The sequence below is a fragment of the Xenopus tropicalis genome, chromosome 6 (genome assembly GCF_000004195.4).
Source record: "Xenopus tropicalis strain Nigerian chromosome 6, UCB_Xtro_10.0, whole genome shotgun sequence".
Taxonomy (NCBI): domain Eukaryota; kingdom Metazoa; phylum Chordata; class Amphibia; order Anura; family Pipidae; genus Xenopus; species Xenopus tropicalis.
This window is the reverse complement of record NC_030682.2, coordinates 91,397,894-91,469,982: the sequence shown is the minus strand read 5'-3', so window position 1 is coordinate 91,469,982 and position 72,089 is coordinate 91,397,894.

Sequence of the window (72,089 nt, the reverse complement as noted above, 5' to 3'; positions counted from 1 at the left end):
GCATACTTATATAGTCAAATATTAATTGCATAAGCTTAAACATACGAGTATGTAGATCAATAATCATTATATACCAATAGTGGTTTGTGAGTCCAGTACTACTGCAATTTGTTTTCACCTGTAATGATAAAGTAACATTTAAAGGCAACATTAAGAAGGGAGTAAGTGTATATACAATAGTGAGTAGGAAGGGGAAATAGGAAAGCGAAAAAAGGAGAAAATAAGAAGAAAATAAGAGCTAGGCTCTTTGGTATAAGAGCGTTTTTTAGAGCTGTAGGGTGTATTATCCGTTTAAGCCGGAAAGTCTAGGAGGGTGGTGTAAAGCTTTGCAAGGTAGAACTTGCACCCTCAGATAAAAATATTATAGGAAGCCAGTTATGGTTCCAAGTGCAAAATTTTTCCTCGCTGTTCGGTTCATGTAGGCCCTTGTCGTGGGTTCCTCTGGGGAGTCTGCATCCAACCGTTATCCACTTGCCTTTTCCTTTTTGCCGGAGTGGCACAGGGTGATTCGGTCACGTCGATTAGGTTCCATGTATGCAGTAAAGAAAGTGCGTCATCTACTGAAGAAGCCACATGTTGTACTCCATTTCTCGCTATGATTAGTTTGTCTGGGTGGCCCCACTTGTATGGAGTATTAGCATTGCGTAAAACTTTTGTGATCCCAGCATATTCTCTCCTTTTGGCAAGCGTTGCTGCGGATAGGTCAGAGAATAATAAAACATTTTTATATGGATCTGGTAGTTGAGAGTTAGTTTTGGCAAATTGCATTAGGCCTTCTTTTGTATGAAAAAAATTAATTCTTACTATTACGTCTCTTGGTAGGGATGCCAGTATGCCTTTGGGTTTAGGGATTCTGTGAATCCTGTCCAGTATTATGTCCTGCTCCGATAAGTTGGGTAGGCAGGCTTTCATTAGTGTCTGAAAGTAAGAGCATAGTTGGTCAGGAGGCACCTCTTCAGGGATGCCCCTTATTCTGAGGTTATTACGGTGTGATCTATCCTAAATGTCTGCCATTTTTGCCTTTAGGATAGCCACCTCTTCCTCTAGTGCCTCGTTGGCATCTATTAAGTCATTATGCGATTTAGCAAATTCCCCTAGTTTGTTTTCAATATGGCTTGTGCGCTCACCTATTTGTAGTACCTCACGCTGAAACTCTGACACCATCTGCTTCAACTCTCCCATCATGGCGCCTTTCATCGCGTGGAGAAGGTTTCTCATTTGATTTTCGGTAAGCGGAGCGTTAGGTGAGAGTGATTCAGCTCGTTCTAGGGGGTCCGAGAGAAGCGGAGTGGCTTGTGGGGAGTGCTCCCTTGAGCGCATATGTTCCTGAGAGGAAGCGGCGCCATCTTTGTTTTGCCGCGACCTGTTCTCAGCCACCGAGAAAAACTCTGTTAATTTAGCCGGGCTCCCTTTTTTTCTTTGTTTACCCATCTGCTCACCTTTATGTAATAGTCAGCGAGTTATAGAAAGTTTTGGTTAGGTTTCCACCTCTTTATGCCGCTTTTAAGCCCTGAGGGTGCGGAGCTCTCTAACTGTGCGTCTCACTTCTTAGGCATCCAGACCACGCCCCCCTTTCTGACTTTTAAATGACAGATGACTCTCGATTAATAGAGAGGCTTATTCTCTCCAAAAGGCTATAAAATCTATTAAATCCTAGACATTGGGGCTGATTTACTAATCCACGAATCCAAATCCCGAATGGGAAAAAATCGAATTGGAAACAAACATTTTGCGACTTTTTCATATTATTTGTGATTTTTTATCGCCGTCGCGACTTTTTCGTAGCCGCTACGACCTGCGCGAATTGTCGCGACTTTTTCGTAGCCGTTACGACTTGCGCGAATTGTCGCAACTTTTTTGTATTGAGCGCTAGTAAACGGCGGACAAACCTTTCCTATTTTTTCGCGACGGCTACGAAAAAGTCGCGACAATTTACACAAGTTGTAACGGCTACGAAAAAGTCACAACGCTGACAAAAAAATCGCAAAATACCGATCATTACGAAAAAAACGCATTCAGATGCTTTTGATCCGTTCGTGGATTAGTAAATCGCCCCCCTAGTGCATGCATTCCATAATCTTATTGCTATTACCTTCCACACTTTCTTCTTGCTTCAAGTGATGCATTTATGTTCACCGTGGATACCTGGAGGATTATGGGAGAAGAACAGACGAATGACTTTCCAGTGTAGGAAAAATGCAGTGGTAGGAACAGAGACTATTTTAGGCTGTTAAGTTTCAGGTGTAAAGATATGATGATATAAGAAACAATTTGCATACATAAGCTCCAATCCTGTAAAGGAACATTTCACACATTGTTATTTTAGCCATTTAATTTAATGTTAACTCTGGAATTGTGAAGCCAGGGCCCATTACACCCCTGAATGTTATGGCAGAATGGTTCTCTATTGTTTGCAACAGAAAGACACCGTAATTCCTAAGGATTGCTTTAAAACACACAACATCAACATAAAGTATCATCACCAAATACTTTAGTGCTAATCTTTATCTTGTAAGACACGTAATTTGTCCTCTCTGTAGCTATTTATGGGTTATGTTTGAACAGTATAGGGATTCCCACACCCAGCAATGTTTTTCAAATCGTAAAACTTAATGTCTTCCAGAGAGAAAAAAAAGCAACAAAAATCAAATAGGTTCCTGGCCACACGCATAGCCCAAAGGCACGCACAAGCTAAGGTATACTTAAACAATGCCAGTACAGAGGTACATCATAAGAAATAGAACAGAAAGTGATATACTGAGGTATAGGTGGCACTACACTACAAAGGGTCAATGTCCCAAGGAGTGTTTTGATTTTTGCTGACCAAAAATGAGTCAGATTGGAATTGTGTCAAATGTCCTTGAATGGTATCTATTATTGGGAATGATAATCCAGATGGCTCCAGAATATGGAAATCCCATTTGCCATGTTTTACTGGAACCAGAAATTCTACATTTTTCACTGTTTTGATTTTTCTTTGTAATAATAAACAAATCCTTGTACAGGTATAGGATCTGTTATCTGGAAACCTGCTATCCAGAAAGCTCTGAATTAGGGGAAGACCATTTCACATAGACACATTAAGAGTCAAAGACACGAGGATGGAGGTCCCTGCCTCGTAGAGCTTACAATCTAGATGGGAGGGTAACTTACAGATACAAATAGGCAAATATAAGTGCTATAGGTCACAGTGGGTGACACTACAATAAAAGTGCTGGTTCTCAGATCATGTGCTGGATGAGTGCTCCAAAAGGTAGTCTTTAAGTTTAGTTTTAAAAAGACTGAGGGAGGATTCTCAGGGATTTTTGGGGAGGGCATTCCAAATGTAAGGGGCACATAGGCAGAAAGGTTTAAGTCGGGAAACAGCAGTAGTAGTGGGGGGGCACAACCAAGCGGTTGCTCTGTGAGGAACAAAGGAGTCGGCCAGGAATGTATGGAGATACAAGAGAAGAGATGTAGTGAGGAGCAGAGGAATGGAGGGCTTTGAAGGTTAAGTGAAGGAGTTTGTAAGATATTCTTTGTTTAATAGGAAGCCACGAAAAGGACTTTAGCAGGGGAAAGGCCTGAACTCTCCTGGATGAGAGGAGGAGAATTCTGGCAGCAGTATTTAATATAGACTGTAGGAGGAAAAGATGGGAGTTAGGGAGGCCGGTTAGTAGCATATTACAGCCGTCAAGTCGGGATAGGATGAGAGCATGCATGAGCAGCCTAGCTGTTACAGTAGAAAGAAAGAGACAGATTTTGGCAATATTGCGTAAGAAAAAATGACTGGTTTTGACAGTGGTGTTAATATGGTCAGAGAAGGAGAGACTGGAGTCAAAGACCACCCCAAACAACGTGCCAAAACGACAGGGTTGATGAGGGTGCCATCAATAGAGATAGTAAAGAGGGGGGGAGGGGGTAGGACCAGGCTTAGGTGGAAAGATCATTAGTTCAGTTTTTGTTTTCATCATTTGTTCAATTTATTTGCATAGTGAGGAAAAAGTCGCATTTGCAACAACAATAATTTGCAGTCGCATCCAGAAAAGTTTCGGTCACGTCCAAAAAAGTTGCATGTGTCAAAAAAGTCACGTGGCAACAGTATTTTGCAAATATTTGCTGTTTTGCTCATCAGAGCTTACAATCTAATGGGGGAATGTAATATTGGTTGCTAACAGGAAGAAACGTTTGCAATGGGGGTAAAAATTTGCATAGCAAACAATTTTGCCTTTGTGCGAATTTTTTATTAAATTCCCCCTTAAGATTCCTAAAATTTGTGACCTCTTTTTTTTCTGATTTGTTCAGCTAAGTTGAGGGGTGGCAGATATCCTGGCAAAGATGTCTGTAAGATTTTGCTTCAATGTTTAGCTCAGGCCTTAGTAACCCAGGTTATCCACAAACACGCATTGAGTCATCGTGTAAACACTTGCCGAATTACTTTATAGTATTTGGGGTTTGGGGGATTTAGTAAATATCAATGCCAGAGCAAAGGTTATTGTTCAGTCCTGCTAAAGTTGACAGAAAGATCTTAGAATTATTTTACCATTGTATCTAAAATAAGCACAGTCACATTCAGATTTAATATGCAATCTTCATAACAACCACAGATAAAATACAATGTTACAACATGCATGGTGGTTGGCATCTGGCAGTGGAGTTCAAAATGTGTAATGCAGCTCTATGATATACTGTACGTAGAGCAAACAGCCATAACTCATATGCATTGAAAGTATAGCTAATATGCCAGGTAAGTGAACTCACTAGCTGAGCTCATTTATAAACACAACATGAGAACCTGAGCATTGATTTGTTTCTATGGGTTACTGCTTTGTGCAAATTTGCCCAATGTTCAGAAACGTGCAATACCATAAAAAAGGCTGGATAGCTGTCTCATAATGGAATTAAGAGGGGATTGACTTAATTAGAATATTACCTTAATAGGACTACTATGTACATTGCTTAGCAAATGTAAACTGCAAAAATATGTCGCAAGCGCGTCAAATACATTGCATTTGCTTCAAAAAAAGTTGCAGTCATGTCAAAAATGTTGCGCAGTAGCTGCATTTCGCAAATTTTTCCAGCAAAGCAAAATGGGACAGATTCGCTCATCACTAATTACCGTACACTGTTGTTTGACATACAAATAACATTGTTGTGCTTTGCTTTTAGAGATTTCTACACGTAAACCGGGGCTTGGTTTCCAGTCACAAGGTACAAGTAAAGACATGTCTGAAGCTTTTTTTTTTTTTGAAGCAAGTACTGTAGCTTTGGGATATACTATGATATTTAGCATCTAAGGAATTTTAAGGTCCCAAGTTCACATAATGACAAGTGAGCTGTATTGCTAACGTGTGAGTGTCTTACTCACTCACTAAAACTCCCTTTTAAGGCATTGCAGATCCCATCTCCAGATGAAGTTGGAAAATGGTTTACACTGCTGTCAAGCATATTCCCATGCTTATTATAATATAATATACAATGCTGTTTGTACCACTGTCATTGCACATTGTCTTTAGTATCAATTTGAGTTAAAAAAAAGACAGTAGTCGATCAAGTTCCACCCCTTCAAATAAACCCCTGTGCATATACAATATACACACATACTTATACAAACCTATCAATAAACTTATATATTAAAATATATATACCAATACCTATACTAAATTCTAGTCGAGATCACAAAAGCCTTGGATATTACATGTTCAATAAATCATCCAGGCATTAATAGATTCTGCCATCTCAACATCCCCCGGCAGAGCCTTCCACAACCTCACTGCCCTCACTGTGAAGATCCACCTACGCTGCTTCAAATGAAAGTTCTGTTCCTCTAAACTAGTGATCCCCAACCAGTGGCTTGTGAGCAACATGTTCACGACCCCCTTGGATGTTGCTCCCAGCGGCTTGAGAGTAAGTGCCCATTTTTAAGTTTCTGGCTTGGAAGCAAAATTTAGAAACACAGGCAGTTTTACTCCAAGCAGAGCCTGGCTACCAAAAAGCCAATCACAGCCCTTATTTGGTATCCCCAAAGAACTTTTTTTATACTTGTCTGGCTCACCAACACTTTCTACATAAGTAAAAAAGGTTGAGGATCACTGCTCTAATCTAAAGGGGTAACATTTGATTCTTATGTACTTAAAAAGAGTAATAATGCACCCTTCTTAATTAGTGTTGCAAGATCCTTGTACAAAATAAGAACTTGGAGTCCTGAATACAGGTAGGGGCCCAAGGTGGTATGAAACTGCCACTGGCTATTTTATTTTTCCCTTTTACAAGTAGCTGTACTGATCAAAATGCAGGAGTTGTTGAAAAAAAATTGGAATTTGGGGAGGATTGCTCAGCATACATTCCTAAAGCAGCTTCCAAATCCCCTCAGCTCAGCTGTCAAATTATGAAGTATAATTTCAGGACAGCTGACATGTATGACAAATATGTCTGGTTGTTAATGAAATATTAGTTGCATACTCGTGTCTGTATACTGACTGCTGAAATAAAGAAAGGAAAGTTGGATTGATTTTACTAACAGCACAATGCAAAATATGCAGGGCTTGTGTTACAAAATGCAGCTTCTGTGAGCAGACCATTTATATGGATAGATACCGTATACATGTTTAAGCAACACAATAGCATTTACAACATAGTTTTAGGACCTAAAACACCCTGAAGCATATTATTACATTGCACAATTCAACAATACTTTCTAGGAAATATTAAGCGCTTGTTTCTCAAGAGAAGTTCACTAATATGTCTTTAGAGCGGGTTAGACTGGATCCCTTAAATCCTGCTCCCACTATCCAGCTTGGACTGCTTCGATTCAGCTACCAGTATATCATTAATCAGTGTGTTAATAAGTGTGCATAGATAGCCTTTCTTTCTATGTTCTGCTGTATTTTACAGAGATTATAAATTATTTACATCAGTCTCTGGCCCAGTTGAGCTTACAATCTAAGGTCCCTACCATGCACACATACTCTGGGGTCAGTTTCATTCTGACAAAAAGGAGCAGTTTGTGGGAGCACTCTAAGGCTATGCAAAAATATATAAGCACAATGGAAGTGCAACTTATCTGGCCAAATTAGATACAAGCATACAAATGAGATCGAACAATGCACATTCCCTGGACCTCTGTAATTTAGTATCTGTGCAAACGCATATATTTTTAAAAATGGGGGTCTTTGGTTAGAAAATTGCGATAAAATTGACAAGCCACCATACCACCTCATATTATTCATACCACATATTTTTTTGAGGCTGGCACCTCACTGTGTGGTAGCATTTCGTGGTCTCCTGACCAATGCATTGGTTTCAGTTACAGGGCTTATCCTCCAAGACATTAGCTTTTATAGGGGAGAGTGAAAACCAGAGTGGACTGGGATTCAAAATAGGCCCTGGCATCTCAAGTGCGCAGAGGCCCAAACAGCCCCCCACCAGCATAATAAATAGTGTCTATGGCATCTTACAGCAGTCCTTCCGGCATTTACCAGAATCTACAGATTATCAGTCCAGGCCTGTACATGGAGGAAGTCCACATGGGCAATTATGGAACATACAAAATCCAAGCAGATTGTTCCCTGGTTGAATACAATGATTAAATACAAAGAAATGCTCCATGTGAGTTCATGTTTCACATTAATTTTTTAAATTGTCCCTTTCTAGATTTCTGATGTAGCTCATAATCATTTGTCTACTTTTCTGGTACAAATTATATATATTTTTTCTGTTTCATTTACCATCTTTATCCTTATTCTTCATGGTCCAATAATCAGGGCACTGTATTCTTTTCCATCTTTATAGCCTTTCAGGCAACCCAACTTTACTACTTAACAATTACTTACAAAAGCAGACCTATCAGGGAATGATGATCAACTTGATCTATAGGTAACATTTAGGGGCTGATTTACTTACCCACGAACGGGTCGAATGGAGTCCGATTGCGTTTTTTTCGTAATGATCGGTATTTTGCGATTTTTTCGTATGTTTTGCGATTTTTTCGGATTCTTTACGAATTTTTTCGAAAAGTTGCGCATTTTTCGCGTAAGTTTTAACGCTACGAAAAATGCGCAACTTTTTACGCAACTTTCGTAATGGATACGAAAAACTCGCGTTTTTACGCAAAAATCGTATTGGTAACGAAAAATTCGTAAAGAATCCGAAAAAATCACAAAACATACGAAAAAGTCGCAAAATGTTCGTTTTCAAGTCGGAACTTTTCCAATTCGGGTCGGATTCGTGGGTTAGTAAATCAGCCCCTTAGAGTCACATTTATGAATGCTCGAGCCTTCAAACTTGAGCATTTGTATCCCAAAACATGAGAATTCCCAAACTTTAGTATTGTTTCTTCATCCAAACTGCCCGATTCGTGCAATTTGGGTTCTTCTTTTCCCCAACCTAAAAATAAAAAGCTAGTTCATAAATGTGCCCCTTAATGTATATTTATATTTTGAAGAGTAGTTTTTTCGTGTCAGTATCACTTTAAAAATGAAGTGTTGCTAAATTCAGACAGCAAGGTATTCAGCAAGGAGACAGGTCTTTGTGGCCCAATTTGTTGCAAAGTGCAAAAGACACGCCGGAACCAGTATTAAATGTATGTTTACCAATGCAAGGAGTCTGACTGGTAAAATGGGAGAGCTGGAGGTACTGGCGTTGGAGCGGAAATATGATGTGATTGGAGTTGCTGAAACTTGGTTGAATGAGTCTCATGACTGGGCAGTTAATATTGGGGGGTATACATTGTTTCGGAGGGACAGGGGCAATAGAAAAAGAGGAGGAGTGTGTCTGTTCATTGAGCAGGAATTAAAAGCAAATATTAAGGAGGAAGTGATGGGGGTAACAGAGGGAGCTGAATCCTTATGGGTTGAGCTTCTCACAGATAGTAAAGAAGCTACCAAACTAATTGTAGGGGTATGCTATAGACCCCCTAATGTAAGCGAAGAGGAGGAGGCCCAGCTCCTGTTGCAAATAGAAAAGGCTGCTAGTTTGGGGCAAGTGATAATAATGGGGGATTTTAATTACCCTGATATTGACTGGAGCCATAGTACTGCCAGGACAGTAAATGGGAACAAGTTTATAAACTTGCTGCATGACAACTTTATGTCACAAGTTGTTGAGGAGCCAACCAGGAACCATGCTATACTAGATCTAGTGATCTCTAATGACCCAGAACGTATAGCAAATGTGCAAGTGGTTGAACCCCTGGGTAATAGTGACCATAATGTTATTTCATTTGATGTTTGGTGCAGGAAACAAATTTACACGGGGGCAACAAAGACACTGAATTTTAGGAAGGCAAATTTTAGCTCCTTAAGGGCAGCGCTTCAGGGCATAGATTGGGGCATTATGTTTTCTGATAAAAACACAGAGCAGAAATGGTTGTCATTTAAAATGATATTAAATCATTACTGTTCTCAATTCATTCCATTAATAAGAAAAAGTAGAAGTGTTAAGAATCACCCTATGTGGCTTAACTCTGAGGTAAAGAAGTTAATAGGGAGAAAAAGGAAAGCTTTTAAGAAATATAAGTCAGAGGGGACAGTAGCTGCGTTTAATGAATATAAACACTATAACAAGTGTTGTAAAACAGCAATCCGGAAGGCAAAGATAGAAAATGAGGAGCGCATCGCGGCCGAGGCCAAGACTAACCCCAAAAAGTTTTTTAACTATATTAATAGTAAAAAGATGCAGGTTGAGGGTGTGGCCCCATTGAGTTATAATAACAATATGGTTACAGCGGATACAGAAAAGGCAGATGTGCTTAACCAGTTCTTTTCTTCTGTGTATACAGTAGAGGAGCCAGTGGGCCAAGTCCCACCCAATAGCTGCACTGTTGCTTCAGCTCCATCTACACAGTGGCTGGCGCAGGATATGGTGCTTAAAGGGTTACACACGCTAAATGTAAACAAGGCACCTGGGCCAGATGGAATACACCCTCGGGTACTGAGAGAGCTAGGGGCAGAATTGCAGTGGCCCTTGTTTCTGATATTCTCAGACTCGCTCTCATCAGGTATGGTACCTAGGGATTGGAAGAAGGCGAATGTCATTCCCATATTTAAAAAGGGAGTAAGATCTCAGCCTGGCAATTATAGGCCTGTAAGTTTGACATCCGTGGTGGGCAAGTTATTTGAAGGCTTGTTAAGGGATCACATACAAAATTATGTAGTGGAGAATGCCATTATGAGCAGTAATCAGCATGGCTTTATGAAGGACAGGTCATGTCAGATCAATTTAATTGCTTTTTATGATGAGGTAAGTAAGAAGCTGGACAGTGGGGATGCAGTAGATATAATCTATTTGGATTTTGCCAAAGCATTTGATACCGTTCCCCACAAACAACTGCTTTCTAAGCTAAGGTCTATTGGTCTTAGTGAGGTCATTTTCACATGGATAGAAAACTGGCTACAGGATCGGGTACAGAGGGTGGTTGTTAATGGCACATTCTCTACTTGGAATAAGGTTCTCAGTGGGGTCCCTCAGGGTTCTGCACTGGGTCCACTTTTGTTTAATTTGTTCATAAATGACTTAGGGGAGGGTATTATGAGTAATGTATCAGTGTTTGCAGATGACACAAAACTCTGCAGACCAGTCAATTCTATCCAGGATGTGACATCCCTGCAGCAGGATCTTGACCAACTGGCAATCTGGGCAGCTAAGTGGCAGATGAGATTTAATGTGGATAAATGTAAGGTCATGCACCTGGGATGTAAAAATATGCAAGCCCCGTATACCCTTAATGGGACTGCACTAGGCAAATCCATAATGGAGAAGGACCTTGGAGTCCTTGTAGATAATAAACTTGGCTGTAGCAAGCAATACCAGGCAGCAGCTGCAAGGGCAAACAAGGTTTTGAGCTGTATTAAAAGGGGTATAGATTCCCGGGAGGAGGGGGTTATTCTTCCCCTTTACAGAGCGCTGGTAAGGCCCCATCTAGAATATGCTGTTCAGTTTTGGTCTCCAGTGCTCAAACGGGACATTATTGAGTTAGAGAGGGTCCAGAGAAGGGTAACTAAGCTGGTAAAGGGTATGGAAAGTCTCAGTTATGAAGAAAGACTGGCCAAGTTGGGTCTGTTTACACTGGAGAAGAGGCGCTTAAGAGGTGACATGATAACTATGTATAAATATATAAAGGGATCATATAATAACCTTTCTAATGTTTTATTTACCAGTAGGTCCTTCCAACGGACACGAGGGCACCCACTCCGTTTAGAAGAAGGGAGGTTCCATTTAAACATTCGGAAAGGAGTTTTTACAGTGAGAGCTGTGAGGTTCTGGAATTCCCTCCCCGAATCAGTCGTGCTGGCTGATACATTATATAACTTTAAGAAGGGGCTGGATGGATTCTTAGCAAGTGAGGGAATACAGGGTTATGGGAGATAGCTCTTAGTACAAGTTGATCCAGGGACTGGTCCGATTGCCATCTTGGAGTCAGGAAGGAATTTTTACCCCTCTGCGGCAAATTAGAGAGGCTTCAGATGGGGTTTTTTGCCTTCCTCTGGATCAACTAGTAGTTAGGCAGGTTATATATAGGCATTATGGTTGAACTTGATGGACGTATGTCTTTTTTCAACCCAACTTACTATGTTACTATGTTACTATGTTACATGGCGGTTTGTTCCTATATTTTGCTCTTTGCACCTTGCCCTTCCCTAAGTAAATGAACCTTTATATCTTATATCAGGAGCAGATCAATGAAAATAGTGTAATTATTTTATAAAACATGATAGATACAGAAAGCAACCTTTACTGGAAATCTTATCTGAAGCATTACAGAAATAACAGCCTAGCGTATTTCCTGTTGTTGCAGGAAAAGAAACCGGTACAAGTTTTATTTTTCATATGCTGTGCCCTGCTCCTTCAGGAACCGTAACAATGCATTCAATATTTGGTTGAAAAATAATGGCATTTCAAGTAAGTTTCCAGTGAATGATGAATTCCACTTTCGGATTCTTTGTTTACAAGCAACAATCATTTTTTTGCCAAAGATTTGGCTAACTTCTTCTGTCTTTAAAGTTATAGGACTTTGGTCTTTTTCCCTCTGATACATTTAATAACCTGTGAACTAATATTGCAAAGTGCAACTGAAAAACATTCCAGATGACCCTTAAACTGGGTTTAAATTAGGGTTGATTGTTCAATGTTTTAGTCCCTGGTGTTTATTCAGTATAGTACTTTGAAAAAATCAGTAGGGCTCATTTATGACTGGGATGCCAGTGTTCAAAGTGAAAATGAATGGGGGCGCATTCATGAGGGATAGGGGAAAGCAAGTAGGTTCTAGGTTCTACATACTTGCTGATCTACCTGACAGAGGTAGAATGATTCCTTTTGTCTATAGTCTTTATATATACAAAGTTTTGCTTTTCAACTGAGTTAGCCAACTACAAATTCATAATCACAACTAACACTTTTCATAATCTCTTAAATTAAACAAATGCTTTCCATTTAACATGTACTGTAAGTTTCTGTAACAGTTGCTACCTATGCTCACTTGTTCTTACTTCTGGGTTGGTCGGAATAATTTTTGAGAAGTTGGTGAGAAGAAACTAAGGGGTTGGTGTGAAGAAACCCATGTGAGTGGGAGCAATGTACCCGGCCTCAAACATATAGCATTTTTTTGCTGCTACATTGACAACCTGTTGTTTGTGTGGGCAGGAGCTGGTGACCATTTTAGGGAATTTATTGTAAGTTTGAATAATGAGGAGATAGTATATTTGGACTTCTGTTAAGGAGTATTCAGGGGTATTTAATTTATGTTAAAGGAGAAGGAAAGGTAAAAATCCCTGGGGGTTGCCAGATGTTATGCACCCCCCAGTGATTGTAATCACTTACCTTTTACCCCAGGCTGGTGCTCCTGGTATGAGAACCGCACCAGCCCAGGGTAGTTGCGAGCCAGCGATCCTCTTCCTAATCTCTAGCTTTGGGATCCCGGGGCCTGCACATGCACAGTAGAGGGAAAAATACTGCTTTTTTGTTAAAGTTCAGCTTTTCACTCTGTGGCAAGAAAGAAGAGGATTGCTCTGTCACAGCTAACCGGGGCTGGTGCAGTTTTCACCAGCCCAGGGTTAAAGGTATCGCTAGAGAGGCGATACATTGACTTAATTTTCCCCAAATAAAAAGTGTATCTACACACAGGTAGAATTGTCTATGACAGCACTCTGAACAGCAAGCAGGTGTAAGTATGGAGGCTTGTGTAAGTATAGAGCCCACTCGCCCTCTGTAGTAACATATGTGTTGCAAGTTTGGAATGGGAGTCAGAATAGGCCCTGGTGTTTAAAGTACACATAGGCCCAAACAGACCCCCACCAGCCTAATAAATAGAGACTGTCTATGGCATCTTACAGAAGACCCTCTGGCAGAATCCACAGATTGCCAGCCTGATGTGTTAGCAAAATCTGTTAGCCTCTATTCTAAATTTAGTGCATAAATATTGACCTAATGGTGGTTGTCACCATTGTTATTGCTTACCCTGCACCCCCATCTGTATGCCTGCATGCAATAAGTCAATCACCAAGACTGATGGTCTCACTGAAATTCTTTTAGTGTTTAATATGTTTCAGTAGCGTGCTGCAATCAGCTGGAGTGAGGCAGTCTGGACAGGTCATGTAAGAATAATGAAGAAGATTCGGCTGGATCTGGTATGGGCAACCTGTCAGTCTACAGATACTGTTCATAGCTTTGTTTGAGGTGTATGAGATATAATAGACATTTCCCATCTGCAGCACTAAAGGCTTTCTGCTTGCATAAATGGTAGATTCATTATGAGTTCCAGGCAATATGTTAGAAAAACACATTCCAGTCTGAATCTCTACATGTATTGGAATATGTATTGAAATAATCAGAATATTATTGGTTAAAAGCACATCTGGCTCATGAAACTCTTTCATCGCTTTAATGAGTTTTTCCACATCATTGTGTTCAGATACATTAGTGGTAAAATCCATCTGGTAGATGCAAGACCTAGCAGCATCTGGAGCGAATTAATGACATGGGTATAAAACTGTGCATCGTAGCAGCAATTTTTGATGTTTCGATTCATGCAGACTCCAGAAAACATAAACAAAGCCTATTCTTTAGAGCAGTCATTGTGTTTTCAATTCTGCAATATTTTTTATTTGCTTGTTCTGTACTCCAGCATTCTATAATGGATATTAAGGGTACAGAGACTCTTAAATAGATATAGTAGTGGAAAGTAGCAGAAAGGAACATGGCGTCAATGGTTGAACACTGAAAAATAGTTAGTTCTATTTACCAGCATGGAGGCTGGTACATACAGAACATTTATTTCAAAATTGTGATACAAAATTATTTTATCCAAATGATTTGAAGGGTGAAATGAAAGTTACAAAAAACAAGTTTCTGGCAAATAACTATTACATGTTATTGTTTAACAACTACCTTCTTAGCATTATAAAAGCATGACTGGGGGATAAAAACTTATGAGGCTTTAAAGTTCACCTTTAAATAAACTTTTAATATGTTGACATTGATATTCTGAGACAATTTACAACAGGTCTTCATTTTTTATTTTGTATGGTTTTTCAGTTATTTAGCTTTTTGTTCAGCAGCTGTCCATTTGGTATTTTAACAGCTATATAATTGCTAGGGTCTTGTTTACCCTAGCAACCAGGCAGTGGTTTAAACCTAGGGGTGGGCGATATCGGGCAAATGTAGGCTAATTCATTTGTTTGGCCCTGGGGCCAAACGATCAAATTATAACGGCGGCAATAGGCCGATTCGGTCCCCGAGCCGACTAAATCTTTTAACCTGCCCGATCGATATCTGGCCAATTTCAGGCCAGATATCGGTCAGGCATGCCCCTTGTTGCTGCCCCTACCCAGGCCGATAAGCTGCTAAATTGGTCTAAGGGACCGATATTGGCAGCTACAATCAGCCCGTGAAAGGCCAGCTTTACGGGACTCTCCCAGTTACAATCTGACAGATCTTGCCTTTTCTCTCGCCACTCAGGCCATCCAGAAGACACTTAACTGCAAATAGAATATGTGGGAGGAAGACTCAATAGCACATTTACATGGCTAAAGCATTTGATACAGTACCTCACAGAAGGTTAATAATCAAATTAAGGAATATTGGCCTAGAACATAATATTTGTAATTGGATAGAGAACTGGCTGAAGGATAGAGTACAAAGAGTGGTGGTAAATGGAACATTTTCTAATTGGGCCAGTGTGGTTAGTGGAGTACCGCAGGGGTCAGTCCTTGGTCCTTTGCTTTTTAACTTGTTTATTAATGACCTGGAGGTGGGCATAGAGAGTATTGTTTCTATTTTTGCTGATGACACAAAATTGTGCAAAACTATAAGTTCCATGCAGGATGCTGCCGCTTTGCAGAGCGATTTGACAAAATTGGAAAACTGAGCAGCAAACTGGAAAATGAGGTTCAATGTTGATAAGTGCAAAGTTATGCATTTTGGTGGAAATAATATAAACGCGAACTATCTACTGAATGGTAGTGTGTTGGGGGTATCCTTAATGGAGAAGGATCTAGGGGTTTTTGTTGATAACAAGTTGTCTAATTCCAGGCAGTGTCATTCTGTGGCTACTAAAGCAAATAAAGTGCTGTCTTGTATAAAAAAGGGCATTGACTCAAGGGATGAGAACATAATTTTGCCCCTTTATAGGTCCCTGGTAAGGCCTCACCTTGAGTATGCAGTGCAGTTTTGGGCTCCAGGCCTTAAGAAGGATATTAATGAGCTGGAGAGAGTGCAGAGACTGCAACTAAACTGGTAAAGGGGATGGAAGATTTAAACTATGAGGTGAGACTGTCGAGGTTGGGGTTGTTTTCTCTGGAAAAGAGGCGCTTGCGAGGGGACATGATTACTCTGTACAAGTACATTAGAGGGGATTATAGGCAGATGGGGGATGTTCTTTTTTCCCATAAAAACAATCAACGCACCAGAGGTCACCCCTTTAGATTAGAGGAACGGAGCTTCCATTTGAAGCAGCGTAGGTGGTTTTTCACGGTGAGGGCAGTGAGGTTGTGGAATGCCCTTCCTAGAGATGTGGTAATGGCAGATTCTGTTAATGCCTTTAAGAGGGGCCTGGATGAGTTCTTGAACAATCAGAATATCCAAGGCTATTGTGATACTAATATCTACAGTTAGTACTAGTGGTTGTATTTATAGTTTATGTATGTGAGTGTATAGATTGGTAGGTGTGGGTTAGGTGTGCTGGGTTTACTTGGATGGGTTGAACTTGATGGACACTGGTCTTTTTTCAACCCTATGTAACTATGTAACTGTGTAACTATGTAACTATGTAATGCTATTTTATCACAAACACTACATGGTTCACGTAGTCTTTGCAGTACAGGTATGGGACCCATTATCCAGAATGCTCGGGATAAGGGGTCTTTCTGTAATACGGATCTCCTACCTTAAGTCTACTAAAAAAAATATTTGAACAATAATTAAACCCAATGGGATTGTTTTGGTCCTAATAAGGAATAATTATATCTTAGTTGGGATCAAGTACAAGGCACTGTTTTATTATTACAGAGAAAAAGGAAACCATTTTTAAAAATGTGAATTATTTGATTAAAATGGAGTATATGGGAGATGACCTTTCCGTAATTTGGAACTTTCTGGATAATGGGTTTCCGGATAAGGTGTCCAATACCTGTATAATAGCATTTGCAGTGTAATTCTGCTATTGGGTCTTCCTCGTATTATAAAAACAACTTTTTCACATAAGCGCAATAACCTATTTACACCAGCAGATATTTTTAGACAAAATTATCTCTTTATCTTTTATCCTATTAATGTGGTTTAGAATACCTGCAGAAGTCTTCCCTGTTCTCATTACCACAAAGCATGCAAGCTCCTCTATGCACATTGGCTTAATAAATACAAATATAAAGTTGTTGTCGAAGCAGAAATGACTTAGCGTGATACAAAATATTGCAAGCAGATAACTAAGTCTCAGCTGTTGTTAGAGCGGTTGCTAACCAATAATTCTGTTCTTATGTTTCTATTTCAGTGTTTAATGGGCTTATCTTTTATTCTGAAAGTTAAAAATACCAGGTTTATCAGCTCTGAAGGAACATTTTGAGTAACTTGGCTTTCAGTCAATGAGCAATCAATAGAAAAATCAAGGCTGGGGCTCAGATGTTTGCATGTAACACTTTTACTTTAGTCATTAGAGTAAATGTACACATGGGCTGCATTACAAAGTAGGAGTAGACTGTTTGTCAAAACTCAAAATACACAAAGCCTTGCAGACTGAAGCTTCAATCACATTCACCTCCAGTAAAACTGTGAAACCAGCAGGGAGGGTTTACCCACTTTAACTAAAACTGACATATTGATAAGAGTAATCCAGCAGGGCTCATTATCCACTTCATTTGCTCAACAGTTGGGGTTCATTCACCTGAAATATTTTTTTTTATTCAAAACAGTTAATAGAGCTTCTCCTGCAGAATCCTGCATTAAAATGCATGCTTTAAAATAGAAATAAAGTCATGGCATTTATCAGTTTCCCGCTGCTCTTGAAAGTCAATAGCAACCTATTAAATATGTCCTTTAAATGTCTATGAAGATTCTCATTCATCCAGGTCATGATATACAGTATCTAGTAGAATTAAGTCTAAAACAACTGGACTTTTCTGAGTTTTTCTTGAAAACGTTTCACCACTCATTCGAGTGGCTTCTTCAGTTCAAATGACTGGTAGGGAATTCCCCGGTATTAAACTCCTGATGGTAGTACAGTCACAGATATCCAATCACAATGGTTCCATTGAACTTGTTCAGTTAGGTGTTAGCTGAAACTGACAGGTGTAAGAAGGCATGATTCTCATTGATGATGGTGTTAATCCTTCAAAGTACATGACTGGAAGTGTAAACTGTTGTGAAACCGCCTGGGTAAGGATGTCAAAGTGGCATTGTATGTTGATGACAAGCGGTGTCACAGACCCCCTCTTCTGTTCAGAGATGGTTTTTCCAGGCTGGCATAAATGGCCTCTTTCACACTTCTTTCAAACCATCTGTCCTCTCTGTCCAAAATATGCACGTTACTGTCCTCAAAAGAGTTACCTTTTTCTTTGAGGTGTAGATAGACCGCTGAGTCTTGTCCTGAGGAGTTTGCATGCCTATGTTGGACCATATTCTTACAGAGAGGTTGTTTTGTCTCCCCAATGTATAAGTCAGAGCACTCTTTACTACACTGGACAGCACAGACCACATTACTTTTCATGTGCTTGGGTCTTTAGGGTGCACCAGCTTTTGTCTGGTGTTGAGTGTTGCTGGGTTTGAAAAACACAGGAATGCAATGTTTTTTGAAAGTTTTTCTGATGTTGCTTCGCCTGTTGTGTTCCTCCCTTCTGTTTGTTGGACTGGTCTTTCTGCTGGTCTTTGATTTGATTTTGATAAATGCCCAGTCTGGGTACCCACAAGTTTTCAGAGCTCCTTTTAGATGTTTATATTCCTTCTCCTTAGCCTCTGCATTGGATGCCACAGTTTCAGCCCGATGGTGTAGAGTCCTAATGACACCCAATTCCAAAGGGTGGTGGGAATCAAACAGCAAGTACTGGTCTGTGTGGGTGGGTTTCCCATATACTTCAATATCCAGGTCCCCCCCCTCTTTGATAACTATAGCACAGTCCAAAAAAGCCAATTTGCTGTCTTTCACGTCTTCCCTTGTGAACGTGATGTTTTTGTCCACGAAGTTTATGTGTTTGGTGAAGGCTGGAACCTCGCGTGCTTTAATTTTGACCCAGGTGTCATCTACATATCTGAACCAATGACTTGGTGTTGTTCCCTTGAAGGTGTCCAGGGCTTTCTTTTCCACTTCTTCCATATAAAGGTTCGCTACAATTGGAGACACAGGCGAACCCAAAGCACAGCCATGTTTTTGTCTATAGAAATAGACACTGTAAGACCAGTGGTAACTTTACTCAATAGATGTGACATTATTGCCTCTATTCTTTCTAGTCAGTGTGAATAAGATTCATGGTTTTCTAACTTTTCAGAGCACAGTGTTACTGTACTGAATAGAAAAAAAGAAACATTCCAATATTTTACAACATACAGTACAATGTACTTTCTGTATTTATTTTGGCACTGTAAGGAATGACTTAGTCTAAGGAGGATCTTCATTTAAAATCATTAGAACTTTGTAAAAACTAAACACCAATACACTTCTTAAAAAAAATCACCTAGGCTTAAGATTCTTGGCATTACTAATATTCCCCATACAGAATGGTATTTCAAACATGCCTCAGCCTATAGCCCATTATTAAATGAACATAGCTTGCTATTACTATTCAGCAGTCTATCTAGATATAGATGATCATCAAGTGCTATCTTGTACCTGGCACTATGTATTTAAAGAATGTCAAAATAACTAGATACAGATGTGTAAATTGTTACATCTCATTATATTATATGTGTCGTGTAACTTATTGCTCATCAGGCGCTTCAAGTTCACAGTTAGATGACAGATAAAATTCTTCCCAGCATATTATGATAGGAGAATTCAATTAATATACAATCAGAAAATGCATTAAAAAATCTGTGATATGCAGGGAAGAGTAATGCTTATGTTTGCATAGACAAATCATTGAGGTGCATTTAAAGATAAAGACATTAAAGATAAACATCACCGGTGATGTTACCTATACCAACCAATCAGCAATTAGAGTTGAACACCTGCAATTCAGAAAACAAAAGCAAATATCTGATTGGTTGCTTTCACCAACATCACCAGTGGTGTTTGCCTCCAATGTTAATTAATACACCCCCAAAGCAACAAAAAAAATGAGACGAGAGAAACCAATAGAAAAAGCAGCAGTGCTTAGAGTTGTAAACTACAAGTCTAAGTTAGTAAACAGGTGCAATGCCCAATATTTGAACACAAATCACCATGCTTTTTCCTGCAATTTAGCATCACCTCCCCCCAAAAATTCCAGAATAATGGCAGGCACCTGCAAATCAGTATGTGCTGCAACTTGCACGAAATGTACAGCTGGGGAGGTAAATTGCATGCAAGTTGTACAGCAACTTTTCTCAAAGGGAATACAGCTCTTTTTTCTCAAAGGGAATACCGTCACTTCTGACGCACTGATATGCATAGTATCAATAATGGCATTAGCGTGGGATTCAATTAAATGATTTCAGGTGTGTGTGTAGGCAGGATCTGATAAGGGGAAGTAATACCTTGCATTGCATTCACATGCCCTGTAGTTTGTTGGTTCATTGGCGCTCACCAAGTGTGCATAGGCCCAAGTAGCTCAGTTAAAAGCATTTGAAGGTGGCAGACTTTGAATCCATTTTAGCCTTTTCCACTTGTGTTGTTTTTCTAAATGAGTAGTCACACTTTCTAATGCAGCTGGTAGGCATTAAAATAAGCAGGAAATGAACCCCTTAGACTACAAACTGTGGCGCTAGGCAAAGGTACAGTATCTGTACAGTTTAAGTTATATCACTGTTAATTCCCAAGCTCCTTTAGACATTCATGAATTAGATCAACTGGCAAAAGGAAAATATGGAAGTAAAGCTGTCTTAAAGGGAATGTTCAGCTTCAGTAAAGCTCTTTTTAACAGGGCCACAACTAGGTGTAGGCAGAAGAGGCACTTTTTCCTAGGTCTCCAGGGCCTGCAACTAATCAATCAATACTACAATAAGAACCCCACCAATCTGCACGAAGGAAGATTAGTCGCCCATGATAAATCTTCACTACCACGGGCACAAAATGCTTACCCACTGGCTATAATGTAAATTGTTGGTCGGAAAACATGCAGAGTGATTCATTCTTCTGAAGTTGCCTCATGGGGCATTTATCGTGGGTGATTAATCTCCCCATGTGCTAGTACTAGCACCGAACAAATCTGCTCTTTATCTCCATATCTGATTACTGGTCAAAATGATATAATAATTGCTGTATGTAAGATAACATCAAAATGTTATCTGCTGAATAGTGCCAGTAATCTGCATTTTCATTGGTAAATTCTCTTGGATTTATTTTTTTCATTTGTTTTCCATGTGTAATTAATTTTTATAGAGAACTAGGGGGCTTAGCGAGATAGTTTTAGGCTAGTGCCACACAGGGTGGATAATAAGTCTGTGTGAAAATGTATGCCTCTGTGTGAACAAATCTGTCTTTGTGTGAATTTTATATGGACTTTGGGAACGCGGAAACTGTTTAGTGCGCACTTCCAACAATTGAAAGAAAGTTTGAGAATTTTATTGTTTGTCACAGTGTATTGTTGTGCAGTGTATGTAATAAACTTCTTAATAAATTATGTGTAAAGTTTGCTTCAAAACATTACCCCGCCTTCAAGCATGCCTTAAAAGAGAATGCAAGTCAAAATTTAAAAAGCATACTGCCCAATAGCCCTCCTATTATTTAGTAAAAACGCCACACTTTTGGCTCACCTAATCAAATATTTACACTTACTTCACATTTTCTAGAACAGGCAGCCATCTCTAAAAAGGTATTCTCCCTTCCTTTCCCTCCTTGCTTCATACTGCACATGTGTTTCATTCCCTCCCCCCCCCTCCCCTCTGGCAGATCCGCTTCTGATTGGCTGGTGGGCATGTGTAGCTCAGAACAGCAGACAGGATCAAGTTACACACATGCTCAGAGAATAGGAAGGCTGCCGCTGGCACCTACAGGAAGGACAGAGAGATTTCAGTGATGTCACTGTAGTCTTCACACTGCTGTAGGCTGCCAGCACCATATCTCAGAGAAGCAAGCAGGGATCTGGGAATTTAGATATGCAGTAAGTACTTAAAAAGAATGCCTTTAGACTTACTTTTAATTTATATTAACCTTTCATTGTCCTTTAAAAGTTTGCAATGCGCAATTTAAATTTGCAATGAAATAACAGTCTAATGAACAATATTACTGTTAGCACTCCTGTGCTTCAGGTGTCCGCGCCGCTGCACGTCCGTCGCGGCGCAGAGTATGCGCCGGGTTGGATGCGCAGCCGGCAGGTCGGCGTGCACAGACTCGCGACGGAGCAGGTGCATGCGAAAAGACGTATGTACGCGTACGTACGCGCGCCGCGACCGACGTTGCGTGCGCGCCGCGACCAGCATCATGCACACGCCGCAACTGCCGCTGTGCATGCGCGTTCTAGATTTAAGGACGCTGAGGCCTGCAAACAGTGAGAAGTGATCTGTTTTGCCTGCAATCCGTCACCAAGCGTTTCTGCATTCCTCTGATTGATTATTGGTTCCTGATTCGGCTTGTTCCTGGTTTCCCTCTCTCGATTATCCCTTGGCTTAAACTTTCGGACTCTGATCTTCTGGTTTTGACCTCGGCCCGTCCACGACACCTCTACAGTTAAGTGCCTAGTTACAGTTCTGCTAAGTGACTGGACTTTTCCTACACATCTATACGGCACTACTGCTATTCCTCAGCTGGGCCTGTTACTGTTCTCATATTCAGTGTCTTCGGGTCCAGTGGGAAGCGCAGGAGAGGCTAATATCGTCAGACTACCGTGATACCTGATAATTACATTGTGAAATGCAAATTTTTATTTGTATTTGTTGTCAGGATTGCTAATGAAGCTCATTTGGGAAATAAGCGTAAGAAGCAGTTTCAGGAGAGGGCAGAAAGTCAGGGCTGGCTTAGTACAAGCGAGTCAAAGCCAGTGCAAATACTTTGGCATCCTTTTAAAGGGCTGAGTTTGGCATCAAACGTGCGACGAGATTGCATCAGATGCGACGTATAGACGCACGCACGTACAGGTAGTGTGCGCCGAGCATGCGCGCGAGAACGCGCACCCAGGCGCTCACAAACAGGAGGCTCATCAACACAGGACGCAGCAGAAATTTACACAGTGGAGCCTTACATTTATGCTCATTTTTTTCCATTTACAACTTTTATTACATTCCCCCAATGATGTGGCAGGATGTGCAAGCCCACACTGGAGCTCTGTCCTTACTGCTTGAAGTGAGGCAGGAGGTTATTACAGGACTGAGCTCCACGTCCTGATACTGCAGAATTTTCTCAGTGTAGAGCGCAGCGTGTACGAGGGGCATAAGTGCTTAGGAAATTAGCATTAAGGGGACTGCTTTTGCACCCACATTATAAAAAAAGAAAACAGTAGCCTTCTCAGAAACGTATAGCTGATCATTTACCATATAGCTGGGAGTAAACCATTGCTTAGAATGATTTTTGTTGTTTCATTAACAAAAAAAAAGGAAGAAGCTGCAGTTAACTATACAATTTTCTCATTGCACACATTTGAACACAGATAATGTTTTTGACTGATAATGCCAACTTTCTAGATGGACCTGCTGAAGAAAGAAAATACATTCATATAAATATAGCCAGTTTATTGTAGTCAACATATAATTTCACTTTAATAATGTACATTACATCATACCTTTATAAATCACTCAATGGAGTCACCAGTGTATTTTCAACTATATCCCTACTCACCCTCCTGGTTCTGTTTTTTTCTGGTATCCATCCTCATTACATTCCTTTTTGCTACTACAAGAACAATTCCAGAAGAATATCCAGTTGAAAATAAGACAGGAAAGATTTCGTTATAAAATATTGTACAAGACTGTGTGGCTTTATGCATCTCTATGTTCAGTTTTCTCAAACACTTAGTAGTGTGCAATCAGAGGAATATATTTATGATGACACCCATATAGCTTTAATGTAACAACCTCACGTCTACTCATAGAACATAACCACTGCCCAATTAGCAGTCACTAGTAACAAAACTGAGCATTTAATATGGCATGGTTGAAAGATTTTGTGGTTATGTTAAAGTGTCATTTTATTAGCGCCTTGATGCAACATCTCACCCTCTCCAAAATACATTGTAGCTTGCTGCTGGCATTCAATCATAGAAGCTGTTTTGCTATGCAGCCACTTAAATCTTTTATTTCTGTAATGACCTACAATTTAATGTTACCTGGATGTACTGTTTTTGCTCCTTTGTTGCTAGGCAAATAGAAGAGATGTGGGCCAATTTTTGTAGCTCACCACATAGTCTGTGCTTTGTTTATCATACCCAAACAATCGGCATAGCCAAGAAAAATTGCTGGGGCATGCCAGATAAAGACTTGCAGGTAATTGTAACCTGTAATTAATTGACACAGAAATAAAACATATCTGAACAAGCAGCAAGCACAAATAATAACTAATACCAGCCCACATTCCTTGCTTTAAATGTTTTTCTTTCTTAACTTGTACAAATGAAGATGTGCAGTCAGAGGCAGAAAACATGTGTGAAACATGTTTTGTCTTAGTGATGCCTTTCACCTATATACAAGGACACAAGATTATATTTATTGCATGAAATTTAAATTCCTTTTAGATGACTTTAAAGCCATACACCCAATAAAAAGCCCTGGCAAACATAAAGGGGAAAAATTATATATATATATATATATATATATATATATATATATATATATATATATATATATATATATATATATATATATTAGGCATTGGATGTGTTATCCAGAATCCTTAATATTTGGGACCTGGGATTTTCCAGATAAAGGTTTATCCCATAATTTCATAATTTAGAGCACCATGCATTAAGTCTACAAAAAGTACATGAAATAACCCCAATAGGATTGTTTTCTCATCAGTATGATCAATACAGCTCAGTTACCATCAAGTACAAAGTAACTACAGATTTATCCCAAGGCCAGAAAAATTGCAAAACCTGTTCACGAGATGGGCACGGAATGAGTTCATCGGGTCCATTAAGCAAGTCAGTAGGTCGGCAGCATAGGGATAAATCTTTTCCTGATTTGTGCTGTATGTGAGGCCTCAAATCTGAGGGGAATGTCTGATGCCTCTGGCAAGTTGTTCAATGGCCAAAGCAAATAAGATAGGGGATAGAGAGCATCCTTGCCTCAGGGGAAAGTCGGTCCCTTGGCTGTGGAGCTTTGGTAAAGTAGTCAAATGCCTTAGCAGAAATGAGTGAAGCGACAACTCAGTACCTGTTTTCATATGCTACAGTTGGAGCTGGTGAATAGCGGTCTAAGGTTAATGTCAGTGGATTTGCCAGGCATAAACCCCCATTGGTCTGGGTCAATGATATCTGGAACCACCTGCTGGAGCCTAGCCACAATTATCTTGACCAGTTTGAGTTTTGTTTGATGGAAGAGATTGCTGAAGCAATTTTCTGCTCAGTGATAGGGTCATCTCGAAAGACAGGTTAGTGAGCGAGAGAGAGAGAGAGAGAGAGAGAGAGAGAGAGAGAGAGAGAGAGAGAGGGGATGGAAATGGGGTCTAGGAAGTAAGATAGTTGTGCATTAGTGTATTTGACCTGGGAGAAGTATAGATTTTTATAGTAAAGTGTGAATGGTTGCAGAATAAGGTGGGAGTCTGTAGTTAAGTCACCATTTTGTAGGTGTATGTGGGGCACAACAGTATTGGTAGCCTGGGGTCTAGACAAGTAGGCCTTTTATTTTCAGCATCCTGTATGTGCTGTTCAGCCTCTATCACATGTTCTTTAGCCACATTTCAAGATTGGACTATAGCTTGGGAAAGGGCTCCCAAGTGAGAGCTTGAGGTAAATATTGAACCTGAGTGACCTGAGGGAGGATTTCTGAGGAGGCTAGTGCTCGTCTGTCCTTGAAAATATAGGAGAAATATTTCCTTTAAAAATAACTTTTACAAAGGATGAGGTGTTAGAACAACACTTTGGCCAAAATATGTAAGCTCACGTGCCACATCAGGGCCCCTCATTATACGTGAGTCCTACACTGCTTATTAGAATTCTAAGTCTATAGTGTAATTAAAATCAAGTCCCCCAGCAATATGTGAGTAGTAAGAGCATGTTGTACTTACCCTTAGCTCAGGAGCTCTAGTGAGAAAGCAGGGGGTTTTTAAGCCCCAGCTCATTAACATACACCTGAAATTAGTTCCTTATTTTAAAGACTACATAGCAGCTAGAAGCAATATTTGGCTACAATTTGTACAAGAAACACAATGCTATAGCATTGACAAGCTGCTAGATTAAGTACCCTATTGGTACGAAATGCGTAAGGCTTCCTTCTCTGTTTTTTTATATATGGATTAAATAAACTTTATACATGTTTTACCTAATACTTGGCTGCTTTTTGACAATTTTTTTGGGTAACCGGAGTGCCTGCCAACATTTTCTCCTATGTGATATTTCCATTTGGCTCCCTAAGCTGAAGGTCTGGGGCATGAGCACCTGGACCCATTTCTATGAAGGGTAAGATCTCTATACTACCAGCTACAACTGTGATAACCCTTTATGATGTTTTTGGAATCTGCTAGAAACACCCTTGTGCCAGTGCTCTGTTTAACTGACATTCTAGAGTTGACCAGCTGTTAGAAATGATAAAAAGACATTATTTGTACACAAAAAGGAGAAAGATTGTTTCTACATCTATAAATCAGTAAGCTACAGGGCTTCTGCCCACTGTGCAAGTCTGGTTGGCATCATTTCTGGTCTTTGGCATAAAAATGAAGTCTGCATTTCTTTAGGCACATGGTCATTGTGTGTTTTGATGCAGTGTGCAGTGGGAACCCTTGAGCTACAGCCACCTTTATGAACAAAACAAGTGCTAATAGCAGTTTTGGATGTAAGTTCCTTTAATAAATGTCATCAATTAATACAACAATTGCAGCAATATTAGCATGTAAAATTGGGCTGGCTATCACAATTTTTTCGAGTTTGTATATTTAAATAGCCTGTTAACACTTAATAGTTTTATTTTGGATTAAAGCAGGTCAAACTCATAGCAAAGTGACCTTTTATTTGTAAAATGCAAAGATTCAAATCTAATAACAGTCTTTATCTCAATATTTGTCATGTTGACTTGAATCACACCCATGATTGTCACAATTTTTGCAATAAAATGATAGCCTTTAAGAGAAAACCTGAAATATTTTGAGACATTATTGACAAAGGTCTATGCCTGCTACACAGAACAGTTGCACAGAGAGCTTCAGGATCCAAAGGTAATTCCGATTATTTCTAAGACCGGAAGGTAGTGATTTCACAAGATTTAGGAAAAGTCATACAGGGTAGGTCAATTTTATTTTCACAGTTGTTAACACTTTACCACTTGGAAAAAAAAAAACAGAAATAGGGTAGATAAACAGCCCATAGTCACCAGAGGCTCACTAAAACAGCCTTGGAATACAGGCAGGGAAAGCCAGTACTGGTACTATGGTTTTTGGAGATGTCATATAAAATTATATTATTCTGGTCAGCAGAAAATAATTGCCATTACAATAAAGCAGCTAAATGGCAATTGCCTTCTCCAGTGAGCCACAAAGGACTCTGATGGTTAACAAATTAAACCACCCATTTCCTACATTGGTAGCGCATATAGCTTGTTTTAAAATCACAGGTGTATTTGCTGCATAACAGCTTCTCAATCAGCTCATACACAACAGTTAATTGGATGCTATGGGAAAGAGGCACACAGGGAAACCTGTAAAGCAAACTGGGATCAATTTATAGATGTTATTTGAGGTAATTTAAGAGCTGGGTAAGAATACTAAAAGATCTCACATCAAACCTAAAGCTGGAGATTAGCTTAAGCTCAATGACCTCCAGTCAGTCACTTCTTTCTCTGACTGCATTGGTAAATAATAATATACCCAGAAATAAAAAGTCAAATGCAAAGTATACTACTTTCTTTCTCCTTATAAAAAAATAATTGGTAGGAAACCTGTTATCATGAACTATCTGCTTTGTTTTGATGCCAGTTTATTAAATATCTTTGTTCCAACAAGACTCCCACTGCTAACTGGTAACTAAATAGGGCTACAAGTCATGACTTGTGCAAATAAGAAAGATTGGTGACCCAGGGAATAAAACAACCTGCTACAATAGGCTGTGAAGATATAAAGTCTAAGCATAGAATTGTTAGAAAGACTGAGAAGAATTCCACTTTCACAATTCGATGTTATCTATTGTGACAATATAGTTGTGGCACTTTGATGGCACACTAGGCGACTCATCTCCTGAAAATGCTTTCCCAACAGCAATCATGTAATTTGCAGGTTGGGAAACAAATGCGTCAAGTAGCCTGAAGTTTCCATGTGAGGAAACTTTGAAAAAGCTAATTTGTATGTTTAGTGACTGGTGGTTTACATTATTTCCCTCTGGGAAGAAGACTAAGAATGTTTGTTGTTTTGTTGCCCTCACTATTACAGATTTAGGGAAATAACACACAAAGTTACTTGTTGCAGTTACAAAATAGACAATACTGATAATTGTCTCTACGCGTAGTCCATTTCATGTGGCCACTGCTTTCTTTGACATGCCAACAATTTATTTGTGGCAAATTTTGTATGATTTTGTGAAATGTGAAATTTCGTTGTGAATCCATGCCTGCCAAAAACATCACTAGAATTAAAGCTTAGCAAAGAGGTAGGCTAGAAATGACACACATTTGGGGTAATTTACACAGCATAGCACAGTGTGTAAAGTGCAGAAAGAGCCTCCACTAGCCATTTTGTCTGCATTTTGCACTCTGCCTTCTGCTGTCTGTAAATTGCCACAGCCCCCTCTGCTCCATTTCACAGATGTAGAAAATAGTGATGAGCGAATCTGTCCCGCTTCCCTTCGCCAAAAAATTTGCAAATCTTTCAAAAGATTCGTGAAACAGCGAAAAATTTGCAAATGGCGAAAATGTAGCGCATCAAAAAAAATTGTCGCCCGCGGCTATTCTTTTGTCGCCCGCGGCTATTCTTTTGTTGCGCGGCTATTCTTTTGTCGCCCACGGCTATTCTTTTGTCGCCCGCAACAATTTTTGGACGCGCTGCAAATTTTTCCATCCATTTCGCGAAAACAATCCGCCAATGGCGAAAAGCGCAAATTTGCCGCAAATCCATGCCTGGCAAAACATTTCGCCCATCACTAGTAGAAAGCATTAAAAATTAGTCCAATACAGATAAATGAAGGCGTTATTAAACATAGACAGACCTGCTTTAAACAACGTACTTCCTTTATATAAGGAACTGGAAAAAAGTGATGAGCTTTTCATATTTTTATCTATCAATAGAGAAGTTAAAAAAGTATGAACTTTAAAGTGTTTGGATTTGGTTGAGGAGAAGAGAGATGTTTGTGTGTGTGTGTAAAGGATAGGTATGAAAGTGAGATAAGCACAGAGGAATGAAGACCATAAAATTCCCCTATAGAGATCAGTTCTACTTTTAAAATGGGAGGATGGGAGGAAGCATCTGTGCCATCTTCTACTGCAGAGTCATTAATACACGCAAATGAGGGAGTGCCAAGTACTTTGGAGAGCGATGAGGACTAAGGACCATAATATTGCACCCTTTAAAACCCTAGCACTTGTGTCTGGGTATTTGGCAAATGACCTCTTTATTGAGCAGTGTTGTGTTAAAGGAACAGTAACACCAAAAAATGAAAAAAGTAATAAAACTATAATGCACTGTTGCTCTGCACTGGTAAAACTTATGTGTTTGCTACAGTAACACGACTATAATTTATATAATAAGCTGCTGTGTAGCCACGGGGGCAGCCATTCAAGCTGGAAAAAAGGAGAAAAGGCACAGGTTACATAGCAGATAACAGATAAGCTCTGTAGAATACAATAGTGTTTTATTTGTTATCTGCTACGTGCCTGTGCCTTTTCTCCTTTGAATGGCTGCCCCCATGGCTACATAGCAGCTTATTTATATAAATTATAGTAGACTTTCTGAAGTAAACACACAACTTTTACCAGTGCAGGGCAGCAGCACATTATATTTTGGTTACTTTTATACACATTTATTTTTTGGTGTTACTGTTCCTTTAAAGGAGAACTACAGCCTAAGTAATAAATGGGACCTTTCACAATGCCTTTCCCTCTACTAAACTGCACCATTGAGGACCAGTGGGAGGATGTGGCCATTTGCTGTACCTTGTAAATTCGGTTGGTGACTCTGCTATTCAGAACATTTAGGGGTCCCCAGAAGTGACGCTAAGGAGGGGGAAAGGGAGGGCTCGGAAAGGGGGGCACAGCTTTTACTCAGGCTTTCTTCCTTAAGAATCCATCACTTTGGTTTCTGGAAGCAATGTCCTAGCCAGAAAAAACAATAATAAGCAAACACCAGTGGAGCTCAGAACCCTATTATCTGATGACAAACATTAGGTGTGAAAGCAAATTCTAAAGAAACCCAACAATGAGTTTTCTCTAGGCCAAATGTTCCCACGTTACATTCTTGCGAAATAATACCTGCTTGCAGTTTAAAAATAACCGTTGTTGTATGAAAACAAATAATTTGTTACAGTTAAAACAAAATGCACTTTGAGATTTGTGATTATCTTTATTGCTTAGTATGAAATTAATTTGGAATTTTCCAACCTAAATGCATTTCATAAGACAAGAAAAGATAACAAAAATAGAAGATTAAGCTTTTGTATTATGAAAACATGCATTTCTGGAAAAGGCTGTTTCTGAATAGTGCTTTTTTTAAAGGGGAGAACCAAAGGTATGTAACTGGGGTTGCTCCAAACAAAAACAAATTTAGTTTAGAAGTGAAAAGGAATAAAAACAGTAACGCAGAATCCTTTTTTTTTTTTTAATACAATTTCAGTCTTTTTTCCTGCCTAACTAGAACTAGAGAAGACATGGCCACTAGCACTGCTGGAAGGTGTGTGCAATTGAATATATCGGGAAAGAATACCGGTAATTTGCTGTCCTCTAAATTATGTTAAACTGCAGCTCAGCCTTCTACTCTGGGGGGCATCCTGCAAGTCCCAGCTCAATAACAACAATGTTCTCTCCAAGTCCCCTAAGTTATTGGGGGACCAAGGTAAATTCTCTCTGTCTCTCCTACCCTAAACCTAGCCCTGTGACTATGTACATTTTAAAAGATGTCATAAAATGCCTGTTTGGTTGCTATGGGTTACTAGAGCAAGTGTAAACTTTTCTCCTTTTATTTGAACTGTATATTGGGTATGGTGCACTAATTAAAGGACCAGGAAATAAGTCTATTAAATCCACACCCTTACACCCACACCCTCTGTGTCTTGTAACGGCATTTACTATCTCCACTGGCAGAAGTTTAATAGCCATAAGGGGTACAAGAGCGTGCACTTTAGTGCTTGTGCCTGTGAGAATGGCTACACTGTGCAAAATGCAGCATCAATGGGAAATTAAGGGACAGGTAGGGAAGGAAGGGGTGAAGCCTCTGTGCCTTCTTCTTCCTGCCCCTCATTAATACAGCAAAGCCAATTGGAAACAGCTCATTATTAATGGGACCAGTTGTAGGTCTGTGTCTGTGCGACAAAACAAGCATAGGGATTTGTGGCATTTCTGGGAGAGAGGAAGGCAATGTGCAATATGTAAAAAATGGCTGATTGCAGCCTTTTTTTGCACATTGTACACTGCCTTCCTACAACTAAATGAATCCTATAGACTTTTTATATGTGTTTCAAGGTTACAAGCTCACCAAAGGTCATTTTTGTTATGATGCTGCACAAAAGGATTGCTTTGAGCTAACTATAACAGTAAGTGCTTCCTGCCTCTTTGGTTCCATTAATGACTTTTATTACATTAAACCCTAAACCTTGTTATTTGCTGTTCACTACCTGCATCCAACATATGATAGGATTTGCTTAGGCATTCTGTCCTAGATTCCCTGCCAGGCTTTTAGAAGTTTAGAACTATAATGATTGCTGGTTATTATTTCAGTGTGTATCTTTTGCAAGAAGAAGAATAAATTGAGCAGCAAAAAGGTTTTACTGGCGTCAGGGAAACATGACTTTTTGTAGTGTCAAAGGGTTCTGAATAACACATTACATTTGCCATCGGCAGGAAGGATAATGTCATTACAGGGAGAGGTTTTATGTCTTTTTTCACTCTTCATCTCTTTATATTGTCAGATAAAAAAATGACATACTATATTTTTTTTACCAGACTGCGCCGTACCGGCTTGAATCGAGAATGATTTAGAGATGTGTTCTGAAAAAGTATCTTCTGAAAAGCTGGAAAGTATAAAAGGGACTTTTCCAAGATTGCTCATAACTCAAAGCTAAATGGACAGATAACCCCTTATAACCATTACCTTCCAAATGTTCTAACTTTTCTGCCAAAATTACATTAACAGTAATTTTTAACATTCCAAAAAAATATTGCATAATTTAAAAGTACATGTATGAGATCTATTATCTGGAAACCCATTTTTTCCAATATAGGCAAATAAATCCAATTTTTAATAATGATTTTACTTTTTCTCTGTAATTGATCCCAACTAAGATATAACTGATCTTTGTTGAAGGCAAAACAAACCAATGCAATTTATTTAGTTTTATTATCCGGTAAACCCTTGGTCCTAAGCATTCTGGATAACAGGTCCCATACCTGTACTTCCATTTAATACTTATCCTACACAGATCGTGTAGTGTCAAAATTAAACATTTGGGGGACATGCTGTTATATTTGTTAGGTTGTTTAACAAATTATATTTAAGCAGCAAATGTTTAATTATATTATAGACGGAAGAAGTCAAAATGGCTTCACATTACTCCCTGTTGCTAACAATAAAATATAAGAAGGGTAGAAAAGAAAATTGGGGACTAAAACCTTTTTAAAAATGTTCCACCAAGTGAGAAAGAGAAGTTCTCTACCAGTGGCAGACAATAATGAAGGCTTATACTTGGTCTTTTCAAACAAAGGCCAGTTTTTATTTATAAAGTGCTATAAGGATATGCAGTGCTGTACAATCTTACAATATACACAATTACACACAGGGAGTGTATGTTATAATAAATGCAATAAATAAGTATAAATACACCTAGATTAAGTGCCATGTGGTATGAGACACAGTAGGAAGGAGGTAACATACAGGCACAAATTGGAAGATAATTGGAAGAACTTGTATTCTGCAACTGACTACAATAATACTATTTTACCATAGCTCATGTACAGTATCTCATTCCAAGATCGCACGCAAGTCTTTTTAGAAGAGTTATGTAACCACTAAGCATTCCTGTCCTTTCCCAGTGCATTAAGCATGTTTTATTTGTTTGCTATCCAAGCTTATAAAAGCTAAACACAGGTAAAGGCAAAATAAATGACACACAGATCTGTTATATGACTTACTACTGTTTTACTGTTTTATCTTTTAAAAGAACCCCACTTGAAAAAATATTTGCAGTGCTGAAAAGGTTTGGTGACTTTCATGGGTGGATTAAATGTGATGTTTTTCATTCATATTAAACAAGAAATATACCAGTGACAAAAGGAAATTACTAGAGAACTACAACAGTGTGTGTGTTGTTGTGGGCTCAGGTATTCATACCCCCATGGACCTTGAGCAAAGGGGGTGAATATAACAACATTATTGTGGGTAATCTGCAGTTATATGCTCTTAGCTCTATCAATTAGAGAAATACAGGACATTTACATACCAGGCACACTGTGCAAAGAGCAGTTTTGTGATGTAATAGACAACGTGCTTTTTCCACAATCCAGCATTCTTTCCTAAATTGCTGTTTAATTTCAGCCAAACTACAGGCAAGTTGCATCTGATGCAGATGAAACCAATGTGACACAACTATTGTAATTATGTTGTGCTTATTGATGCAGCCTGCTGGGGGAACCCTGGAACTACCACCATAACTTTGATTTTAGCATAACTGTAAAAATGACTCATTATGTCTTTATTAGTAATGAGCGAATTTGTCCGGTTTTGCTTCGCCATAAAATTTGCGAAACGTGGAAATGTGGAAATTCGCTGTGAATCCATGCCTGGTGAAAAAATTTGCTCATTACTAGTCTTTATTCTACAGTGGTATTATGTGTACTGCCCAGCAGGAGGGAAAACCCTTCTACTTATTAATTGAGGTTAGATGACTGCAATAGGACAAAAGTGCCGCATGGGCTGGGCTGAGGGTGAGCTATAAACCGAGGCCTAAGGGCATCACTAGTTGTAATCACTCCAGTAGACACCATGCTAAGTTTATCTTTCTGAACAATTACACAGTTTAGAAAAAGTGCAAATAATCTTGTCTGTACTAGCCAAAGTGAGACAGGTTCACCTGATTTACCAGGGGATATTCATTGTGTAGTTGGCAAAAATTTTGGATTTCCATAAAAAAAACTCTGAAATGTCATTCTTGCCTTGCATATCAGCATACATTTTTAGAGATGGCAGGACTGAAAACTTGGCTGCTTATTAAGAACAAAACTGGGTGTGTAGAAAAAAATATCAAACAAGCAATTCTACATATCACATTGGCAAAGTTATGATTGTTGTCTTTCTGACTTTTAGTTTTTTTTTCACTCAGTTTGTTTTGCATTCCAGACACTTGTAAATAATTTAGTAGCAGTTGAAACAGATAAACAGTGGGTCAATAACTTCTACAGATCTGCTAAAATGAAAGAAAGTGTTACATGGCATATACATTTTATATTTCACCTTAGGTCCCTTAATGCAGCTTGGGGGGGAAGAAAGGCATTGATTATGTTGGCATTACGGGAAAAGCTCTACCATGTTTTTGGTGATTTCTGTCTGTATTTCCACTCTCCAATTTGACAACCTTGTATTCCTGGATTTGTTTATCCAAGATAAGGTCGTGTTTGGGCCTCCACAAAATCCAGATTGAAATGTACATAACTTCCATTTCAGTGGCCAACAAGTTGGTAGGTCTCCATTAAGCAGCATCAGATTCTATACGAAAACATTATGGAACTCTATTATTAAGTAGCTCCTGTTGCTCTCAATGTAGAGCACCATTGGATGTCTCACCCCCCTTTCAGCAGGGTCCTCATGTGGCAGTAAAGAGTTTTAAGCTGAATCACACACTTCTCAGTTGAACTGAAGAAGCTGCTCGGATGAGTAGTGAAACGTCTTTAATGATTTCTTAACAAGTCCAGTTGCTTTAGATTTATTTATACTAGACACACACTTCTCAGTTCTTCAGATTAATTTGGGGGGTTATTTGTTCTTAAGCATGGTAATACACTTGTAGCTGATTGTGATTCAGTGGTAAGTGATGTTTAATCAATGTCAGTCAGTATTTTTAAGTACAAAACCATCATACCATTCTGCATTAGCAGTTAGAGCATGGGACTGCCAGTGATGAATGGACACCTGAGTTCATATGTGAACACTTATGCCAGTGCACTTATTTTCTGGTATCTGCCACATCTTCTGCTGGAACATAAAATCACATAAATAGCTCAGAAATATGGATATATTGGAATAAAATATGGAATTCTGGCCAGTGGACAATAGTCAACTCCCCACTCACTGTATTTGAATATTCAAAGTAAAAAGGATATAAAGAATAAGCAGGAACTTACAAAACCTACACCAGGCTAATTAAAGAAAAAGGCATTAAAGGCTATTTTTGGCATGTACGTTGTAATTGTACTTTTTTTACTGGCCTAATGGTTTTGTGAATGAATACTGCTTCTTCACATACCGGTGATACACTCCTTATGCTGAAGGTCTAAGACATAAGTTCTTGGACCACATGTCAATACAGTTAATGATTTCTACTTGTTATTTAGCATGCAATATAAACTGAATGTTCTATTTGTGATACACACATACATTGTATGTTAAATGCTACAGCGTTATTCAGGTATCAAAGAAAAATCTAGAAGTTTTAATTCAGCAACAGCTAGAGAATCAGATAGATATACCTGTCTTAATCAGAACAGAACAGAGCTAAAACACTAAAATATTCTTCCCACTAGGAAGTGCTGTTGGCATAGTTTTTAATACAGTAAGACTAGAAACAGTCAAACCATATGTTAGCATAACAGTTTCTTTGTACAGATGATGATTTAGCCATTATAGAACTGCAACAGAATATTTTAGTGTAGATTAAATATTACGTATACATTTATATTGGGTATTTTCATTTTTATTAGATGCATGGATCACATTTCATTGCAACAGGGGAAGTGGTGGGATTGTATGTGCCCATGCTTTACTGAATTTGTTTGTTGAAATAATAGCAAAACTTAGTTGGAAAAAGTTTATCTTAATTGCTTAAAACTTGTATGTTAGAGTTAGAGGGGACGTTCACCTTCAAGTGAACTTTTCAAATGTTATACAATGGTCAATTATTAGCAAATTTTTAATTGGTATTCAGTTCTTATTTCGTGTAGTTTTTAATTATTTAGCTTCTTTCTCTGACTTCTTCCAGCTTTCAAATAGGGGCCATCAAACCCTGCAGCCAGATAACTGATGCTCTGTAAGGCTGCAATTTTATTCTCATTCTTATTGTTACTTTTAATCAATATTGTTGTATTCCAGCCCTCCCCTATTCATTTCCAGTCTAATTTGGACCACTGTCTGGTTGTTACAGTAATTTAGACCCTAGCAACCAGATAGTTGCTGAAATTTCAAAGCTGGATTGTTGCTGAACAAACAGCTAAATAATTACAAATTACATGACATAATTACAAACACAAATAATGAAGACCAATTGCATATTATCTCAGAATATCACTCTCTACGTCATACTAAAAGTTAATTTGCATGTGAACAACCCCCTTTAAATTGTAATGCAGTGTTTACTTATTGACCCTTTTTATTACTGGCTATTATGTGAGGTAGAAAATTGTATAGCCGTGATTTTATATAATTTTGTAGGAAAGAAAGCATGACCATGGAAGGGACATAGGTATGGGCGATAACTCTGTTCCACTTCCATTTCACCTACAGAATTTAACTTTAACATGATAAAATTCTACTCTTCAAAAAAAGTGTTTTCTCTATTTACCTTGGTAGAAGCTTATTAGGTTTATGTAATAGAGGACAAGTACTGGTTAAGTCTAAAAAGAATTTAAATGGCAAAGCTTTATCACAATCTAAATACTCACAAAATAACAACTGAGTTACCACCTGCATCGGTATAATGCTGATCTGTTTAAAAGGTTGACCCAGCCTTTAACTGGTATACATAGCAAAATAGTAATCTCAGTGGTTTGGTACTGCTGACAAATGGAAATGCTTAGACTTCCCTGTAAAATGTAGAGATGCCTCCAAATTTAATTTCAGCCGACATTAGCTCCCTTTGGCTGTTGGCTTGTGGACATGCTCAGTTGTTCTAAGCTCAGATTACTAAACACGACCCCAGTCTAGCAGCCAGTGAAGAGATGGCATTGCTGGTTCCCATAGAAACTTGAATTTTTTTCTCCTAACTTTCTCTCTTGAGCTCAGCTTAAACAATTAAACAAAGCAGAACTTTTATCAGAGACAGTTCTGCCTGTGTGAGCCTGTATTCTTGATGAAATGTATTCTGTATCCTCAGGGTGTCCCTTTGCAGCCAAGGATCCCTCACAACCAACTATGGATCAGGGATAGAAGCTGACCTGATACCTGCATCTTTACTGTGTCCTACTCTAAGGCAACAGTGCCTGTAGGGAAGAGTACTTCCAGCTAATCTCTCCTGGTTGGAGCCAGAAACTGCTCTTTCTAACTAATCTCACTATCTCACTTTTCTAGAAAGTGCTCTTTATAATTTATCCTGATACTCACTACTCCTATGCTATGGGTTTCTGCCCATGGGCAAATTTGCCCAGTGTTGATAAATGAGCCCCATTGACTTTAGCACCTAATCTAGGATTGTATGTTATTTATGCATTCATACATCATACAAATGTGTCCTCTTCTACTGTACTTCTACTAAAGTGTTCCCACCATTTTAGGGCATATCCTCTTTTTCTGATATCTCTGAAATATAATCCCCTTTGAACATCCTTGATCTCTCTAATGTATGGAAATACTTTAATATTTATAACGTTTCTTTTCTCTAAGCCAGTGATCCCCAACCAGTGGCTCGTGAGCAACATGTTGCTCCCCAAGCCCTTGGATGTTGCTCCCAGTGGCCTCAAAGCAGGTGCTCATTGTTGAGTTCTTGGCTTGGAGGCAAGTTTTGGTTGCATAAAAACCCAATATAATGCCAAACAGAACCTCCTGTAGGCTGCCAGTCCACATGGGGCCTATTAAATTGCCAATTATTGCTCTTATTGGCACCACCAGGAACCTTTTTCATGCTTGTGTTGCTCTCCAACCCTTTTTCCATTTGAATGTGGCTCACGGGTATAAAAGGTTGGGGATCCCTGCTCTAAGCTATTCTTTGTGTATTCTTTTTAAGAACATATGACTTCTTAGTAGCTTTTATTTGTATTGTCTCTCATGTCATTTCTACTTAACACAATACTTACTCTTCTAAGCAGCTGTAAACCTATGTAACAGTTTTGGTTTGATCTACACAATCTTTAGAAAGGACATACTGCCAACCGCAATGGGTTTTTTGCTCACTAATTGTCTGTGTGGAAGAAATTATTTTAAACTTTGGGGACTGAAGCCAGTGCAATATCTGCAAAAAGACAATTCCGATATTAAAAAGTCAGGTAGACCAATCCCACATAAATGTACAAAGCCAGAAACCTACAAATCTGTTGCAAACTAAAGTTTCAGTCTTGTCAATAAGGAGACGGGCCTCACCTACTAAAAGGTCACAATTGTCTATTAAATTCTAATATAAGGGCTCTCTCTTTAAAAACATCCTCTTCATTATTAAAGACAATTCAGGGGACTGTGAGACTTACACGTAGACACAAATTTAACCGTACAGTTCAGCAATCAGTCAGTCAAATTCACAAAGTGAAATAAGGCACACACACTATGACAACCATATACAGCCACATGCAGTTATACAGCACCATAGACAAACTTTGTATGTTGAAATACCTTTACTGAAGCATTTGGCAGATGCAATATTTTAGACAGTCACAAGCTTCTGCTGAAGTCTGTGTCAATTGCTCCTGTAAAGGCATTTTAACATGTAAAGCTTGTTTATGGTGCTGTACACCTCTACAGTAATATATATGCTCACCAAGTTCAATCATTTGCACATTGCAGCATGATTTATGCATGCTGGGTACATGTAAAAGATGGTTTGTTGATGTCACCATGTTTGGTATAATTTATGTTGGCAGACATCTAGAAATATAAATCTGATCTCTTAGAGAAGAGTGCAGTTTTTTCTTAGCTCAAACTTGTACCCTCATTATAACCATGTAGCCTATTAAATTTTATAGCTGGCACATGCTGTTTAGTCATCTTACATCTGTAAAATTACCACTACTGTAGAGCTGTCAGTCTATTTACTTAATATGAGAGGATAAGGCAACAGGCGAGCACTAACACACACAGGCTTTGCAGCATTCCAGTACAATAATGCTCTAAGAAGCTACTGGTGAATGTTATTTTACCACTCCCTAGAATGCAAGTGTCTCTGCAAAAATTCTAAGAACACTGTTTCTAATATGGTTTTTAAAGAGCTGCATTGCATATATTGAAACAAAAAAGCATAGTAATCAATTTCACATGCATAGAACCCAATATTCTATGGTCCAGTGATGCCCACACATGCACTAACAATTTGACAGATGAGTGGTACAGGCAGGGGCGATTCTGGATATATCGCCGCCTGAGGCGGCTCCTGGATGCCGCCCCCCCCCCCCCGCTCCCCAGCGCTTACCTTCTGAGCGCAGGAGCGGGTCCGGGGGCGGTGAGATCGCTAGTGCAGAGAGCGCAATTGCTCTTAAAGTTACCAGGAGCGGCGTTTTGCCGCCCCTGGTAACTGGGGCGCTTCTGCCGCCTGAGGCGAGTTTCTCAACTCGCCTAATGGCAGAAGCGCCCCTGGGTACAGGTGTGGGATATGTTATTGGATTCAAATTTTTTACAAATTATTTTTTTTTCTGTGTAATAATAAAACAGTACCTTGTACTTGATCCCAACTAAGATATAATTAATGCTTATTGGAGGCAGAACAACCCTATTGGGTTTCATTAATGTTTAAATCATTTTCAATAGACTTCAGGCAGTGATCCCCAACCAGTGGCTTGTGAGCAACATGTTGCTCACCATCCCCTTCGATGCTGTTCCCAGTGCCTCAAAGTAAGTGCCCATTTTTAAATCTCTGGCTTGCAGACATGTTTTGGAAGCACAGAGACACAGTTTTACTCCAAGCAGAGCCTCCAACGGGCTTACAGTCCACATTGGGGTACCAAATAGCCAATTACATCCCTTATTTAGCATCCTCAAAGAACTTTTTTCATGTTTGTGTGGCTCACCAACACTTTTTACATCTGAGTGTGGCTCACAAGCAAAAAAGGTTGGGGATCCCTGATTTAAGTTATGGAGAGCCAAATTACAGGAAGACCCCTAATACAGAAAAGCCCAAATCCCAACCATCCTGGGTAAAAGGTCCCATACTTATATACAGTTTTACTACATGCATGGATTGCCAAAGTACCTTAATGTGATCTAAAGTTAGTACCACTTCCATTCTGAATAATATTAACATGTTTAGGAATGGGATATTTTATGCTGAAGCCTGTTATCCAGAAAGCTCTGAATTATCCTATAAACTCCATTTTAATCAAATAATTAAAATTTTAAAAAAGTACAGGTATGGGATTCGTTATCCAGAATGCTTGTGACCTGGGGTTTTCTGGATAAGGGGTCTTTCTGTAATTCGGATCTCCTACCTTAGGTTTGCTAAAAAAATATTTAAACAGTAACTAAACCAACTAGGATTGGCTCCAATAAGTATTAATTATATCTTAGTTGGGATCAAGTACAAGGTACTGTTTTATTATTACAGAGAAAAAAGTAAACCATTTTTAAAAATGTTAATTATTTGATTAAAATGGAGTCTATGGGAGATGGGCTTTCCTTAATTTGGATCTTTCTGGATAATGGGTGTCCGGATAAGGGATCCAATACCTGTATTCCCTTGTTCTTTGTAATAATAAAACAGAACCTTCTACTTGACCCTAACTAAGATATAATTAATCCTCATTGGTTTCAAAACACTCCTATTGGGGTTACTTAATGTTTAAATAATTTTTAAGTAGACAAAGTATGGTGATCCAAATTATGAAAAGACCCCTCTTTCGGAAAACCCCAGGTCCAAAGCATTCTGAATCACAGGTCCTATACCTGTACATGCTGTTGGGGCTAGTGAGGCAGCGGAGGCAAAGGCGAGGCGAACCTTGGGCCAAGAGAGACAAGGGAACAGTTTATTGGGAGAAATGGTCATCCCACTTAATGGCTAAATGCACTCTGCCTGTGTACTTCCACATGACAGGGGTCCTAGAGCTTCAGGAAAGACACTCTGTATGAGTGTGTGTGGTAGAGAGTACGAGGGAGAGTATACTGTAAAGTGTATCTCTTGTAACTGCAAGTCCCTAATTAACTCACTCCACTCTGTCCTTGTACGACCTGTAAAAAGCCTACAATAAGGTCTGCTATGGTTTAACGCATTCAGTGTCTTCAGGCCTACAGTACTTCTCATAGCAAAAGCCTGGAGGGTACTCTGGCTGGCAGCTCATATATCATGGGTGGCTCTTTTACAATCCTTCTTAAATAAAGCTCATGCATTTTAACAGCGAAACATTAGTAAATACAAATGCAATACCTGTACCTTTGTGCATAGTGAAGATACAACTAATAGTCCTGCCTTTCATTCGAGCGCTCAATACGAAAAAGTCGCGACAATTCGCGAAAGTCGTAATTGCTATGAAAAAGTCGCGACAATTTGCGCAAGTCGGACTGGCTACGAAAAAGTCACAAAAAAAATACGAAAAAGTCGCAAAATGTTCGTTTTCCAATCCGAATCTTTCTCATTCGGATTCGTGGATTAGTAAATCAGCCCCCTAGTTTTCTCGTTTAGTATTCTTGCAGTTTAAGGTTTTTTCCTTGATTTGTAACTGCAATGCAAGTGCTCAGTAGAACCAGCTTCTTTTGTGTAGGGTGCATTTGTTCAGATGAGAGTGCATTTTGGCACATTTTGTTAAACCAAATAAATGACTGTGATTTTGCATGTTCAATGACTTTCGCCCCAGTTGGGAAGTGCATATCTATTTATTAAGTTGCAAAACTTTGATTTATGCAATTTTCCAATGACAGATTTTCCAGTGATTCACTGGAGGATAATGATTTGCAGTTTTTGTGATACCTGTATTAGATGAGTTGGATAATTTCACAATGAGGTGTCTTCCCCAAAATTCTGCATATTATAAGCTAAAAATAAATACATTTTCATTTAGCTCCATTTAGTCATACACCGCGGGCAAAACAATAATTCAGGAAACACTATGGGATCATTTATATAATCATTATATCATTAAATATAATTAGAATTTCCCTACACCCATTTCTCCCATGCTTTCTTCCCTTACAACATATTTTTAAGTGACGAAGTAGACCCAACAAGTGCTAACCAAGTGTATACCACTAACCTCCCTATCTTCATAAAACTGGTCTGAGCCACTTTCATAGGTACTAACTTTTTTTTCAGTGAAACCAAATATTACCCAGAAGGCACAGGCAGATTTAAGCAGCTGATTGGACCATTCAGACCAAGTAGGCAGCTTATCTACCCATGTATGTCCTCCAAAGAGTTTTAATAATCCTGAGGGGGTGAAGGCTGCATCTGCACATCAAAGCAGTCCTTGGGTTGACAGTCGGCATTTGCTGTTATTCCAATGAGTTCAATATTTGCATTTTATTTATTATTCATTATTTTAAATGCTTCAGAGTTACAGTAAACATTGTAAGTTTTTAGAAAATATATTTTTAAAAAGCCTAAGAACAGGAAAGTCATGAGTTTTGCATGGATGATTAGGTTCAAAAATGGCAACTGTCCATAAAATTAAATATATGTTGGTCCCAGCCTTAATGACCCATAAAAGGCCCAAAAAAACCCACAGAAAAATAAATAGATAGATCGATAGATCGATAGATCGATAGATAGATAGATAGATAGATAGATAGATAGATAGATAGATAGATAGATAGATAGATAGATAGATAGAGAGATAGAGAGATAGATAGAAAAAAGGGTAGAAATGTTATATGCAGGACTGATATTCTTTCTTAAAGTGGTGGTTCGCTTTAACTTTTAGTATGTTATGGAATGGCCAATTCTAATCAACGTTACAATTGGTCTTCATTATTTATTTGTAATGGTTTTTGAATTATTTGCCTTCTTTTTCCAACTCTTTGCAGTTTTTAAATAGGGGGAACTGACCCCAGCAGCCAAAAAATCAGTTTTAATGTTATTCTTACTTTTTTGTAACTTTCTTTACTATACAGTACCTCTACTATTCATATACCAATCTCTCATCCAGAAAGCTCCCTGGTTGCTAAGGTAACTTGGACCCTAGCAACCAAATAGCTGCTAAAACTCCAAACTGGAGAGCTGCTGAACTGGAAATGAAATAACTAAAAAACTTCAAATAATAAAAAATGAAGACCATTTGCAATATTACCGCTTATTATTCAAAGGTGAACAACCCCTTTAAAAAAGTACTTTCATCCTGTAGAAAACTAAGCCAATGCAATAAGGAGAAATTGTTAGGAAATAAGCCTGGATTCAGCATCTCTATCTGACCTGGCTAAAAATCACTGTTGCCTCATCCTCATTATTAGCATAAACTCTCTGGTACACAGAACAAGAGAGAAAAAATAAAGAACTATTAAAGGGTATTAAGTGCTTCAAAGAATTTCCCATGCCAAATAATTATACCAGCCAGTCACTCCACTTTTTATCTGTTCTTACAGTCTATGTGATCACACAGTGCCTCTGGGTCATTTTACTTTCCGCTTCTATTGTGTAAGATTTCTGAAGAAAATACCTAGATATTCTTAAATTTGGAAAAATTATAGAACTCGTTTATACATTAAGTAAATCTTTTTTCTCATCCATGGCTAACAATTATATACATGTGATTCATAGCACAAAACTCTTTTTCCTCTTTCATCTGTAGCTAATGCAGCCAATTTTCCACATCTGAGTCATACCACTATAACTCCTCTCCTTAATTTTCATGTGGCTAAAGTGGTGCACTCCTGCGCATCTGATTCACCTCAATTGCTAGATTTTTGGCTTTAAAAAAAAAAACTGGCTACTGTATTTGTATTTAGTCCTGCAGGGCCCACTTTCTATTGCAGATAACAGATAATCTTACTAGAATAGCACTTGTATCCTTAAGTGGTGATAAACTCCATTCATTGCTTTCTTCACAACTTTCTCAAAAGTGCTGCTGAGAAATATTTTCTTTGCCAATGAAGGACAAATTGTTTTTCTAATCTAAAGGCATAGCAGTAGCAACATATCATTACATCAAAAAATATGTAGTGGAGTTCTTACCATTGCTTATAATCAAACATCTGTCTGAGCGTTTGTTCTGCCTCATAAAAAGTTATTGCATTCCAAACAATTGTTAATTTGTCAGTAGCAGGTGCTGATTATCTGTTTGTTTATGCAGCTAGAAGATAGGTGGTACATGGGAGCATCCCCTGGCATATGGTTCACTGAAACAGATAGAAAACCAAAGCAAAACATCTGATTGGCTGCTATGAGCAACATCACTGGTAATGTTTCACTCTACTTTTTACACAGCATGATAAATATAATCCTAAGGGGCAGATTTACCAAAGCACAAATTCGAATCCATAATGGCAAAAATTCGGATTCATTCGGACCGTTCGTGGATTAGTAAATCTGCCCCTAAGTGTTAGTGATATGAGAATTCATAGAATCATAGCACAAATCCGCAGCACCAATTCAATACATCCCATACGAAGCAAGGAGAGAGAAGAAAATCCCACGAGTTCGTGTCCAGAAATGACTCGGCGCCGCTGGATCCCTTCTATTTGAGCGCGTCACCATAGCAACCGGACGCTTTGCTTATGGTGCGCGCCCCTAGAGGCCGGATCAGAGGGTGAGGAGGGAGAGCACGCCTGCCTGAGCGCGTCCACGGCTTCAGCACACTGCGCATGTGCCGCCTGGATTAGAAGTCGCGAAGTCTTGAGAACGGCGATGCAGCATGGGAGCGTTCCTCACACAACTCGGCGGTTTTTGCAGCGGTTTGGATTTAGTGCACCTAAACGATCGGTATATGGGGAGACTTAAGGGCAGCGTTGAGACCACAGATGGTAAGCCTGCTCTTAGAGATTAACTCTTGTGTAGCCTTTCCTTCTCCTTTAAGGATGCTTTCTTCTATACATTAGCCCACAAAGACATTAGTTAATTAGCCTTTTTTTTAAACAAAATATCTTGCCTTTAATTCTTAAAAGTTTGAATTCAGCATAAAGATTTTTCTTACAGTAAAGGCAGTTCAAGTTGTTTCCCTTTTTTTTTTTTGATCATTTTATTTTTCCCCAAGGATAAACAAAACAGATTCAATATAAAATGCTCACATAAAACGGAAAGATACACATTTAATATAAAAAGCCTGACAAAAGGCTCAGATGAGTTTGCAAGGTAAATAATGTTTGTAGCCGAACCAGAAATAGGCCAAAAAGATTTCTTATACTTAAAAAAGATTTAGCTATGCTTTTCCAAGGGAGTGGGGGCACAATTAAACAGCTCTGCCCATCAATCACGACTTTGGCCCCACGTACCTCAATACTATGCTCAAAATGCCGCTTTTACACATTTTCCTCTTTTCTTTGGCAAAATAAGATATATAAGTGCATATACACCCTGTGGGACCATTACATGTTTTCTATTTAGTAAACTGGATGCCTTTCCTCCATATTCCCAATACTTCTTTCAGTTTAAAAGGGCTGAAGAGTATTTAATATCCTGTAATAAACAAACATTGAGCAAGCTCTGCATCGATTCTGATTCTCAAGTGATGCAAATCTTGTAAATGTTTTACCAGAATACTATGAAGCAATGCAGATTCCCTCTGCTTCAATTTCTCAAACGGTCATCATTATACCAGACAAAACATGAATACTTACTCTTAGATCATACCTAGCAGGATTAACATATACATTTCATATTAAATATATAGATATTAGGTTATATAGATTCCTTTCATGGTTTAAGGCAAACAAGATATACTGATATACTATATAATTCATAATGTTACAAGATGATTTTATATGTACAATGGAGAAGCTGTACCCTACAGAATGAAATGCCTAATGTAGCCACTGCATTATACACTTGATATACAACATAGTATACAGTATACAATTATTAAACAATAATTATTAAACAATAACAATTCAAAAGTTGCAATTGCTTTTCCTAGCTTTTTATACTTAAAGAAGCACAAGTTTAAAATGGATATTAATATATAAGTTAAAGTACACAGTCCTTGACACAAACTGTCTTAATACAGTATATCCACAAATACGATTGTTGGTTCTGGTGGGATTATGGTCTGTGATCCATCTATAGCCATATACATATGAGAATTACATAATTTGCTCAACATGAGGTATCTTTGTAGTATATGCAACTTGGCACATCTTGTTATTGGTAAGACTTATTATCTCTATAATGTATTGCGCCAGTGTTTTCTCATATTGAATAATAATGTACTACTTTATCACTGTATAGAATAACATTTTTCAGACCTGCTAACAAAATATTCTTTTTTTATGCCTGTAGTTTATGAGCAACTTTTGCCCTCTTTTCCCTGCTATGTAAACATATTAATCTGTAGCCCAATAAAAATATTGACATTGTTCTTATCAGGATCTGTATAGCACATTTAATTGTTATCAGTAAGCATATAATGAATATTGCTCTAATCTCTGGGTCTGCAGTATTTCAGTGTGACATTCTGTTGTTAACTCATGGGGAAATCCAGAATTGACACGCAGTCTTGGTCAACCAAGTGAAAATATATTTAGAAATACAAATTTACATTTACCACTTTTTCTTTTTAAAATATATCTTTTCTTTGCACACATTATGGTAATATTGACTTTCTGAAGAAAAAAAAGACAAATAAATAAATGGCGTATGGCAGGTTTTTTTGCAGAAAAGAATCAGCTTGATACAGATCAGGGGCATGATCACGGCATGATATAAATAGTAACAAAGATAATTTTCTCATTTATAGGTTTGAGTATCACAGTTTTATATGTTAATTATTCTACAGGTATGTATTCTTTTATTGTAGAAGTTGTGGAACTAAAGGAGATTGTAGCTTATGTATTTGTCTGATCTAATAAAATGTTTAAATTCCATAAACATACCTACAAAAATATCTGTAGTTCCCTAGATATTTTGAAGAACATTAGTGAGGTTAATTAAAAATGAGCTGCCCTTTTTAAGACATGAACACATTAATGCTGATGCTGCTCTAACATCTCTCATCTTAGTGGCAGTTTTGTTCCTCTCTGCTGACCCAGGCTATGCCAGATATACGTTGAATAGATCACCTAAAGGCAAGTAGGCAAGTACCCTGCTTGCTGTAACAGAGCCCAGCTTGCAATAACCTAATTACAGCAAGGAGGTAATTTGTCACCAAGTAAAATCCAGTCTGGAATAGAAATGGGGAGCACTGTACTAATCCTTTCTGTCAGGATGAACCGCAGGTATTGGACTGGTAGGTAGGAGTCTATGTGCTGTATTGCCCAGAGGACATGAATCAGAAACATGCTCCTGCATACTTGCGCTGAGTGCCATTGGATCCATCCTCTTTTCATGGATCTGCACCTATTGATACCGGGGAAACCTGAACATGGTAGAGAAGGGACAGTGGAGGCTAATGAGTGAGACAGGTCTGCAACAGTTAGAAGAGGAGAAGGGGGGCTGGTCCACAGCTTGCTCAAACAATAGATTTGCTATTTTGGGTGAAGATGCTGGAGAGGATAGCTCTGAACTAACATGTATAGAGTAAGCTGACTCTCGGAACTTCCTGGAGGTATCGTCTATACCAGTGGTTCCCAACCTTTTTTGCACCACGGACCGGTTTCAAGCAAGATCCCTTTTCCAAGGACCGGCGATGGGGGTGCGGCACAACTAGTGCTAGTTCAATTTTATATTATGCACTTTACTATTAATATTATTATTACATACAGCTTAATAAAGTACTTTGGTCCTTGTCGTAATCAGTAGAAAGCTTCCTGGGCTTCGCATAGCTATTGTCATGGCTGTGTAACGCATTAGGGAGTTGGGATCACAAGTAATTGGGACCAGAGTTGGCCCGGTTCAGCACAGCCCACGGCTGGTTGGGGACCCCTGGTCTATACATTTGGGAGAAGAAGTGAAAGGAAGGAAAGGCAGGGTATGGTTATAAGTAGAGATGTAGCGAACTGTTCGCCGGAGAACTAATTCGCACGAAAATCGGGTGTTCGCAAGTTCGCAAGTTCGCGAACTTTTAGCGATGTTCGCAATTTTGGGTTCGCCTTAGCTGGAGCCAAATTTTGACCTCTCACCCCAGAGCCAGCAGATACATGGCAGCCAATCAGGCCGCTCTCCCTCCTGGACCACCCCCGGACCACTCCCTTCCATATATAAACCGAAGCCCAGCAGCCATTTTACATTCTGTCTGTGTGTGCTTGATGAGTTAGCATAGGGAGAGAGCTGTGCAGGGGTTTGAGGGAGAGTTTAGGTAGCTTTGCTGACTAGTAATCTACTTTCTACTGCTCTGTATGTAACTGCTGTGGGCAGCTGTCCTGCTGATCTCATCTGCTGTAACCCAATAGTCCTTGTAAGGACTGCTTTTATTTTCTGATTACTGTTACTCTTCTTTTCATTGTGTACTGCAGCTCCGTCTGTGTGTGTTGGAGACAGGTGTGCTGCTCATAGTAGTGCACCAGCACCAACCACACATTCACATAATTTTTTTTTATTTGTGTTTTTTTACTTTGCTACTGTAATTTATAGAGCCGAGTGCTATTAGTCTAGCTGTGTTGGGGACTGGTGTGCTGCTCCTAGTAGTTCACCCCCAGCACCAACCAGAGATCACTTTTTTTTTATTATTTATTTTTATATTTTTTTTTATTTAACTTACTGTTCTTTAATGTGTCCAGTGCTGTTTGCTGTTATTCATAGTAGTGCATCAAACACGTTACACATAGTAGTGACATTGCATTGCAATAAAATCTCCTGAGCGATGTTTTTCCACCAGCAATAATATATTCCGTACCCACTACTGCGGCGTTTTGTCTTTGCGTGTGAACCGGCTGTAACCTTTACATGACTTGATTGGCATGTAGACGCCGGACGTTTTAAAGCAGTTTATTACACAAGTTTAGAAATGTAGTGTGATTTCTGCCCTTTACAGCACAAAACGCAACGCTGTGTCAACAACGTATTTTTCAGAGAAATTTTTGCCCTTGATCCCCCTCCTGCATGTCACTGTCCAGGTCGTGGCACCCTTTAAACAACTTTAAAATCAGTTTTCTGGCCAGAAATGGCTTTTCTAGTTTTTAAAGTTCGCCTTCCCATTGAAGTCTATGGGGTTCGCAAAGTTCGCACTTTTTAGCGGAAGTTCGCAAACGGGTTCGCGAACTTTTTTTGTGAGGTTCGCTACATCTCTAGTTATAAGGGATTCAGTTGTTAGGAAGGGCTGAAGTCGTTAATCTGTTGCAAGGACTGTACATGCTGAACTGTATTGATACCAGTTAATAAAGTTTCAGTGCTTTATCATGATCTTCAAAGTAAATTAAAGTAAAATAAAGTCAATTGCAGCCTACCTCGTCTTCTACCTCGTCTTCTCTTCTGTGTAGAAGTCCAAAATAAAACCAAACAATGCTTTTATATAGTGTAGTATTGATTAGATGTGGGCTAGATTAATAAGCCACTATACCAAATGAAGTGACAAGCAAAAATGTGCAATGAAGTGGAAAACCTCCTCCACTGATGCACCTACTGAGCCAAACTACTAACCAGATGCAAACATATTGTGCAGCGTGTATACACAACAGCTCATTTGAATCCCCTGTGTCCCTTCAAATGTCTCATAAATGCAGGGAATGTACTAAATGCTCCAACAGGCAGCCGTGCATGGATCATACAGTATGTAAATCCAATGTGTCACTGCTAACAGCCCATACCACCTGAAGCTGCTATGGCAAACAAAGAGCGGTATTAAAAGGGGCATAGATTTGCAGGAGGGGGGCCATGCTTCCACTTTAGCACTGGTAAGGCCCCATCCTGAGTTTCCAGGAGTCTGTATTCCTCTGGTACTAATGAACAATGAATTGGCTGCAATATAAGGGCACTTTCAGATGTGGTAAAAACAGGTGTAAGGCCTGTAATGTGATTAGGTTTCAGTTACTTTTACCTGTACTTACACAGGTCGCAGTTTTACCATTCCTCAATATTTTAATTGCCAATCTAAGGGTATAGTTTACCTGGCGACTTGTGAATGTGGAGCCCAGTATGTGGGTAAGACTATTAGGAGAGCAGTAACCAGGTTCCTTGAACACTTGGCAGCAATCGATAGGAAGGATTTGAAATCTGCTGTTGCCAAACATGTCGTTGAAAAGCATGCGGGCAGAGGGACGGTGATGTTTCAGGTCATTGATAAACTTAAGTGGAATGTAAGGAGGGGTGATCTGGACACTAAATTGTCACAGAGAGAGGTATATTGGATATATCATTTGAAGTCTGTAGAACAGTATGGTGGTTTAAACAGGGAATGGGAGATTTCATGCTTTTGTTAAAGGGATCAGGACGTGTAATAACTGATATTAATTAAATTTACAGTGTGGGCCAGGATAAAACATAATTGAAAAAATATATTGGAATATACTAACATAAAATATACTATAATGATAACATCATAAGAGCGCTAATGGCCTGTAATAAATACATTAAATTTGTGCAATATTTCCGACCAAAAAGATATAATGGGGATAGACATTGTTCTGTATGGTTTATTGTGACAGGTACCACCGGTTTAGCTTCATGTTTGAGATTGTTTTGTAATTATTTAGATGGTATAATATATGGACATATGTGCAATGTATAAATGAAGTTTAATGTATAAATCATATTATATGGGGATTATTACTGAGTTTGGGCTTCTTGAAATAATGGATGTACATTGAATAATATGTATTTTTCGATGTTTTCTAACTTCTGTTCTTAAAGGGATCGGTTGGGGTTTATATAGGGTTAACTTATGTAGAGCGTTTGGGCTGGGGGCGTGTATTTAAATGCAATTATGTCATGGCACCTGTGTAGCTTCTGATGAAGTGGCGAGAAGCCATGAAACGCGTAAAGCTGTGGATGCCTAACTCCGTGATGGTTTTAATTGTTTGAATAAAAGTGATATTTTATGGAAGGATGTTCCTGTGCTCCGTCCACAATTTATCTATATTGCCCATCTAGAATATGCCATGCAGTTTTGGTCTCCAGTGCTAAAGCAGGATATTAACGAAGTCCAAAGAGCAACTAAGCTGATATGAAAAGTCTCAGCTTTGAAGAAAGACTGGCCAAAATGGGTTTTATTTAAGAGGAGCCACCAAAAAAATACACCAGATTAAAAATTGTAATATAAAAGCCTACTTTTCAAGGCACGGCATTCCTTCATTTTTTGATAATGTTTATATCAGAGGAATTTGTGCAATTTTGCAGGAATTTGGGAACTTGAGCAGAATACCTCCCTACCAGGGGATCCTGAGAACCATGGCAAAGCTAAATCTAGTGTAAAAAGGGCCAGGAAAATTATGCGGAAAGCAAAACAAGCAGGTACAATATATTTCCAATGTTATTGATTTTACAAAAAACACTGACACAAGGCTTGTGCAGTAGTCCAGGTCAAAGGCTAATGAGCAAACACACAAAGGGGCTGATTTACTAAGACACGAATTTGAATCCGAATAGGAAAAATTCCAATTCGCATTTTGCGACTTTTTCGTATTTACGACTTGCGCGAAAAGTCGCGACTTTTTCGTATTGAGAAACTTTCAGACTTAGCATGATTTTGGAAGCCTCCCATAGGACTCAATGGCACCCTGCAGCTCCAACCTGGCCCAAGAAAAGTCACCATACTGAAGCTTGAATGAATCCGAATCTTTCGTACTCGGCACGAACGCTGCAAAAAAGTCACGATTTTTCACACAATTCGTAACGGCTACGAAAAAGTCGCGACATTTTGCGAAACATTCGTAATGGCTACGAAAAATTTGCGACATTTTGCGAAACATTCGTAATGGCTACGAAAAAGTCGCGGCAATTTTCTGAAAAATCGCGAAATACCGATCATTACGAAAAAAACTCATTCGGACGCCGTCGGAACGTTCGTGGGTAAGTAAATGTGCCCCCAAGACTCTCTTACAAACAACTTCTGAACCTAAGACTGGCTGTTACCATTAAATCAAAACTGATTAAATCAATATCCGCAAGCAGAGTACAACAGATATCGGATCTGTTATCCAGAAACCCCCTCCAAATTATGGGAAGGTCATCTCCTATAGACTCCATTTTTTATCAAATATTTCAGACTTTTGAAAATGATTTCATTTTTATATGTAAAGAAAATGTTTTGGGGGCATGCCCCCATAAAGCTGGTTCATTTTGCTAAATAAACTGTACCCAGATACATGTTAGAAATACATTTTAAAATCCCTTTAGATGGAGTGGGGGAATTGTTTATATATCAATAATATTCACAGAACTTTACAGAAGCTACACATCATTCCCATCAGTCCCTGCCCCAGGAGATGCCTATCACATTTACACTACGGAAAGGAGCCAATTAACCTGCCTGTGGGTTTTTGGAGTGTGGGAAGAAACCCTCAAAGACACGGAGAAATTTGCATTAACTGAAACTAGCAAGCATTATGGTTTAGAAAAAAAAACCCTTAAAATTTACTGGAAGAGAAAGGCTGCAATATCACGCTAACCGCATTTGAGTAAGGCTGGTTTCCTGAAAAGTTTTCATATGCATGTAGATGGAAAGATACAGTTAAATGCATTTGGATGCATTTTCCCCAGACTGCTTTAAAAAATGAAAAACTTCCTCAATAAGCATTATCACAATAAGAACAAAACAATTGTTGTCACATTTCCCATCATAACATAACCTTTTTCTTTCAGATTTTCCTATTTCCATGAGACCACCAGTAAGTATCCTAGTCTTTCCTTATGAGAACGTGGATATTTCTGATGTGAGTCATTGGTATGAGGGGGCAGGGGTGGTCATTAAGTAATTACAATTGAAATGATTGGGCAATGCCTAAGATAGCTGCAAATTCTATTAATTCAAAATCTCAAATCTCAGTCTCAATCAAAAGGCTCAAATGGCTTTTAAGTGTGTAAATTCATCTTTGGAGAAATGTACTATAGGTCTCTACCACAAAAGAGAAGCATGTGAATGTGAGTGTGTGAGAAGGTAATGAGAGAGGTTGAGGAGCAGGTCATTAGAGGAGCAAAATAAGCAGGTTGGTGAGTTTCTAGAGATAAGATCAGAGATATAGGGTGGGGCAGAGTTGTGAACTGCTTTAAATGTGAGGGTCATTAGATTAAATTTTATCCTGGATGGTGGAGGAAGGCAGGGCAGGGATTGGCAGAGTGGCACGGCAGAGGATGAGTGGCTGCTGAGGTGTATGAGCCTAGTGACAGTATTTTATATGGACTGGAGAGGTGACACTCTGGAGGGGAAGAAGATTGCATTAGAATTGTTGCAGCATCTTAAGTGATAAATGATATTTCTTAGGTGAAAGTGACATGATTTGATAAGTGACTGGATATGAGGAGTGAATGACAGGGCAGAATTGAGGATAACCCCGAGGCATCAGGCCAGGCTGGATGGAATAGTGGAGTTGTTAACTGTGAGGTTATGGGTGATGGATGGAGAGAAAGGAACAGAAAGTGGTAAGGGAGAAGATGATGCTACATTGTAAAAGACAATGAAAGCACAATTCATGAGGTGAGATAAAAACCAGGACAAGACAGTGTCACTAAAGCCAAGAGAATGGAGGGACTGGAGTAGCAGCGGGTGATCAACAGTCAAAAGCAGCTGAGAGATCAAGAAGAGGTCATTAGTTAGTCGGGTTAGAACAGCCTCTGTGGAATGTTGTGGTCTAAAACCAGATTGTAGGGTATCCAGCAGGTTAAAGTCAGAAAGGAATAGCATTAGTCGGTTGTAAACTAGGCACAGTTTAGGGGCAGTTTAGGTGCACTTCAGCCAGTTATAATTTGTTTTATGTAAAATAAAGGGTGCTTTGTATTCATAAAACACAACTTGCAATTATGTATGTCTGGTAGTAATTAGCTGCAAAAATATTAGCAAAAGCTGTCATGTTCCAGACCTAACTGGGCCTTGGCCATAAAAACATAAATGCAAGGTACAAAAAGAATTTTTCATGCTACTCCTATTAATTTGCTTGCTAAATGTTTTAAAATGACTTTATTGTCTTACAAATCTAGCATAAAACCTGTATTTATTTAGCAAAAGTAAGTATATACCAGATACTGATATTGAGAGGTTGCCAAAGAGCAAATCTTTCCCCTAAAATGCCCAACCAATGTTGGGAGATATTGAGTTAATCCAGTTCTTTGGCCATTAGGAGCATAACAACAGAAATACCAGACATTGGAGTGAGGACAGCATCAACAATTCCATTTAATAAATAAAACCTGCAGATTGACATCTGGATGATTTTTAGCCAGATATCGTAGGACCGTCAAAGGGCTCCATACATCAGTCTGAAAGGCCCAAAGTGTCAGCTTCAATTAGGTTGTGAACATTGTGATTTGAAATGACTGCAGCCCCATGAAGGGGAGTGGTTCTAGCGGTGCAGCCATAGAATAGAGACTGACCTGCCAGGGAAATAAAAACCCTACTAATTCTTCTGACAGTATGTACTGTAGTTGTTGTACTTGCCCACAACTACAGTATATACCAGTAGTTTAAAGAGAATAAGTTACAAAGATGTATTGGCTTCTAATTTTCATATAATCCCCGCGATGGTTGTTGCCCAAGGCAATAAATGTACCATGTTTGTTAATGTATAAACCCCCAAGTCACATGACCGTGTGCAATGCTGAATGTAGGGTGGTTATGTTTCCAAAATGTTTCATAAATATAAGAATATATTGGTTTCACAATAATATAATATGTATAGAAAGACTGAAAAGTAAACCAGGGTAGCCTCTGTACCCACAGGCATTTCAGTAGCCACTGACTCATCTACAGTATAAGGAATAGGCAACGTTTCACACACCACTTGCATTCCTCTTATTCTGCTTCTGTTGTTGCAACATGAGCAATGAATGTTTTCAGCTATAACAGACTGTTTTGACTGTGAGTGTTGATAAACGGATTGCAACACGGAAAATCTCCTTATATAGGCCTGTTTCATGTACAGTATATCTATATTTGGGCATGTATGAAGCTGATCACAGTAATTATGCTAAACCTTCCTGGGTCTCAAATGATACTAAATGCACCCACCTGAAATATCCTTTCATTTACATTAGTTTCCTTTATGGTACATGGCTCTGTGACTTCTGAATCAGCAGCAAGGCGTTAATTGACATTCACATTTTTTTCTGTCCTCGCTTTGGCACAGTGATATGCACCACACCTAACTGCAGGTCAGCGATTAAATCCTGGACATATGCCATAAGTTTCTTGGGAATTGTGTGTGAAACCTTTTACACACTGCACATTGTTTTTATGGAGCCAGAAAAAAATTCTAATGTCAGTTTACAGTCAGACCAGTTTAACCCCTAAATACTATTGTACCTGTTAGTAACTATAACCTTAGTTTTCTCTGCCATTCTGACAAAGCACAGTATACAGGTACAGGTATGGGACCTGATATCCAGAAAGCTTGGGACATGGGGTTTTCTGGATGAGGAACCTTTAATAATTTGGATCTCTATACCTTATGTCTACTAAAAAGTAATTTAAACATTAATTAAACTCAATAGAATTGTTTTTGCCACCAATAAGGATTAGTTAAATCTTAATTAGGATCAAGTACAAAGTACTGTTTTATTATAACAGAGAAAAAGGGAATCATTTTTCAAATGTTGAATTATTTGCTAATAATGGAGTCTATAGGAGATGGCCTTCCCATAATTCAGAACTTGGATAATGGGTTTCCAGATAATGGATCCCATACCTGTATTTGGTAGTAATTCCTTTTAAAATCAAAATTAACCTTCCAATAACTATAAGATCTTCCCATCTGTGTTAAACCTGAGCCTTAAAGTGGAAAGCAGGGGATGTACACATGTTTATAATACATTTAAATGTGAGTTAAATAGCTATAATATTCCTGAATTCATTTTCCCTAATAGTGGCTGAGGCATATATACTGTAGAATGACAGTGGTCTGCTCTGGTTTCTGTAGGATTCGCTAAAATGGTCCTTGTTTTGCATGAAAACCCTGATGTAAACACACAGGCAGATACCTGCTTGAAGTTATCCTGGGTGTTGCTGTGTCTTGCTTGGGAAAAGTTATTATATATATAATGTATCATATAAACTGTCAGCTGGGTAGCCAATAAAACAAAATGTACACCAAATAATACCAATTTACATAAAACATATACAGCTCCTTTAAGCAATGTTTGAACTTGAAAAAAATATTTATTATTATTATTTATTCCATAAATCTTAATAAATAAACATGCTTATTGTCAATTCATAATTTCATACTTTAATATGTTTGCCCTCACACAAAAGAAATCTTTGGGGGGCCACCTTCCCCCCATCCCCCCCCCAGATAAGTGGTGGAAACAAGATATGTTACTTTTATATTGGTATTGCATACATGTAATGTTGTATATATGCACAAGGTGGTGCTACAGTGTGCTAAGATTAAAGGAAGTGGAGACGTGATTGTTAGGCTGATAAAGAGCAGGGCCATTCCAGCCCTCCCTGCTGCAGTGAGGTGAGAAAAGGCCAGATCACTGGTACAGAGGGTTCAAATGCACTCTCTGCACTAGTAGAACCAAATTTTGGAGACTTGGAATTTTGTCTCACAAAGTTACCTGAAGCAGCCTTTTGCCTCACCTAGTAACTTGTGGGGTGTTGTGGAGCTCCCCTGACAAAGTGCAAAGACTCAAACATTGCTGCTGTCACCCTTGTAAGGCTTTGCTTGTGGTCGTGGACACTGGGGGACATGCACCCAGGTATAGTCAAAGCAAAAATGTGTGTGCTGTCAACATTAATGAATTAATCCCGAGTGCTGGGTGTTGTCAGACAAACAATTGATGCATCATAGCTACAAGTGAACCAAGAACACAATGGATAAACCAGAAACTTGCAGACTACCAGCCTATTTTATAGAGTGAGTAGGTAGAAAATAAATGATTGGGCATAGTTTTTTTTCCCCCACTAAGGAAATGGTAAGGAATGAAACAACAAACCTCATATATAATATGAAGATACAGAAAACTGAGTCTATGGCAGATGCCAAGCTGTTTCCTATAACGGAAGACTTTTCTTAAAAATCAAGTTTCAAAATCTATGTGCTGCTCATAGTATAGACAACCATGAAGTTAGGTACGTCAGCAAATCTAGTCCTCTATGTCAAAAGCAGACCAGGCTTTGTGCCTGACTTGTCCACTAACTGATCACCCCACTGGATAGCTTGCATATTGGCCTGCCTGAAACCATCCTTCTGTTCTTTGCATAGAGTTTAATACAGGTATAGGACCCGTTATCCAGAATGCTCGGGACCAAGGGTATTCCGGATAAGGGGTCTTTCTGTAGTTTGGATCTCCATACCTTAAGTCTACTAAAAAATCAATAAAACATTAATTAAACCCAATAGGGTTGTTTTGCATCCAATAAGGATTATTTATATCCTAGTTGGGATCAGTTACAAGGTACCATTTTACTGCTACAGAGAAAAAGGAAATTCATTTTAAAATTCTGAATTATTTGATTAAAATGGAGTCTATGGGAGACGGGCTTTCCGTAATTCGGAGCTTTCTGGATAACGGGTTTCCGGATAAGGGATCCCATACCTGTACACATTTTTTTCTGAAGCAAACGTTTCCCACATGACACATATCCTAATCAAACCTTGGCAAGTAGTCTGCCTGGGCAACCCCTATACAAACTGCCACCAGTTTGAGTTTTGCCTTTGTTTTTAAATACCCAAGTAGCAAGGTGAACATAATTGTATGGTTTAACAGAAAACAATTGAAAAGGAATGCAGGATATAATTATCTCTGAAGTTACATAGTACATTTCAGAGAAATCCCCATACTATTTGTAGAGACCGTTTGTAAACACATTCCACAACAGTGGCCAATCATGCGGAATCACTAAAAGAAACATCTCTACAAATAGAACAGCAAGTGATTTTCTAATATATCATTCCATTACACAACCAAGACAAAACTTTCATTGTACAAGTGTTTAATAGAATAAATATAAGTAAAAACAATCTTCTTTGAATAATTAGCGATGATATTTAAATTATTTCAATTTCTCCCACTTCTCTCTCTTAAATGGGTGTATTATTTGAAGGTAACTTTTAATATGTTATAGAATTCCCTATTCCTAGCAACTTTGCAACTGGGTTTCAATTTTTTTAATATAGCGTTTGCATTATTTACCTTTCTCTTTCACAACTTCCCAACTTTCAAATGGGGGCCACTGCAACTAAAAATACTATTGCTCTGTTTGCTTACAATTGGATTGGATTGTTACTTTTTAATCCTTATCTTTTAGGACAACCATTTTAAAAAACATTTCTTGAGAGAAGCTTACCCTCATGTAGCCAATCTTTACTTAAGTATACACAAGTGCTTCTATCACCTGCTAAATGCAAAGCTCGATGCCACATCTCTCACTTTGCTGGCTCCTGATCTTGCCCATCATCACACCTTGTGTATCACAGCCCCTTGCAGTGGCATAACTAGATGATATTGGGCCCCACATCAAATTTAGGGTCCCAAAACATTGGTAAGTTGGCCTATTCTACCTAAATATATTGAAATAGCTCATTGATTATGGCCTTACTGGACCCTTTACACTCCTTACCCCCCTCCAACTGCAGGGTATGCTTCCTCTGTAGTTACCCCCCTGGCCCCTTCTTCTTTCAGATTGTAAGATTATCAAGAAAGCTCTGAATTATGGGAACTCTGTAATAATAAAACAGTTCCCAATACACAAGATATAATTAATCCTTATTGGAGACAAAACAATCCTATTGGCTTTATTTAACGTTTAAATTATTTTTATCAAAGTTTAGAGACCACTTATCAGGAAACCCCCAGGACCCAAGCATTCTAGATAACAGGTTACATACCTGTATAAATATATATTCTTGCTTAAGTTATAGCAGCATTTTACATAGCTTGGGGCAACAATTGCTAATTACTTGAAATTAACATGACTAATAAGAAACACTGAAGCATTAGTAGATGTTGAGGCAGGTAAATTTATAAGCATCATATTACTAATCTTGCTACTTAAAGTGCTTTAAGATTTTTCCTTTAACAGTTGCCCAATAAATTAAATAAAAACATGGAACATCAAAGGGTCTTCTAAATTCCATATATGTGAAATTCCTTCTTCCTTAAAAATACTTGTGGTTGTCCAGAGCCAGAGGGGAGTTTGTAGGACAGAGTGAAGTAATTTATGAGAGTTATAGACATGAATTTTCCATTGAATGGTATCTTTAAATTCTCATGAAGTGTTACAAATATAGTATGCAACATATCTTACAAAAGCATGCTCACTTGGATAAAGTGCTAAAACAGGTATGGGATCCGTTATCCGGAAACCCATTATCCAGAAAGCTTAGAATTACTGAAAGGCCATCTCCCATAGACTCTATTTTAATCAAATAATTCAGATTTTTAAAATGAATTTCCTTTTTCTCTGTAATAATAAAAAAAGTACCTTGTACTTGATCCCAACTAAGATATAATTAATCCTGCTTGGATGCAAAACAATTCTATTGGGTTTAATTAATGTTTTAATGATAACTGATAATGGGTTCTTTTGGTGAGATTGAATAATACACTTTTAAAATTACACTTTTAAGATTACACTTTTAAGAATTTATACTGTATAGTAACTATGTTATTACACTTTGTATAATATTTGAATGAAGCACTTGTTTTATGATGTAATCATTTATAATTATTTATGATGATATATATGCACTGTTGATGGTCAGAGATTGGCCCATTTGAATTTGCACATACACGAGAACATTGGATAATTGTATAATGGTCTGTTGATGGGGATTGGGCACATTTCCCCTTTGTTTGCTTTGAGAGTGTAAACTACCAAGCACAACCTCCCCCATTTTTCCTTTAGTTTATACAGGAGCAGTGGCCACCCCTATGTTGTAGCTCCCACCCTTCCCAGCTACAGTCAGGTGATCCCAATGGGTCAATAAAAGGGCAACCATTTGGGAGTTTTAACCTTGAAAGTGAGCAAGTTGCAGGTAAAACTCAGTCCCTTGGTTAAATGTATAAGCAGTAGAATTCTTAATTAATTAGATGAAAGTGAGTGTAGGACTGGCCAGACCAGGGATGATTTTGACTTAGTTGGCCAGCTTGAAGTATATTGCAATATATGGGCAGGCAGTCCCTATTTTGTTTAAAGGGGGTGGGATATCTTGGTAGCTTAATGCACAGAATATCTTATGTCCTATATATATTGATAATGGGTGCTGCACTGACTTATTAGAAAGAGTGCCTGGGTGAACTCCGCAAAAGAGTAAATATAGACTGTCATATAAAGCAGGGCACTCACAGGACTTAAAAGTATGGTGAAAAAGAAATAAAGTTTATTCTAAGGTTTGGTCTTCTTTGAGACCTTTGTCAAGGTAACAACAGAGTGAAAACCACCAAACCCCTCCCCCAGAAAATGGTGCCAAAAGTGTGTAATTAGTTGCTAGGAAACCATATGTGAGCAAGTAGATTATATAGATATTTACTATAGAAAAATGTTGCATAAAGTGTTATAGTCACAGTTTAAAAACACAGCATAGATCAAAAAGCCATATGCAATATGCAAGATTATACTGGTATAGATAGGACAGATTGTAAGAGATACAGCACAAAAGAAAAGTGAAAAGCTCAGTGTCTATTAAGGTCAAAAATAGACAAAAAAAATACATTAAAGGAGCCAAACTAAATATAGTTTGGTTCCTTTAATGTATTTTTGGTCTATTTTTGACCTTAAAAGACACTGAACCTTTTTGTTTTATGCTGTATCTTACAATCTGTCCTATCCTTTGATCTTGCACCTTGAGTGTTATATGGATTATATGGAGTTCTCACACCCTGGAACTATATGACTATATTTAAATATATATATATATATATATATATATATATATACATACACATATACACACCCTGGGATCAATAAATAAATAAATATATATACATATACAATAAGTTACAATCTTTGTACTAAAGGTTATCATGTGGGAGCATGCAGTTTACACAAATAATCCAGCAGTGCAGAAATTACTGGCTTTGACCTATCTACATGAACTTTCTGATGCAAAGTCACAAATGAGCAGAACATATAACTTTTCCAGTTACTGTATTTTTACTCTGTCAGGTAGAAAGATAATGAAGCTGGTAATGTCCTTGCTCTAGCTGGAATAAATGCATGTGCCATGCTTTAGCATAGTGACAGTAGGCCAGGTAAAACCTTGTCTATTCTACTTGCTGATCAGTACAGTCAGTACTATGCAGTTCAACTTACTTTATCCATGGGTTGGTGCCTCACATTTATAGAATTCCAACCCACATTTGGCAATTTAGCCTACACTGATTTGTCATACTAGAAATAAGTATTCTTTTAGGGCTGGTTTGCCCTAAAAGGTGATACAACATAGGCACCTCCCATTGTGTTGGTTGGTTAAGTTATTTGCTAGCTTTTTGATATTTTACAAGCCTTACAAACCCAACTCTGCAGTAGGGGAGAATGCTTGCCTTTAGTGGTGGATTAGAAAGAACTAATTCAGTATTTATGTATGGGAAATAAAGACCTGCTGTAAAAAATTTTTATATTACATATGTTTTTGTAACCCATCTATACCTATGTCTGGCATTAACTAGTTTCAAAAGGTTGCAGAATTGATTTTCTAAATTCAAAATTCAAAAATGCAATAAAGCTGTCTCACCATGTATCATGGGAACCTGGGTCCTGTAACCACCATCAGTGTTTTTGAGATTTAAGTCTTTTCATGAGGGTATGATGCCTTTAGACACAAAGAAAAAGAATTTCACAGGCATAACCAGCTGTGAGATATGGAATAAGTTCCAGTTTTGAAGAAAATATTTTATATAACAATTCCTGGGTGTGACAACTAAAGAAGTTGCCATGCAGGTAATTAAATGCCTTTAAGTGTTTTTATTACAGGCAAAATAACAACTAAAATCTGGCATTAGTATACCATGTACAACATAAGACAGAAACCTCAGGCATTTACCGCTCCCAAAACAGATCTTTTTATGTCTTAATGCAACTGTACTGTTGGTAAGCATAAAACTGAATACGTTAAGCCTTTTGCCTTATGAACAATGTGCTTATATTGATCTGTATAATGTCCTATTGTGATATAAATATTTTGCTTATGCTAATAATCAAATACCGTATATACTCGAGTATAAGCCGATCCGAATATAAGCCGAGGTACCTAATTTTGCCTAAGAAAACTGGAAAAACTTCTTGACTCGAGTATAAGCCTAGGGTGGGAAATGCAGCAGCTACTGCTAAGTTTCAATAATCAAAATAAATACCAATAAAATTACATTCATCCTAAGAGATATTTTATATTAATAAGGTTTGCAGCCATGGCAGGACGTTAATTTTTTTTTTTTTCTATTCCAACTTTTATTTGGATAATGCAGTCAAAGAAGAGTACATTTTACATATTTCACAAACATCAAATATATGTTCTCTAGTATTCCAGGTAAGTGCTAGATTAGCTTCTGTTATCTTAACAGTAACTATGGAAATTAACGTATTAACAATAACCTATAGATTCGCTATATATGAGTAGGTCTTCTTATTTTGTCTTACTGAACTGTATGTTTCAGTTTACTTAAGTTGTTGTGTTGTTTGTTTATTACTGTTTTTGTTTTAATATGTCCTTTCCATGTTTGTTTGTTTGTTGTCTGTCAATGTATTCTTTCCAGGGTAACCAGACTGCTAGATAATCGTAATACTTATCCCTTATAGATGCTTTTAGTTCTTCCATCAGGCAGGCAGAGTAGGAAGTGGATATTTTTGTATACAGTAGACCAAGGAGAGACAAAATGACCAAGCGCCAAAAATCCAGCAACCTCCTGAAGATACAAAATGAAAAAAGTGAGGAGTAAATTCCAAGCAATGTTGCTTTCTAGAACTAAATATGATTCAATAATTCCATTGTATTCTACCTTAACTGTATGCTTCTGTTTTTGCCATGTATTCTGTAGCAGTTCTAGTTCTAATTATCTAATAGTAGGCCCTAGTATCATTATGGGGATGGATTGTTACCTATTTACCCTTTCCTGTAGTCTCCCTTATTCATGGCAGTCTTCATCGTATCTGGTCACTCTATCCACCCATACTAAAAACAGAACATGAATTAAGTGCTGTTCAAAGAATTTTTACTAAGGATGCACTGAATACACTATTTTGGGATTTGCTTGAATCCTGAATACTTTGTGAAAGATTTGCATATGAAAACTAAGGAAAAGAAGGAGTAAAAATTTAAAGCCCAGGACCATGGATCCAGCCAGATCTAAATCCTGCCGAAAAAGGCAGAATTGTGGCCAAATCCCAAGCCGAAATCCTGGATTCAGTGCATGCCTAGTTTTACTTTTGAAGCTACAATGTACACTAGCTGGTGTATTAGGCCACTTACTTCTTTTACTCTGCTCTGATCTTATAGCTGAGCTCAATTTATTTAGCATCTATCCATTTACCAGGCTACCAACTTATCATTGGAAGATTTACATTGGAGACATTGGAAGCTTTACACTAAAAAAATGTAGAAAAGTTGGAAAAATCTTGAGAAGCACCATGTAATTTTTAGTGCAGAATATGTGTGAGTCTTACATCTGATCTTGTTATCTAAGTTAAGCTGGTGAGTTGCCAACTTTTCCTACATTTTGGTTTTGGTTCTGTTATTAGGTCTTACTTACCCAGATTGCTTTAATATGTAGCTGCCATTTGCTTTGTATTCAAGAATTTCTGACAATGGATCTATTCAAATGAATAACTGGGACACTGCAGTTACTACTAATTGCTGGATACTGGGAGATAAATTACTCTCCATCATGTGTAAAATAATGCATGTGGATTATGTTTCTAGTTACATAGTTCAGTATATTATCTTCTGAAATATGACTTTTTCGTATGATTGAAAGAAGATGGAGTGATAATTAGTCCCATATAATGTTGTATTGCAACAGACTGATAGTTCTTTGTTTTATTTTTTTTATTTACTTTTATCTAACACGGGGTATCTATTACTAACATGATCGCATTTCCTTCATTATTGTAACCCATAGCAACCCAAGATTTATGTTAATTACACAAAATAGTGGACTGATCATAGCTAACCTCTGATATACTGTGTCTACTAATTGTATTTATATATATATATATATATATATATATATATATATATATATATTAAATTTGAATGTAGTTTTTAAATTTAGGAGCATTATCCTGGTAGTACAATAATAGATTTGACTTATAGTGACCGGTGACCCGTAGCAGGGCGTAGGGAAGCAGGGGCATGACAGCGTCGTAGAGGGTGTGTAGGCCACTCCCAGCTAGTCTGGGATTGGTGGGTTTAAATGGTGCCAAGTTAGGGGTACAAATAGGTAGCTTAGTGTTTCCTGCTTCCAGTCCATTTTAGACAGTGCAGGAAAACGCCCACCCTCCCGCCCCAAGCAGGTGAGTTGGTATTATAGTTTAGCTGGCGGAGTGGTTGAGTCCGGGAACCAATGGTTGCATGGTTATTGGTGGTTGGCACGCCTGGCACCTCAGGGGTAAGGAGGTGTGTCAGGAAGTGAGTTTGTTGAGGAGTAGGTGGTCCCGGGCTAGGACGGCAGCTGGCAGCGCTAGTGGCGTTGCGCAGTTATTAGATTGTTACAGTTGTTTGTTAAACAAACGTTCAAGTTATCATATGTTCATGATATGTTATCTTATTCTCATGTTATGATTGTTTATGTTTATCATATGTTTCTGTTATGCTATTTGCTTACGGTATGTGTTAATTTAAACTTCAGTTGTTAATAAATGTTCTGCGGCCCTTTCCTTCCAAAATTTGGTGTCTGTGTGATTCTTATGGGATTGGTGGGGTGGTGGTAGGTTGATAAGAGGTGGAATAAATCCCAACGATGCGCCTGTCATGCTTCATGTAGTAACCAGAGCCTGAGAGGGTCTGGATTATCCCCCATAATATCTTCATTAGCATTAGTATATTTCTTTTTTGATGAAGTGTATTCACACAACTAACTGCCCGAGGATAGTTTTCCAACTTACCATGGTTGCAATGTTTACTAAACTTGCAGCAAAGTTTTCACACGTTATTATATTACTCCATAGTTGTTCAACTTACTTAGAATACTATATAGCATTATATTAAAAACAACAATATTGAGTTGTATAATCATTATTATACTCAAGAACATAGATCATTTTTTATTATATGTTTTTTTTATTGAAGTTTTTGCTGTGCACTTATGCATTCTGCACGGTTTGTGGTGAAGGCCCATAATAAAATCATTATTCCTTACTCTATTGCACAAATTGAGAAGAAGAAGGAAGCATCAGAGTGAAGTCAAGAAGTTATAGGTTGAGCATGACTATTTGATTTTGCCTTGTGCCTCATGTGAACTTAGGAATAAGTCTGTAATGCCCTCAAATACAGAGATACCCAAGGGTAACATATTTGTGTTTGTGAGAGCACTGACCATATAAAGGCAGAATATTACAATGAGGGACACTTTCTTTGCTGTGTTTGTTTAATACAGATATCACCCCCCATTGCTAATTATGACATTAAAAGAAAAATGCCCTAAATGCACATAGTTAGCCGTCATTTATGTGCAAGGACTTTTTTTTGCCTTCTTCTCCCTCTTCCCTGCTTTGAAGGAGTCACAGATCTTCGAAGCCAAAAAGCTATTGTTCTGTGTGCATACAATTTATCATTATTTGATAATACTTTTCAGGCACTCTTCTATTTATCTTGCAGGTTCTCATTCAAACCACCACCTGCTATGGCAAATAGAACCAGAGCAACTAGATAGCTTCTGAAATTTCATTTTTAATAAAAACCAGAAATTTAGTGCAAAGAGTGCAAGGACACCCCACTTGACCTGCTCCTAGTGCAAAAAACAGAAGTGCTTAGGGGGTTAGTGTCAATAATCTATTTTCCTGCAGTGATGAGTGAATCTCTCCTGGTGAATAATTTTTATAACTCATTGAAGTCAATGGACATTTTTTGCTGTTTTTTTTTGTACAAAATACATTCAAATAAATGGGTGTTTTTTTTTTCACTGCATTTTTTTGGGCAAATACATTGGTCAATGGTCATGGTTTTCACACAAAATGAATTAAAGTCAATGGAAGTTTTTTTTCAGGTGTATTTTTTTTTGTGTGCAATGTTTTCACTGCTAAAATCTGATCTCTCCCGGCCGGTGTGCATATGCAGTTTCCCTGATGACAAGCAATGAAAATTTAAAAAGTCAGGCGTTTATAAATAGATTATATTATTTTTTTTTACAACTTTTTTTTAATTACAGGTATGGTATCCGTTACCTGGAAACCCATTATCCAGAAAGCTTTGAATTACGGAAAGCCTGTCTCCCATAGACTCTACTTTAATGAAAGATTTTTACAATGTATTTCTTTTTTCTCTGTAATAATAAAACAGGACATTGTATTTGATCCTATCTAAGATATAATTAATCCTTATTGGATGCAAAACAGTCCTATTTGGGTTTAGTTAATGTTTTGTTTTGTTTTTTGAGGGGGTGAGGGTATAGAAAAGCAGGGGTAAGTTGGGGGGGGGGAAGTAGTCTTTGAATAACAGCCTTTGATTTCAAAGTTAAAACAGCAAAGTCCGACAACAAGTCATTGCTATAAATCGTAACAAGGTTACATGTGTGAATATTCAGTAGTATATATACCATTGTGAATGAACGGTGTAAGGCAACTCGTCCAAACAGTGCAGTTTCTGGGGGTTTAGGTAGATTGCAGGGATCAGATTGGTCTCAGAAAACAACAGTTCACACCCAGCACATAGGTTTAAGCTGACCTCAGTCAGCTTTATTCTTATATAACCGGCACACAGGAGTATATCAGAAAACAAAACATAAAAGTAAATCCTAGCCTGTCCGGCTCTAACTAAACATACAGCAGCTCCCTCTCTATGCAATAGAGAGGATCTAGCATCCAACTCTACAAAAACAAAAGTAGTTTGGTTACTCACTGTGTCTGGCTCTCTCCATACTGCATGCAGGCAGTTCCCCAGGAAGGGAGAGAGTGAGTCACTCTGCAGACACCATGTTTAAAAGGGTTTCCCCTGAAGCCTAACGAGGCCACTAATTAGCCAGGCTTCACCAAAACCTGGATAGCCTGGTGAATGGAAGTCCCACCCGCTCACTTCCATTCACTCCAGGGCCCTTTTTACCGGCTTTTCCAAAAGCCAAATGCAGTGAAAGAACACTCTTTCACTGCTGACATACTTTCCCTGGAGCTTAGTATATATAAGAGAGAAATCTGGGAGAAATATAAACACCTTCCACCTCTAATCCAGCATTTCTCTCACACACCCTCCCCCTCTGTTTCGACGTAGGGGTCGGAACACAACTAGCCTCAAGACAGTGTACCCGGGATAAGGCATCTGCATTTCCCAGCTGGGACCCCGGTCTATGCTCCACTGTGAACTTGTAGTTCTGAAGGGCCAGGAACCATCTTGTCACCCTTCTCTATTCTTTTCACGATTTTCACACATCCATTTAAGGGGGGCGTGGTCAGTAACTAATGTAAACTGGCGGCCTAACAGATAGTATCTATGCTCCTCCAGCGCCCATTTCACTGCTAAGCATTCCTTCTCTACTGTAGTATAGTTTCTCTCATGGATGTTCAGCTTTTTACTCAGGAAAACTATAGGATGCTCTGCACCCTCTCGGATTTGGGACAGTACTGCTCCGACTCCCACATCGGATGCGTCAGTCTGCATAATAAATTTCTTTGTGAAGTCTGGGGTTATCAGTACTGGTTGGCTGCATAAGGCTTTTTTTAGGGTCTGAAAGGCCTGTTCTGCCTCAGAGTTCCACTTGATCATTATGGACTTGGTCCCTTTTGTAAGGTCAGTCAGAGGGACAGCTATAGTGGCAAAGTTAGCTATGAACATTCTATAGTAACCAGTGATCCCCAAAAAAGCTCTAACCTGTTTTTTTGTGACTGGTCTAGGCCAGTCTTGAATTGCCTGCACCTTGTTAAGCTGAGGCTTAACTAGCCCTCTACCAATGTTGTACCCCAAATACTTGGCTTCTTCCAGGCCTATGCTACATTTTTTTGGGTTAGCTGTCAGACCGGCCATTCGTATGGAATCAAGCACGGCCTGTACCCTAGGTAGATGGGATTGCCAATCCGAGCTATGGATAACCACGTCATCAAGGTACGCTGCTGCGTACTGCCTATGGGGCCTTAAGATTTGGTCCATGGTACGTTGGAAGGTCGCCGGGGCTCCATGTAAGCCAAACGGTAACACTACATACTGGAACAGACCTTCGGGAGTACTAAAAGCAGTTTTCTCTTTGGCTTGGTTCGTCAGGGGAATCTGCCAATAGCCCTTGGTCAAATCTAAGGTTGTCAGGTATCTAGCCGTCCCTAATCTCTCAATTAACTTGTCCACACGAGGCATAGGGTAGGCATCAAATTTGGAGACAGTATTTAATTTTCTAAAGTCATTGCAGAAGTGCCAGCTCCCATCCGGTTTTGGTATTAAGACAATGGGACTGGACCAATCGCTATGTGACTCCTCAATGACTCCCAAGTCCAACATCTTTTTAACTTCCTGAGATATGGCTTCTCGTCTAGCTTCAGGCACCCTATAAGGTTTTACGTTAACCCTTACCCCAGGTTCAGTTATGATGTCATGCTTCACCAAAGAGGTTCGTCCAGGTGTCTCAGAAAAAACATCCCTATTCTTGATTACAAAGGTCTGTACTTCTTTCCTCTGAGTGTCTGACAAGGAGTCTGCCACCTTAACCTCTGGCACTAGGGGTTCTGTCCTTAGAGATAAAGTAGGCTTGGTGAACAATGACATCCTTTCCAGGGTTTTATAAGATTGATGTGGTAAACCTGCTCAGGTTTCCTTTTACCTGGTTGGCGAACCTTATAATTTACTTCACCAACCTTTTCAAGAATCTCAAAGGGTCCTTGCCACTTTGCCAAAAATTTTCTTTCTACGGTGGGTATTAGCACTAGTACACGATCCCCAGGGGAAAAATTGCGTACTCTGGCACCCCTATTATACACCCTCTGTTGGGCTTCTTGTGCCTGCTCCATGTGCTCTCTTACTATGGGCATCACCGCGGTTATTCTGTCCTGCATTTGGTCTATATGCTCAATGACACTTTTAAAGGGGGTGGGTTGTCCCTCCCAAGTCTCCTTTGCTATGTCCAACAAGCCCCTTGGGTGCCTACCATATAGCAACTCAAACAGTGAGTACCCCGTAGATGATTGAGGGACCTCCCTTATGGCAAACATTAAATAGGGTAACAAGTAATCCCAATTTTTCCCATCCTTGTCTACCACCTTCTTAAGCATACTTTTGAGCGTTTTATTAAACCTTTCCACTAACCCATCAGTCTGGGGGTGGTATACAGAAGTGCGAAGTTGAACCACTTTAAACAACCTGCACAGCTCCTTCATGACCCGGGACATAAACGGGGTGCCTTGGTCAGTGAGTATCTCCTTTGGGATTCCTACCCTGCTAAAGACATGTACCAATTCTCTAGCAATGGATTTAGAGAAGGTATTACGTAGAGGAAAGGCCTCGGGGTATCGGGTAGCATAATCCATGATTACCAATATATGTTGGTGTCCCCGTGCAGATTTTACTATTGGGCCCACCAAATCCATGGCTATCCTCTCAAATGGTGTCTCTATCACAGGGAGAGGGACCAAAGGGCTACGAAAATGTGGCCTAGGAGCCGAATACTGGCAGTCTGGACAGGAACTACAGTATTGCTCAACTTCACCATGTAGCCCTGGCCAGAAAAACCGTTGCAAAATTCGCTCCTTTGTCTTCTCTACCCCTAAATGTCCGCCCATCACATGTTTATGTGCGAGGTCAAGTACCATACGCCGGTATGGTTTTGGGACAACCAGCTGCTCCACCCGGTCATTTCCCTTTTCTACTACCTGATATAGCAGGTCATTTTGGAGGGCTAAGTAGGGACAAGAGGGTCTAGAGTCAGAGTCTACAGGTTTCCCATCTATCATTTTTACATTGGCCCTTGCTCTAGACAGTGTGGGATCCTTTAACTGTTCTGAAGCAAAATTATCCCTCCTCATCTCCAAGTCAGGCATGTCATTGTCTTCCTCAACTGGATCTACATGGACTTCCCCACCTGGTATAGTCTGGTCAACCTGGGGTTCTATAGTAGCCCCACCCTCCGGTACAACCTCAGACACTTTACTACCGGAATCAGGGCGGCTTCCCTTTAAGTAGGACTGGTCCATAACCTTGTCAGTTTCCCACAATTTCCAGAAATGTGGGAAGTTTCTCCCCAAAATTACATCATGTGGTAAAGTGGGAACCAACCCTACAGGGTACCTTAATGTCCCGTAGGCAGTTTTGATTTCCACTTCAGCCATAGAATACTCGCGAGTATCCCCATGTATACATGTAACCCCTACAGTATCAGGCCCATATTGAGGGGTTTCAACCAACACAGATTTCATCAGGGTAACCTGGCTACCAGAATCTAATAATGCATTCACTGCCTTTCCTTCCACAATAACATCACACAGGTATTTATCTTTCCCTGTCTTTGGAAGGGCAGTACACACAATCTGAGCATACATCGATGTACGTCTCTTTGCTAAGGCAGTATCACACTGCATAGGTTCATCAGTTAGGCTGCAGTCTGCAGTAAAGTGTCCCAGCATATGGCACCGGAAACACCGCACCAATTCTTTATTAGGTCCTCTGCGAGGAGGGGTCCCTCCTAACACATTTTGGTAGTCTCTGGGTCTAGCGCCTGTAGATTGTCCACGTTGGAGCATGCTCTTATCAGTCACAGGTCCCTTTTTCCATGCAGGAAGCTTCCCCTTGGGAGCCAAGGTGCGCTCCACTTGTTGAAAACTGAGTAGCTCCTCAGCAGAAATGTACCTCTCTACCATTTCCACAAGCTGGTCTGCAGTTGTTGGGTCTGCATGGCTTACCCATTTGCGCATAGGTGAAGGCAGAGACCTAATGATGCCACTGCACAGTTACTGGTTTTTCTTTGGTTCTATACTAGACCAAGACAACCACAGCCTTTAAGCAGTTGGTTTAGTGGTTTCTGTAGGAGGTGCTGCAACACTCCTTGCAGCTAGCTGCTGCACTACCTCTTTGAGGAGCTCCCGGTCTTGTCGCTGTTCCTCTCGGGTTGCGATCAGCTGTTGCTGCTGGACTCTGGTGGCCTCTTGCTGAGCAGCCGTAGCCTGTATCAGGGCCTTGATAACGTCATCCATCATGCCCTGCAGCAAAACACTTTATAATGCAAAGCTGAAACTGGGTTTCTGGCCCTTTAAATCTCCAAAAAAAAAAACAATCCAAAAAAAAAGTTTTTTTTTTTTTTATTGCCAAAGCAACCTCCACCATATGTAAGGCAACTCGTCCAAACAGTGCAGTTTCTGGGGGTTTACGTAGATTGCAGGGATCAGATTGGTCTCAGAAAACAACAGTTCACACCCAGCTGACCTCAATCAGCTTTATTCATATATAACCGGCACACAGGAGTATATCAGAAAACAAAACATAAAAGTAAATCCTAGCCTGTCCAGCTCTAACTAAACATACAGCAGCTCCCTCTCTATGCAATAGAGAGGATCTAGCATCCAACTCTACAAAAACAAAAGTAGTTTGGTTACTCACTGTGTCCGGCTCTCTCCATACTGCATGCAGGCAGTTCCCCAGGAAGGGAGAGAGTGAGTCACTCTGCAGACACCATGTTTAAAGGGGTTTCCCCTGAAGCCTAGCAAGGCCACTAATTAGCCAGGCTTCACCAAAACCTGGATAGCCTGGTGAATGGAAGTCCCACCCGCTCACTTCCATTCACTCCAGGGCCCTTTTTACCGGCTTTTCCAAAAGCCAAATGCAGTGAAAGAACACTCTTTCACTGCTGGCATACTTTCCCTGGAGCTTAGTATGTATAAGAGAGAAATCTGGGAGAAATATAAACACCTTCCACCTTTAATCCAGCATTTCTCTC